We start from the raw sequence: 72089 nt of genomic DNA on the forward strand, positions 1-72089 counted from the left end.
TTAAAGGGAAAATGGGTGGGGAGCGGGACGTGTCAATATCCCGCTCCCGTCACCTGGAGGATTCGGGTGTTGACCCAGAGACAAGGTGCTTCACCCGGAGAGTTCCCAGGTATGCTTACGACATGAGTGCTGGTTATACGCGGCCACAAACTCTGTTTCTATGCTTATATAGCATACGGCCAATCCGCCTCTGGAGCAGCAGATCTGGTGTGCTGCTGTCAGCGGGCATTTGGCCAATGTCCATATGGTCAGTCTGGGCCCAAGCTCTATCTTAGGGGAAAAGGGGACAATAGCAGGAGTGGCATAAGTGCTGAATAACAAAAATTCTGAATGAAGCTCCCCCCCCCAAAAAAAAAAAATCTAATTGGCCAGTTCTAGCTGCATCCCTCATCTACTTCACCATCAGTCCTAATGGTCTTGGAGCTTACAATCTAGAAGATGTGCATATAATACAAATTTGTTAATAAAAATGTACAGACTGTATTTATTTTCCCCTCAGACTGCACTCATTTTCTATTTATTGTAACTAAAAACGTGAATCTCTAGTAAAAACTTTAACAGAAACTGTCTCAATACAGAAGACACTCCACATGCATCGATGCGATCGGCTTTCGCATCCCAGCCCCAAACTCGGCTTTCCAGCAGGTCACGTGACTCGTGCAGCGAGAGCAGACATGGCGGCGTGCAGCGCGGATTCACGTGGCCTGTTCGGTGAAGCCGTACGGGCGGTGTTGGGAAGCTGGCCGGTGCTGCAGGTGACACACATTGGAATTATAGCGCCCATATGTAACGCGGTGCCAAGATTTGATGTTATAAGAGATGAAATTAAAAAAAATATATAAAACACGTAAAGTGCATTAGTTCCTATATGCGGTGTTTTAGTATCATTTGGTTAAACCAAGTCCCGAAAATATTAGTATTTAGAAAATAAATGACATGTGGTTTCTAGTCTAGTCGATTTATAAAGCTTGTTCCTGGAGCTTCAAGTGTTATAGGGTATCCATACATACCAGGAGAATTGTTCCTTCATAGCTATTAGCGCCACTTCATCATACTGCACGCACGTACGTACGCACGCACGTTACATAGAGCACATATGTATATTTATCAATACATATGTATACATAGAGAATGAGGCTCGAACCATAGTGCCGCACATTAACACAGCATCACTGGTTTTAGACATTCAGGTCTGTTTTGCGCTACCGCCACATTGGATTTTACATTAAAAACTGTTAAAAGATTTCTGACATCTCATTATAGATATTCAGCACTGTGGTTACCAAACCACAAATAATGACAGGTTTATAATTCTATTGAGACAGGTTGTTAGAACTCGTCCCATTAATGTGTCCATCCGTGATCTCTGATCATCTTTAGAATTAACCGGATATTAGGGGGTTAAAATTAGCTTAAACGGCCACTGTGTTCGCTATTTCTTCCCTAGGTCCACTCGAGCTGTCATAGTTGCAGTTAAATTGGGTTAAGTGTAAAATGTGATTCTGAGGAAATCTGAAAAGTGGTCTTATCGCCATAACAACCACTGGAATGTTTGGTCTGCATCATTCCATTATGGTATCTATGGCAATAAAACTCCTTTAAATATTTTTAAATATAACCATTTTCTAGTGGAATTATATGGGGGAACTTGTTTTTTTTTGTGGTGAAGGCATACATAGTTTAAAGAATATTCGTTGTTTTGTTCTGCTTACAGATTGCCGTGGAGAATGGCTTCGGGGGGGTTCATAGCAAAGAAAAGGCAGAGTGGATGGTGGGAGCTGTGGATCAGTATTTTTACACTAATGGTAAGTATCTGTAAATAGTTAATAAATAATAGTTCAACACTTTTTTATTTATGTATTTAAATCATGCAGATATTTTAGGACTGGATCCTGCAAACCCGGCATGGGCATTCAGTCTGCTCCTGGCTCAAGCTCTTCAAATACTCCACGCAGGGACCCATAGATATAATTTGCACAAGATCTGTGCATAAAACACCTACCTGAGGCTCCATTGTGTCACTATATATATATATATATATATATATATATGGGTCAAGGTTTTAATGGCCTTATTAGCATTGCAAAGATCCTGCCAATTGGACTATGTAATCTTTACACTAGAATAACCTTTTTTATATAATTAGTTCTGCAAAAAGATCACGAAGATGAGTCTGCGATTATATTGTGGTCTAGCTCTACCCAGACTGGCTTGACAAATGAAATAGTGCTGGAGGCTATCCGTAAGGTTTTCCATATTTAATGAACGAAGCCCTAGATGACTTTTCTAGGATATCCTCAGTGTATACTCTGGTTGTGTCAACAGACCTCAAAGGCTACTTAACACTGGACTTCGAGGGATGCTGTTGAGTTGAGCTACAGGATCCACAAAAGATATATCCAAGTTTGCATTAATCAAACCTATGGTGATTATTATAAGGTTGCAGGCATTGGTCACCTTGGGCTAGTTCTTGGCTTAATAAGGCCATATTGGGACATTTGGCTCAATAACTCCAAATTGGGACATTATCTAGACTCTTCAGCTGTTTTCAACCTAAACGTAGATCAATTTTTACCAAGTAGTGTTTGTTGAAATGTGTGCCATTTCGTTCTGTGATCTCCCCCAGCTGATCTGGAGCAGTATGAGGTTGAGGAAACCCTCATGGGAATGATGAATGATGAATTTGATACGATTGTTGAAGATGGGAGCCAGTCCTTGGTAAGTAACGAAAGATGTCATTAAGGGACGATAACCCTGTTTAACTCTTTGTTTTATAAAATTTTACACAAGCTACACCTCTGCATCCAATATTCATTCAGTTCTTGTTCCTTGTAATTATTAACCTGTCCGGGATCTCCAGGTAGCTCAACAGCTCTGCGTGTTATTCTTGCAATGCCGGCGAGGAGATACCGCAGCGGTACGGAGCAAGATCGCGCAGCTACATCAAAACAAGTACAATGTCAAAGTCAACGTCCAAGAAGCCAAAGCAAGTGATGAAGAAGAGGAAAGCAGCGAAGATGAAACAGAGGTGAGAACTGGCAAATGTATTAAATATCCTTAGAAAATCATTGCTCATTTAAATCCATCTATATATCATGGTAGTAGAATTGGCCGGTTTTCAATAGTGGCAATGTATTCCCTCCCCGTCGCACCACCTGTCAATCATTCTCCATCTTTTGTACCTGTGCCGGATGGTCAGTGCTGGCTTAAGGTGCCTGCAGGCAGAACAGCCCACCCCTTCATATATGTACATTGCTTTATATTTGTGTTTTTTTAAACTACCATACCTGTATACCTGCCGACTATCTGTTTATCCACCGGCAGAAGTCCCTCTGTCTGCCATAGACCTGCAATCATACCTACTTACTGTCTCTGCTTTCTAAACCATTCCTTGCTTGATACCTGACATTCCTTGAAGAAAAGAGATCTCCCATCCACTATTGCCACAGTGATTGGTTCAGGAAAATAGATTTTTGGCATTCACGTAAAAAAAAACTTTTTTCTGAACTATTCCCACATGGATATCTGATATCTGACATATCCGTCCTGCCCCGGTGATTCATAATAGACCGTCAGCACAAGATAGCATTCAAAGAAACAAACAAAACAAAGTCGCTGTCTGTTTTCTGAACTATGGTCTGGGAGTTTCCTAACAGAGCCATCATGGCTGCCCTCGCAGGAAAGTAGTGGGAAAGTACAGTGTTTTAATAACTTAAAGGATAGAGCCTAATACAATAAAAAATGTAAACAATCATGGGGTAGGTATATTGCTATTCTGAATCTAAAACAAGACCTAGGTCTACTATTTAAAGCAGCCAGACGAATGTTGTCTGCCATTAAAATGTGCTTCTGTGTTTAATTTAATTTGCCTTTTTACAGGACATGGACTGCGAGACAGCTGCCGGTTCTACCGCTACTACTGCTCCCAATTTGGAGACCACTACAGCACATAGTAGTGACCCAAAGGAAGAGGAACAAGAAGTTGACGGATGGACTGTTGTTCGTCGAAAGAAGAAATAAGTTGATTTCATCATGAGCTTCCAGGGACCGACCACTAGGTGACGATGTTTAGCCTAGCACATTAATAATATACGGTGCAGGAGAAGCTGGCGTAAAGGTATTGCGTAAGAGATCATTTTATCCGGTTTGGACACAGGATTCTGTGAGCCCGTGCAGAAGTCAGAAGATTGCCGTTATATTTTATGTTATTTGTTAGTTATAAGTAAGGACTTGGACTTCTTGGTAATCCGCATTTTTACAGAGGATTGTACCCGGCTTTTAAGAATGAATTGCAAAACTTCTCACATAGACAAACTTTACAGTATGCTATCTCATGCTATTACAATACAAAAATCTGCCATGTATGATGGAAACACTTGCCCTTTAGGGTTAAAACAAAGACTGTACAAAGACCGTTGCTCGCTGTATAAAAGAATAATAATAATTAATTTTACGTGGAAATTTTTGTAAAATGTTCTCTACTTGCCAAATCGGGGATACCGATCCTGTCAAAGCAGGATGTGTTCTGAATGCATTATAAATTGGGAATTATGAATAAATTAGGTCATTTAATGTGGTCTATTGTCCACCTGAGATACTCCAAAGAGTATCCAGTCTTCCACAGCAGGGTAAGTGAACTACAGAGTGAGAGAGTGAGAAAGGGGGGAGCGGTAGCTAGTAAAAAAATGGATTAGTAATATTGAAATAAAGAGAATGAGTGGGAGAATGGATAATTAATGTGAGGAGGAATTGTGTGAATGATTTAATGTGTGGATGAATTGTGTGAATGAATAGAGAATGAATAAATTAATGTGTGAATGAATGAGAATGAGTAAATTAATGTGTGGCTCAGTTGCTTGAATGATTTTTGAAAATGCATTAATGAATATGTAAATGATTTGTGTGAATGAGTGAGAGAGATAATGATTGTGTGAATGAAAGAGTTAATTAGTGAGTGACTGTATAAGTATTTGTGTATCATAGATGTATAAGTCATTAGGCGAAAGGCAAAGATGGCACAGCGTGGGCTATTTGGGCACAAAGATGTCTTATGCTGTGCTGTTTGGAGGCAAAGATGGCTCACGCTGGACTGTTTGGGGACAAAGATGGCAATTCTTATGTGTGTAATCTGGGTGCTGGTCAGGTTCTTGAAGTTTGGGATGTTTTTGAAATAACTCATTGCACCTTTGCGCCCTCTAGTGGATCAGTCCTAACACAACACAAAAGAAACAGTACTAAGAGCGGAGTCTGCTAGCCACGGGTACCACAATGATGTAATAAGTGGATTTATGTACCAACGAAATGTGCTTCTCTATAAGCAGCGTTTTGGTCATTTTAACCTGAATTAATAGCAAATATCTGTTGAAATTGTACCTCTGCTATACTGTGCTTTGTTTTAAAGGGGAACATCCACGGTTTTATTATTTCTAATGGCAGATAAAAATTTATTGTGAAAACACTTCTAGGTCCAGCATGTTTTCAGACTTAATTTGTTAACGATGACATATTCTGAAGGGGCATATTGGGATCCCACTTGGATTCCTGAAAGTTTTATTCCTTTTTATTAAATACGATTTGTCTTTTAACCCCTTCTGAAATCCCTGAAGCACATCGCTTCACAACCATTCATTTTTTCCTCATTCACTAAGATAGAGAAAATGACTCTTTCAAAGAAAGGTCAATTTAAAATGTGATTGGCTGCTTGGGTTCTAATTAATGCAAATAAACCATATTTTTTGGCAGTATTATTGGAAATTAGCTAACGGTGAGAACTATTTATGCGATGCTGCGGATGCATTTGTGTCTGGTTTGTGAAACACTTAAAACTAAATGTGGAGCTCACTACTTAAATTATACAGGCAAGAACTTTTCCACCGACAAATAAGCAAATAAAGCTTAGCATATCTGTCATTTTATTCTATCCTCGATGATTTAATCATACAAACCACAGCAATATTTTTCACTTTTTATGATAACAACCTATGGAGCGCCTGCTTTTGTGTCACATGACATTTAGTTGCCCCTGGAAAAAATTAAGAATGATACCTTTTTTTTTTGTTTGTTTTTTGAGTTTTTTTTCATAAAAATAAACACAGTGGAAATAAATAAATAAAAATATAATAAAACAAAAAGTCCTGACATCCCATTCTTCTAGCCCTACATGTAAAAAGTATAACCCCCTCTCCCAATTCATTTCCCCCAAACCCCTTAAAGCCAAAGTATTAAAAACACAACCATATAGGGTACTTTGTAACGGATGGATGTGTCACTTTAGAACATAACAAAAATCTGTATGTGGGGTATGTCTGTAAACAGGGGATGTTGCCGAAGATAAATTGGGTCTTTGTTCATCAGGGGCACCTACTATGTAGAACAAATTGCAAAACAAATGGATTTTTTTTGTAGGTTTTGTATATACTAGCACTCACAATTATTATTTTTGTAATATATATTGTGTATTATAAGTCCTATTTTTTCTTTAAAAAAGGGATATTTGTGTGAGTACATCAAACAGGAAAAAGGGGAATCTTAACTAAACCCACATATAGCTAAATATAAATAACAACATTAATTACAACATTTGGGGTACTAAAACCCCTCAGTTTCAAAGGGGCTAAACTAGTGACATTTCTTGAATATTGACGGTCCTACTTCATGCATTGACCAGAAACATTTAAGACTTCACCCAAAACGCTCACACTCCGCATAACTTCTACAAAGTTGGAAGTTTTAAAAACAAAAGACAGGAGCCAGTGTTTGCCTGCAGTAAACGTTCCGCATTTAATGGACAGATGTTCTCTCCGATACAGAGCTGGAAGAGAAGGGCATTTAATCCAAGTATCTCCAGTGGCCTGCCACTAATATCACGCTCCCACCCTACACCCCACAGAAACTGGAAGCATAGAGGTGCGCAGGACAAGAGCAGAGACAATCTGGGGCAAGATGACACTACAGAACAATCACGGGGCAGAAAGGGCCGGGATACACTACACTCTCTGTTATGGAGTCCAAGGAGAAAACATGGCGACCGGTCACTGGTGGTATTCGGAAAAGCATGAGGAGCGTATCACAGGGCGGGCTTGTTGATACATATGTACACACATCATTAATATCAGCGTCAAGGTCATTCTAGAATTAAGTATCACCCCTGGGTGTTTCGGTCTTGGTGCCGAGTGAACCCACGTTTTTCTGCTGTCACGTAGACGGGTATATGAGGACTGCATGCTCTGCCAACATGCCCAGCGTTAGGAAGCCTCACGTGTGCGCATCATTTTAACCGCATGCCAAACAATGTAAAACTGATTAAAAATAGCTGAAATAATTATTAACGTTAACTTTATGAGCCATGTAAACACGAGGAGAAAAACGGTGATTCCTTCACTCATAAAACTATGGTTAATAACGGTTAAAACGTTACATGGTCACCCAGAACACGAGCTCACTGCAGCGGCATACAAGGTTTTTCATACGGTCCTCTTTTTACTGGATACTCTGATGGTTCTGGCTTCATATACTGGGATTAACATTTCCAACAGCTCATTTGTTTACTGCTCCCTTACCAATGGTAGGTAGTAAACTTAGGTGGGATATTTCTCTAGGGTCTTGGAAGCCAATAGCTATACATGATTTGGGGAGATGGATGGCGACCTTACCCTGATACTGACTGATACTAAAGCAAAAGAAACGTTACATTGTAACATCCATTGAGGGGTATCGGAGCCCTGGGTACAGGCGTGTGGCAGTAAAGTAAGCCTGGCAGCCACGCAAGTGCTGTAAATCCTATGACATAAGTGATACTGTCTTCTTTAACAGAACATAAAAAACTGTCTATATGCCGTTTTCAAGGGACAATTAAAAACTGCTTGTTTCCATGACGATATAAAGTTAGGAATAGTAGGTGGAACAACACCTCGAAAGAACAAGGGCCTGGTCCATGCTGTGGAGTATTATAGGATGGGAAAGTGCTGGGTGATCCAGGTGGTTTTGAAGACCTCGTATAACCAACGACCTGGCGAAGCACAACATTTGATTTCAGGATTGTGAAATATATAGAAAGATAGGTAGATAAGATGTGTTAACCCTTTTAAGAAAGGATAACATATAGACATGTTTTTATGCTCCGATTAGCGGGATGTTTTGGAATTTTAAATACTGAGTTTTAAAAAATATTGCATCCATCTGCAAAAAAAAAATAAAAATATATATATATATATTTTTAAATAGTGTGTGTGTTTTGGCACATTGAGAGATGATTTGGCAGAATGTAACGTACCCTTGAGCGGAGATGGAGCGGGTGGGCATGAAGGTTATAAGGATGTATAAACCTTATTGGGATACACAGGATTCCAAACAGGCAACAGAACAGAACTTTAAAAAAAAAAGGTGTTGCTAAATATTATTAAAATAATTATAATACATAACATATAAAAAAAAAAGTAAGAAAGTGCTGGTGATGGGTTTGAGACGAGGATGAGTTCAGGAAGCATCTATCTTGCGCTGAGGCATTAATAGGTCAGTCCAGCCCAAACAGTCCTCTTTATGTAGGCAACGATGGGACAGTCCAGCCTCATCCCATTCAGGTTACCCAGGGAAAGCTTCTGAGAAAAAAGTTAATTTAGTTTATCAGATGTCCCCGGTTCCATCTAATCCTCCTTTCAGGTGCTTCCCAGAACATGGAAGTACGATGGGTGAGTCCAGCCCTCCCCAGGTGAGGCTGCCATAGCCGAATCCAGCCTCACATATACAATAGTCGTCTGTTGAAGATGAATGTATCAGTTCTAACAACACATCTTATGTTCCTCCAGAAGAGAGAGCTAGAGTTTGTCCTCAAGTGTCACCTAGATATCCACCTGTCCCTTCATGCTCTTCTTCAGACTCAAGTATGAGGGTTTTGGTGTTCAAGTCCTCGCCCCGACCTGCACGTGACAATGCATTCATCCAGCGATGTTGCAAGTCCTCTGTCTCGGGACTGAAATAGAAGCATAGCTGGCTTTGGGTGATTTTGAAGACGTGTCGGCGATCAGAGCGCTCTCCCGGCTCGGTTGGAGTCACCTCGAACCCAATTAGTGGGATGCTGCGTTGCGCTTTCACATCCTGGAAGAGAAGACAGTGAGTGGCGATGCTGGATGGGAAACATCACACTTGAGCAACACTCTACTCTGCTGAGCATGGCCTATGCTCTCTAGAACACCATGGTGTAATAAGACAAACCAGAAACACGTCAGAATTCGTTACCTGAGGAGCCCCGTAGATGTAGAGGACCAAGGGTTCATTCTGTGGGATGACAAACCAGGCCTTGTGCCAACTCTTGATGCCTTTTTCCATATAATGCATGTAACTGCACAGCACGCTGTGCTCTGCTACTACAGACGCCTGTTTCTATAATAAAGACGAGTGTTATTAGGGTGACATACAGTACCTAAACCGGCCAGATTTCAAAACGCAACACATGAAATGGGTCCAATGATGTCAACAGAGCCCCAAGAATCACAAGTGTCTTAAACTCCATTCTGTGCAGAAGAGCTCTTTCAGAAGGAAAGTCACCTAAACGAAGAAGGTAAGCATCCCTGGTGCTTATTTTCAGAAAAGGAACAATCTTCCTTGCCCCAAAAGGTGTGAATTAAAAGGGGATTGTCACTAAATGAGTAGAGACTTAAGGTTGAGTGAGTAGTCCTGTTTGATGCAGTCACACTAGACATGTTTTGTAATCGATGCAGAAGGCTTACAGAATCCCCATGGACATGGTCAGTAGAGAGTTTATGTGACCCCAGCTGTTCTCCTACTTGATTAGGTTTTGCTGGACCTTTCTGATGTCAGGATAATATGTATGTTGGCTTCTCTTAATCACAGACAATTCGCACGGAAGGGATTATTTAAGAGTCACATTATATGTTTGGGACATACCTCTAAGATGGATTTCCTGCGTTGAGGTGTGTGCACGTTGTATACAGGGATGGGGAGAGATCCATGAAGGGCACCGTAACAGTCCATGCACACCCGGTTTGTTCGGTTGTTGTCATAAACCAGCCGAGCTCGGAACTCTGAGCACTTTCCACAAACCACCTGCAACAAAACGGAGCCGTAAGTCAAGACAAAAAATGAATACAGATGTATAGACAGCATGCCAGGCCAGTGAATGCAGTATCTTATAACTAAATTGTATAGGAAATTTCAGATTTGAAACATTTTTCTAGGGGAGGGGGGGATTAAGTATAATTTATCGCTGCAGCTGTTAGTTGAGACGTGCCTTACATACAGTGACCATTAGGTGGCGTCCATGTGTCATAAAATGCTAAAACTACTCCACAGCATGGCAGTGACCACAATAAAAATGGCACCCTTCCAAAATAACACCCAACCACAGCAACATCCCTTCAGTTCTAACCTTATCCCTGATTCTGTTCTTGACAGCGGAGGTAACAGAGATAAGAACCTTGCTGGCACAGGTCTTTTTCTCTCATATGCTTACAGCCACATACCCCGCTCCCTCGCAGATGGTACCCGTCAGAGGGCCGCCCCTGGCCTGGTTTAAAATTAGCCTATACACGGTGCTGCCACAAGCTTTTTCCGCTCACCAGCTTTACATAAAACAAACCTTAAAATTAAGTCATTTTATCTGAGAGCAAGCAAGAAACACACTTCTGTCAACAGGGGGATGCCAAAAAATCCTGAAACCAAATGGTTTCCCCAAGGTGAGAACATGCTAATAGAGGTCTTTTTCTATAGGTTCCACTGCTCTCACAACATATAACACTTAAGTCTGTTGCCCAGGAAGGATCAACAGCAGATCAACAATGAAGCAACCTCTAGAAGCCGACCCATGGGGAGGGCAAACAGATGTGAAAGTTGGTGGGTGCGCAGTGAGGGACCAGGACAAGAAAGCAGGTACTCACATGTCCACAAGCTTTGCAGTGGTGCCTTCTCTTGGTTATGGAGAACGTCTCCTGGCACTTCATGCACATGGTTACCTCCTTCTCCCTGATAGGAGTCGGTGCTCTTCTTCCCAGGTCTGTGTTCTATCATGCAAGAAAGCTATAAGCGCAAACATCTCTCCTAATTTTCCCCAGACCCTATCACACCGCCTATTCCTCCCCGCAAGCTCTTTCACATTTTATGTATGGATCGATAAATATATTATATACACAGTTTCTATTCTTTTTTTTTTTATCATTTCCATAGTTACCGGTGAGTTCGGTGGAGTCTCGTCGTCTTCTCTATGAGAGGAATTGAGCAGTTTATAGGTCTCCATTGTCTGTTCATAACGGCTCATTGTAGCTTCTATAGCCTGAAAATAAAATCATGGATGTGAAGCAGAAGAAAACCCCTCACCATTCTTTTGATAACCGGCATCAAGACATATATATATATATATATATATATATATATATATATATACACACACACACATACATAAAGTCAGAGTTAACACCCCCTTGAAGTTTGTTACAAATTAGTTAAATATCCATCACTTTTCCCAGGGGGTCCTGGTTATCCTGCCAAACTTAGCTCAGCCAAGATGTGACATCATATATATGGTCCTTACGTGGCCAAGAATTTAATGCTGTCAACATTACCGACAACGATGGCCGTGAACGCTGGACCAACATTGACTAATTTATGCATATTTTTCCAGAATACACAAAAATCGAATATTCGCTACTATCAGCGATCCATCGTGCAAATTATATGTAATTAGGATTAGATTTAAAACTAAAAATGATTCTTTTTTTCCAGGAGTTCAAGATTCCTAGGGACGTACTCATCCATGAGTGAATAATCGACTCACCTGAGTCCATTCTTTTTTCTCCTCCTCGGTTCTGAAAAGGAAAAGGAAGACTTTACAGCTTTCTGAAATTTACAGATCATTTCCTATAGATTTATGCAAATGGTCTTTATCCGCAGATCCCATAAATTATACCAGAAAAATATCTGCAAGAACAGGTGACGATAAGTAACCCGAGGTCACGCTGACCCGGCTATTACTCAAGTACAACCTGTTATTACATCAATCCTACGAGGATAGTGGAAGGAACTTTGGGTGTGGATGGAGTGCGAGGTTACCTGAGGCTAGAGAACTGCTTACATCGATTATTATTGAGTCTCTCCAAAGAGTGTCAAACGGTACGTAAAATATGTAATAGTAATTTAGGATTGACTCTATACTAATAATCACATGGCTGTTTTGGAGCAGTGGTGTGTGTATGATTTTCACATATGCCATCTTCCAAACCCATCTCCACTGTCAGTTTTCACTTCCCGTTCTTGCCCAAGTATGAGCCCTGCAAGACCCTTCAGCCCGTGACCTAAATCATCTCAAAACGCAAGTAACGCAGGAGCAGTAAAGTCTGTCCCCCAAAAGAGTGAAGGGGTGATCTCTACTGTCATCAGACCCAAGACAGGGGTATGAACCATGCATTTGTTATAAGGGGCAAAACTGAGTTCTGCAACCTTGATAACTTTGCCACTGGACCTAGAGGTTTGAAAGATAAACTAGGGATGGCTACGAGTCAATGTTCTTGGCTATATATCCATGTTGGTGGCTACATCTCAATGCCCACAGACAAAGTGGGGTCCATTCATGGCTTGGCAGTAGAGACTCCTGAGGTCCTGAAAGCTTATGTAACTTTAAACCTTTTTCTATGTTGGTCCAACAAAAGACAAAAATTTTGCCCTAATATGGATATATCCATTTTTTATCATTTAAAGCACACGGTAACAGGTTGTCTTCCTCAAGTACCTGGCCTGAAGCTCCAGAGACCGCTGCTTCCCAGACACCAAGAAGGTCCTCGACAAGTTGGGGCTACTGCTGTTCTTCAGCTGTTGGGGAAAACAAGAAGGTTATAGGCCGTCAAGAGACCTCCTACTGATTATCAAATGTGACTGGATTCTTTCTGAGCTCCTTTCTTTTCTGCTCTACAAAAAAGGGTAGTAGATACTTGGAAATAGTGCAGGTATGGGCATAAAGCCATATACTAAGCAATTAACAAGTAGACAGATTGTTTTGCCTTTGCAATGTCTCTATGTATTCCTCTATGGTTTGTCTATGCAGTCACGTGCAGTTAATGTTAGCATGTTTTGGCCACGTCTGGCCAGCGCGTAGTGAACTTGTTGGGCATACGCCACGGTAAATACGGGCTTTTGCCCCCGAACCCAAGACTGGCTGACTATACGCCACAACAATCACAGAAAAGAAACCGCCCCGGGGGAAGACAAGTCTGTAATTTTTTAACATAGTTACACACATGACTATAAATCTATTATTACGCAATTATACGACTCCTAAAATACAGATGGTTTGGTAAAACAATCACATTTTTCTTTTAAAAAAAGGCAAAACTCAGTTTCCCCTCCTAAAAACGAACGCTCCAGGAGGAACAGCCCGTCCGCATTCATTAGCATCAATACATTCATCATCGTCCCTGGATTCGTGGTGGCTCAGCTATGTTTAGATAGAAACATAGAATTTGGTGCTAGATAAGAACAATTCGGCCCATCTAATCAGTCCTTGGTCTTAAATTCATGATACATTTTAATGCATGGCACAAAATCAGAAGAAAATGATATTATAGTGAAGACCTCATCCAATGATGCATCGCACTCACCTCCATGCCCTCCACGTCAATCCTGGCGCGTACGCCGTACTTTTGACCAATCAGTCGCAACTTGGGAACACAATATAGGAGCCGGTCATTGAACTGGGGAAAAAAAAAAAAACACAAACATTTGTAAAAAATCAAACATCAACTTTTGGCTGTTGAACCCCTCCTATTTTATGCCAATTTATAACTTTATTATTATTCTCAAGATATATTCTCTGGATTCCGCCATGATAATCCAGTCTTCTACTTCCATAGCCAGCGGGCTGGCAGTTCGATGTTGACGTTGTCATTTTTATTGGCCTGCTATATAAATATCATCTGGCTGGTGTTGCCTACTGGGTTAAAGGTTGCCCGTTTGCCTCTAATTCCCACTATACGTCATGGAGTGGCGTTGCTCACCAGTATAAGGTATCTGTCCTGGGTAGTGCCATTCTTTGCCGACAGCTTAAGTATGTGCCCCTCTTTAATAAGCTCGTTTGTGGGGCTTACAATATCCTCCTCGCCGCCTAGGAGCTCGTAAACTTTCAGGAGCTTGTGCATTCGTTCCTGCGGCAGGGAAAAGGAGCGTTCCATCAGGACGGATGAGATGACGAGAGACAGGCGGAGAAAGATCATAAGAACAACGCCTGAGCGCTCATACTCACCATTTTCTTAATGGCTGCGTTGGAGTGCTCCGCTGCGGTAGCGATCAGATCCAAGGACTCTGCGAGAAGAGAAAGACTGATCAAGCCGGTGGTTCGCGTTTACGAAGTTATCCAATATTCAGAATTCTCCAAGGTTGGCATCTAATAACTCTGGTGTGCCAACTCGTTACATGAGCTTGTGTCGGTGGAAGCTCCCTCCAGTAGACCTAGACCCTCATTTTTTTTTTACATTTGTAGAATTTTTGGGTGTCAGTTACATAACTATGGCGGAGGGCAGTCAGCTATCAAAAACATTTTTTAGCCCCTTCAGGGGCAGAAGGGGTGTCCAGTGGCAGGGGGGCGCTGGAGCTCAGCGTAGGTCCAGGGTCTACTCTTCCTCATCGGTATAAGAAGTAACTCAGAGAGCTCTATATTACAGAATAGTAACCTGTCCTATGTTTAAAAGGGCAAACAGAAGTACCTGCCACCCCCAACTACACCACTAGGACCAGTGGATAATGGAAACCAAGCATAGGGTGCAAACCATTAAATGATGGCCCTCGTTATACGTCATATTTGTATAATTATACACAGGGCCTAACAACAGGTTTTAGCTGCTTGCTCCGCATGAACAATAAATAACAGAAACTGTCAACATAAACACGCATTGTCATAACTCCTCGTTATCGGTTTCTCGTTCCTCTGGTTTGAAGGTCTCTCGAAATTCTGAAAATATTAACCTCTGTCCTGGAGGCATAAATCGGACGGCGACTAATTCAGGTTATCAAACCTTCCTCCACGTACCTCACAAAACTACGACACAATTGCACAATAGGGGTTTCTTCTTCTGCGTTTTCCTCAATAAAATATATTTACAGAAAGTTATGTGTCTAGAGTTCAACGTTCTAATCAACACAGTCAGGGAGTGAGTGTGCGTGCGCGGGCGTTTGTGTGTCTGCTATTAAGATGTCCTGAGCTGCGGTTCATGAGTCAGTCTGGGGAAGCGTACATACAATATATAAACATATATAAATGTACAGTCATTCATAAATAGCAATTTAAAATAAATTGACCCTAAAAAAAAGCACAAAACCAACCTACAATACTTATTTTCCAATAATAAAAGCGTACCCTTACTTGGCACCTCTTCTGGTTGGTAAAATAGTTGAAAAAGACTTTATTTTAGTTTAGTACCGTTGTAAAAAGGGTTTACAGAGTAGTAAATGGGAATTTAACGAATTTTTGGTCCTATCCTAACACCAAAGTGAAGCATTATTCATTATTCTTTAAATTTCACACGACCACCATATCAGTAGATTCCCACCCAAAGCCTCAGCCCCCTCGCCTCCACGTACTCTCCGCGTCTCGCCGGTCCCTGGAATCCTCCGACAGTTTTTGGAGATAATCCTTCAGGAGCAGCTCATATCGGGGAATCCTCTGAACCGGCTCCAGCATGTGGTGCTGTAACGTTAGATTCCCGCAGGCCTCCTCTTTCTTAAATACAAAAAAAGGATCGAGTTCTTTAAGGATGAGGTTCCAAAAACATCTGTTCAACAGTAACGTTCCCCCGACCCTTTAATTAAAAAACAGAAGCAAAACAACAAACGCTCTGCCTACAATGAGATTTTTGCCAACATCGTTTCGTGGTCAGCCCACGTACAATTCCCATTTTTGTTTTCTTTTTACGAATGTACCCAAGGTATATGCCTATATGGTCATACTCGATGTAAATTGGGTGTCAGATAAAATACGTTCACCTTTTTTATTATACTTCCCGTTTCCCATGTTCTAGAATGCCTAATAATATCAACAAGGAGGACCATAGTATTTTTGGTCTTGATAAAGACTCTTTTGGGTCAAAATGTTGGAATCATGTACTTTTTCTTCCATAAATCATGCTTTTTGAGTCTGCATTTAGCATTTTTGATTATCTAATACTGTGAAGCAGGTCTAACATTGCCTAAGGCAACCCATCAGCATCAGGCAATGTTTCCAACCCAGTTATGCCATATACAAGAATTTTGCAATAAGGATGATTGGGGGGGGGTAATTGGCGGTGGGTATTCCTAGGCTGGATCTAATTTAAGCTACGATTCTGCCTCTTTACCCATGTGGGAGAATTTTAATTCGGAATACTATAAATACCAAGAAAATGTGCCAACATACAAAATCAATGACAAAAACAATTCACACAAACATAAAAAAAAAACCAATATAAAATTCACCCTATTGTTTAGAAGTACTGATTTTGTTTTTAAAGTTTGACCCAGTGACTCTAAATAAAATCAAATCTTAGTTTCTATGATGGGAACGCCAGCCCTCACTTAAAGGGTTTGTGGGATGCAGCACCAGCCATCTCCAATCTCGAAAAGAATAAATACTTGCTTCTATCTTCTCTCTAATTAAGCCAAAAAGGTAAGTGTAATTTAAATCATTAGCATCTGAAAGAGAGCCATAGTATTCGTACTGATTATAGAGTTTGAGAAAATAATCGGTCTGTCGGCTCCCCCGTTACAGGGATTGAGAGGAAGTTCAAAGAGTTCTTTATAACAGAGCCAAAAATTCCATTCTTCCTCCCAAATCTCAAGCATCTGGTCATTCTTGGTCATAAAAACAAACTGAGCTATTTGTGTAACCAGTCAGCTATCCGATTTAATGAACCTATACAATCTGTTAGTATATTAGTAGGTTATTTTATGTTAAGCTGCAAAGTCTTATGGGGGGGGGGGGGTGGATCTTAGATCTTACCTGCACCTCCTGTATGATGCTTTTGAACTGAGAGGACCTCTCTGTCCACGTGTTTAATAATTCCATGGCTCGGTCAAAGTTCTTGACGTACTCCCCGTACATTTTGAGAAAAGGAGCCAATTTCTGCAGAATGTCTCCAATTCGAGGGTTACTGTCCCTATGGAGAGAAATAAAAAAAAAATCAAAGCCATATCCAGCATGAGTCTGTGATGAAGTTCTTTGTACAGGCCTTTCCTCCAGGACTGGATTCTGTAGAAGGCCATTGTGATATTAAATCCATGCCATGAAATATACTTCAAGGGTTGATTTCCTACATTTTAGGATCTCAGAATCCCAAGGTTCCTCGTATGTTTGAATTTGGCATATAACCTAAGCACACCTTGCTCCTACAGAGGTGAGAGACTCTGTAAATCATTCATTCACAGAGCAGCTTAAACGTTTCCCCAAGCTGAGCCTCCGTTGCCCTTGGGGGACCTGACTTAGGAACAAAGCTCCAGTGAAACCTGCCAGATCAATCTGGTGGTGCTAGGGAGGGTGGTCAGAGTCTTGTGTTTTGACCTCGGCAGGGTCCTAGATACAGACGGACAACTGAGCTGGAATGAAACCAATAGAACCCTGCAAACTAAAGCGAATTATCCATGATTTCGGGCAGTAATATATATATATATATATAAAACACTTTCAAAAAGATGGTCAGCACTCTAGGTCTTTAAATTGACAATTTCATTTTATTCAAAGTCAAGTCGACGTTTCAGTCATTACTGACTTTCATCAGGACATGAATGACATTGATGTCCTGATGAAAGTCAGTAATGACTGAAACGTCGACTTGACTTTGAATAAAATGAAATTGTCAATTTAAAGACCTAGAGTGCTGACCATCTTTTTGAAAGTGTTTTATATGGAAACTGCTTGGAATATTTGGAATGGTGTGCAATGGACTCTGTGAGTAAATATATATATATATATATATATATATATACACATACACACACACATATACATATACCAGGGCATTGCGAATTAAGCGCTTACACCTCATTCTTCACTTACCACTCCTGCATTCTTTTCTCCAGCTCTGGCAGCAGGAACTTTTGGTGGAAGCAGTATATGGAGCAGATGTTGGAGAAGATGCCCATCACCACTTCCAAGGGGAAGGAACCTTTTGTTCCAGCTTCCTCCAGCAGCCGTGCGCAGAAGACCTGAGGATAGAGCATATGGTGGAAAATGCATCAGGTAAGAAGAGCAGGGTACCAAATTAAACCTCGAACATACCCACCCTCAACATACTCAATTCCCAGAACATATAGTCTATGTGAAGTATGCACACTCATGTAGAGTTTGCTGTGGCTTATAACTATTACAATTCCAGGGCCCTAGGCTGAAGTAAAGGCCGCTCATTGTAACCTAGATACATCTTTCTTACCTGGTCCAGCAAATGTAGCCTGGAAACGTAAGCTTTCTCTGTCTGCAGAAGCTCATTTGCGATGTTATACACTTTCTGTCGAGCTGTGAACTGAGAGCGAGAGAATGACAAAGCGAGAGAATGACAAAGTGAGAAACCCATGTGGGAATTTAGGACAAGATTAGAAAAAAATAAGGTGAAAATATATACACCGGTTTTTAAGAAAAAAACAGTAGAAGAAACACAAATTTCATCCAAGGTAAGTTTTGAATCAATAAGTCAAAAGGCCCCTTGGACTTTGTTGCTATTTCAAGGACAAATATGTTCTGAACATGTGGATTTATGAATTACGTGATCAGTCCACGGAATCACACAGAAGTAAAGTAAGAATGTAACGCCTTGTCTCCTAGATTTATCTTTTTTCAATTAACCAGTGGAAAAATCTTAAATATGCCGGTTTCCGTACAGTATTATTGCTTTAAAAAAAGGTAAATAAAAATGGCTACTTTAAGTAAGCAAGGATGTGCCTTGCGTGTCAGCTATTACACACGAGACAACTCCGTGTTCACTTCCCTTCTCCATGTAAAGGAACCAAAACCACTTTTAGGTTTGCTTCAAGGAAGGTTTAAAGTCCCTCACATCAGTAATACTCTACAATTTACATATAAAACTTTCCTAAACTATTTTACAACAGGCTGGGGGTAACAACCGTGGTCCTTCAAAACACTAATTTCACCTAACTTTTTGTCAATGTAGGGACAGTTTTTAAAGGGTTATAACAGTCACAGATTCCCTTGAAAGAAAGGGGTGAGGAAAATTACACCAAAGAGGATTATACTCTGTTTTGGATACAGAAAGATTATTTGTAAAAAAAAAAAAAAAAAAAAAAAAAAGAGAAATTAAGAAGCGGGGGAAAAACTGGTTAAAGTATATTCTTCAGCTTCGTACATAAAGTTGGTACATCTGTGGATCTCCAATGACTGAGTTTATGCTTTTAAACCAAAAAAAAAGTAAAATATCCCTAAATTGTTATATTGCTAGTAATGTTGTGTCTTCTTTGTTGGGGATAAAAACCATTCAGTGGAAGAAAACAGGAACTCCATGTGGTTTGTGATGAATTAAATGGACTTGCCAGATTTCCTGACAATATAAGGGCTTTCCTGACGCTTATAAGGATCAAGTGGGCCTTACAGCAATGATCAGAAATAAATAAATCTCTACTTTTTAATGAAGATCTTTACAATGGTCCACTTCACTGCTTCAACTTTCCATATTGCTGTGCGATGGTGATAGCTCCTGGCTTTTCTGCTCCGGCCACTCTTAAATGAGTCTGCATTACTAAGGTCATCTAAGCTTAGCGTCCTCATCTTACCTCGCATGGATCCAGCCTCTCAGGAGGTATCTCTCCCTCGTCTCCACTTCCATCTTCCATGTCGCTGTCTCCCTCAGAGTCGCGAGCTGAGCAATTTTTGCTAATAGTATTAGGGGCTTCTGCTTCTTCCCGGCCAACCTCCTCTACTTCCCCAAGGAAACACATCTCCTCGCTGGTAGACGGAGAACTGATGCTGTCAATGCCGCTATCCCGATTCGCAAGTTTCCCCCCGGGGTCCTGTTCCTCTCTTTCTTCGTTATCTCCCCCTCGCAAACCAGTCCTGCGTCTTCTCTCCAAGCTGCCCTGGGTAACCTCTGGCTCGAGCAGATCAAGCAGTTTATGCCCCAGTTCCCCCATACTGTATCCTGGACGTAGCGAGGGAGAAGCATCCAGGTCAGACTGGGAGTCGTGACCAGAGCCAGTTCGTTCAGCTGGAAGAATGATAGGCTCCCTGTAAAATAGGTTAAATACATCAGATATGGCTGATCCATGACAGCATTACTTGTTACATGCATGCGATACTCTGTAATATCCTAGAACACGGCACACCATAACTAGATTCCCTGGTTTTTGGTTCTACAAAGATGCACCGTGCAAACCCTACAAACGCCATCTACACACCTCTCAAATTTCTCTATCAGGGAAGTGACGGCTGAGGGTGTCCCATCCTTGCTGTCTGGCCGTGGCAGAGGTACACGCGCAAGCCTGGGGTCAGCCGGCAGTGGACGTGAAGGAGGTGGGGGGATGTGACCAGGTGGACGAGGTCTTCTCAGGCTCTGCAGGTGCGAAGGTTTTGGGGGAACTGCACATTAAAAAGATGTAGACACAAAATGATCAAAGTGTTCCTTCGAAGTAACGTATGACGTGAAAACATCCGCTCATGTAACACGACACCAACGCTCACCTTCAGGTTTGGTACCAGGGTGGCATCTGGGAGCTGCTGGTTTGGGACTTGCTGGGACCGGATGACTCCCGTTGCAGTCCGAAGAGGTTCCGGGGTCAGATCGGAGCCTTAGGGGCTTTTCTGGGTGTACAGGGATGTGAGCCGGCTCCAGGGAGAGGCTCTTAACCAGAGGTTGAGGCCTCGGTTGGGGACCTGCAGGGAGAGATAAAGGGTTAATTTCCCCATATGATAACACAGAGGTCGTCCAGCTTTTTAAATGCTGAAGCTGCGTAGGCTGTAGGGCCAGACATGATTAAACTAAAAAGGTAATACATTAAAATGCACGGAATTCTTCAAAGCAAAGGCCATCACTTGGACAGCCACGGGCAGTTTAAATCCCCCGTGTTCTGACTTGTATGGAAGTTTTCTTACGCCTACAGCTCACAGCCACGAGGACCACGTGACGCAGATCTTGGTGGTACACAGAAACGTGTGAACTTAACTCTGACACACGCTATAGATTCTCTCCATAGCCATGTGGCTTAAAGCAACTTCCCCAGATTGTGCCATTACCAAGCTAATTACGAACATGTTTGTTCTGGCCTTGGGCCTTTGTGAACATCTGGAGGATAATGTCCCAACTGCACAGTCACAGGGAGACCCGATGGAAAGAAATGTACAGTATGGCGCTGGCGGTCCATGGAATTGGGGGAGTCGAAGGCAATGGGGTGGTGGGGTACGTCTAGTGGAGGAAGGACCGGCAGAGAGGACTCACGGAAAAGTGGTGCGGAGTTAGCGATGGGACTGTGCTTTTGGTGAATGCTATGCCAGGACAAGGATAGGACGCTGATCGAATGCCACTTATTAAAGGGAGATGGGACCCAAGGTAAGCAATAAGTGAAACGCATGACAAAGACTTTGATCCAGATTAGATTAGCGATGTGGCTGATAATCTTAATGAATAACGCAGCGAAATCTATGAAAGAACGTCCAGAGAAATCCTAACTCCAGAGGAGAAAGAGACAGCAGCGAGAGCTTGGAGAAATAACTCTGACAGCGCAAAAAGGAGCAACAATGTGACGGCTCTCGCTGGGCATTGCGAGACGCGACCCGGGCTGCTAAGGCGACGGGCCGTCAAACAAAAGTCAATAATAATAACAAAACAGAATTTCGCTTATTTTGCAGTACAGCTAACTTTACACTCAACAAAGAGCGATATAAAAAATAACAATCGTAACATTTCTTACTGGCAATAAAATAAACGATCTGACCCGGCGCGCCGGATAGTATCTAATATCTAATAGTAATTCTAAGAATAATCTCAGTGTCTCCGGTACGTGAAAGTCCATTGTTTGTCTCTTTAAGGTTACTCCTCCTAAACCACACAACCCTTCCCATAACAAGTACCTGCAAGACAGACAGCGAATCGGACTTAACCCTTCCTCTGCTGGAAAAACACAAAATCAGGAAATCGCTGTAAAAAAACAAAAACGAAACAAAAAAGAAAACCCTGGATTTTTTTCCCCTTTCACTAAATGGGCGTCTTTCGGATGATTTCGGATTTCAATGAATCGATAAACTTTACATATAAATTACAAATAAAAAAAGGGAGATACTCACAAAGCTGTGCACATATTAACACTTTCTATACCAGAGCAATCACCATATACAAAGTGTTAAACCTAGAATATATTTTATATCTGGCATTAAAGAATACAGGGTTAATTAATTCGGGAAACAGTCTAACTACAAGCTTAGACCCCATAGATAAAAACTCTCACCTGTACTACTGGTGGCAAGACATCCTACTCCCACAACTCTCCCTGTAGATCTGTGGCCCCTTGTTACCACTGAGGGGCAAATAGATTGACAAAAGGGGTGTTGGGGGGACAAGTAATACCCCGAGACTGAAATTTAAACCTGCAGCTTCTTAAAAGGTCAGATAAAGACAAGTTTTACATGGTCCATCAGTACGGCTTCTGGCTGACTTAGTAGGATAGGAGTTGTCGTCAGCTAACCAGCCATGGTTACCGATCCGTGTCCTATAGTTTCCCCAACGTACATTGTTTCTTTGTCTCTCAGCCATAACCTACGTACCTGCGCGCCTGCCATACACCTGGAGCCATCTGGCAGGCTCCCGCTCCAGCAGCTGTTTCTGGAAGGGAGGGCGGGGGGGGGGGGGGTGGCAATAACGGTGAAAATATTGGGCTTTCCCAAAAACTATGTGGATGACAAGTCCTCAGCCAGCAAACTGGCGGGAGTCAGCGGCACCGCCGGGCCCTCGCTATGATGTGCGAGCCAGAAGGGCGAGGCACGAGGAAGAACAAAAGGCGATGCCACCCAAAACGGGAAGAGCATGGGACATCTCTGTGTTAACCCATACTATGGCAAGGTATAAGGTTAACCCCTTCTCTGCACAGCACCAACGGATTATTCCTTCCCTGCAGAGCCAAAGCACTTCCCCGTGAATCACTAACAAGTCACTCTTTTGCCTGCCGCCACTTGCGGTGCAGAGCATCAAGGTGTCGTCACGTAATTGCAGAGACTTGCAGAGCATCGCCATGCCCCCCCGCTTCCTTTAAAGCCGTTTGGAAGATCCATTCTGCAGCGTCTCTCTTGCTAGGTCCCCCCTGGTCCGTCTCTAAACCCTGCTGTATCCACACCTCAAAGTTTCATGGACTCACGCTTCTGGTACTCAAAGGGTTAAACACGATCCGGATATTCCAATGCCCGTAAAGGAGGTGTGCGTGTTACACGAGAGTGTGAGATTCAATAGGGGACAGTGATAATTGGGAAGGAGGAGCGCTGACGGTATAACAGAGGCGTGCAAATACGTCAATTCGCTTTCTTTCTGCACCAAGGCTCTGCGTTTAACCCTTTCAGCGAGAAACAGAATACGCAATGTGTTTTTTTTGGCCCCCCCCGAAGGGTTAACCGAAATAGGCCGTTATTATTTCCATACAGAGTGCCAATTATCACACAGGAACCCATTCAAGAATGCGTTAACCCGCGCGGTTCCTGATTGGGGCGGGGGGGCACCTCGCTTGGTGCGGCTCGCTCCCTCGATTCGGAACATGCTGTGGAACGTTGATCACAAGAAAGCCTTACGGCTGATGAACGTATTAATGGGAAGCAGACGCAGCGGTAAGAATTGTAAGTCTGTACGCCAATCAAAAGTTGTTTTCTTTTAAAAAATGGAGAAGTGGTGTGGAAAGTGGCAAAGAATGAAGAAATAAAAGAATCACCTGTCAAGGGGAGAGCCCGGGGAAGGGAGGGGCGGCTGCGCATACCTGAGACATTACCTGTAACGGCAGAACATCTGCCAAGTGACGCACGCCTCGTTGCTCACCTTGGCCCAGCTGTCACACCCAGACCCAAAACACCCACCAGGACCCCCGACCACCAGAAAGCGCTACTCATGTTAGTTACAGGTAAACAGGGAAGAGGACCCCATAAGGCTTCCAGCAGCTATGCACGAGACGCTACAATGTGTTGAGATGGCTGGTCTTTTATAAAAAATATTTGTTACCTAGTAAAAAAAAATTTTCAAACGGACATCATGATGCCTGTGACACCCTCACTAAAGAAGAATACATATTAAAGGTGAAAAAAATAAATAACACACTTATCTGCAGCGGCCCTCCTGTGGCCCCACGCGTCTTACCACTGATTGAGGCACCAGGAAAGCACTTGCAAGCGAAATCAATGGGATCGCTTGCCGTGCATGCGCGCAGGAGCCTGAAGAGACCTGTCTTAGCGTCCGCCGAGCCAGCCCTGTAGCTGAATGGAGGTGAATATATCATGTTCGGCTAAACACATCTCCTGTACACAAACTAGCTGGGGGGGCAGGCCAAAGCATATGGGGGGGGTTCTACAGAATACAAAAGAACATTTAAAGGGACCATGCAGCTATTATATGTATTAAAGTGCGTGTGGTGGCTGGGGGGTCCCTTTAATGAATAGAGTACAGCATTGTGTTTTGGAAGACCCGGGTTAAGATTGTGCTACCCCGGGCCTGGAAAAGAAGCAATCAGTTCGTTTTGATTGTGATTTAAAACAATGCCAGCCGGTTCAATGATGTATTGTGTTTTAATCGTGTCAAAACTCCAAAGGCTTCTCACCACTGGTGGAGTTGGATGGTGCAACACTCAAGCTACAGAAGCTGATTCCATCACTAAAAAGGAGTCCTGCGCCGATGATGAGATAACAGTAAGATCATATTCCGTAAAAGTCAACATTTGCTTCTTGTTGAAGTCCCCCTTTTCATTAGAGATCTCGTTAACCGTAAATGAAAGGGTTCGGGCAACGTTTAGGAGGCATCTCCCACCTTCGCCTTTAGGCGTGCATTGGCCAGGAATAAACAAAGGCCTTTAATTGTGAGGAGGGCCTCCTTTGTATTGTCTTTGGAAGAATGTCCAAAGTAATTATTGGACAGAAGGTCCTACGCTTTGATTCTTCTCCCACCACCTATGGAGGCAGTCCCTTTGACCAGCGCTGCGGAATCTAATGGAGCTTCATACAACAATAAATAATAATAATTACGCTCTTCAAACAGAGCAATGCATTGACCATTCCTCACTCAAACATCTATGAAGAAGATTATGATGGCCAAACATCCTTGGGGAGCCGAGACCCCTGTGCAAGATCCACATTTTGATCACTTAAGTTCCATTCCCCAGACACAGACCCAGCACCTTCCTAATAGATTGTAAGCTCACAGGAGCAGGTCCCTCTTCCCATTCTGTACCAGTATGTCAAATGTAACTTATATATGAATATGTATTTATTCACTGTCCCCTGTTGTAATCTGCTGGCACTCTATGAATACACATGTAATGCATTATAGGGATTATTATTATTTATTGTTTTATATAGCGCCATCATATTCAACAGCGCTGTACAATGGGGATGACATGCAGAGAATACGGCCCATGAAAGAAAGGAATCTGCAACACTATTATTATTATTATTTATATAGTGATTCGCACCAAGGGACTGAGAAAACTAGAATAGAGGTAAATAAGCGGTTAGGAGATCCAGGAACTAAGGAATCCCTCGTAAGATATATATATATGGAAGGTTTATGATTTGAATGGCGTGTTTACATTGTGGATAGAATGCAGAACACCAAAGGTGTCCGGCTAGTTGGGACTTGCAGTTAACTTCCAGCAATAAATGACAAAGCTCTGTTTAACGCTTTATCTGCTGCTTCATGAATCAAAACCAAAAGCGCTCATGAGATACAAGCCCTTTGGCAGCAGATCCCTTGGCCAATGTTTAAATGTCCCTCTTTCCGACCCAAATCTATCTGTCCATTTTTCCTTCCCCTGATGCCCCTCCTTTCTAGGGGCTGGGAATGTTTGCTGGGCATCACCGTGTTCTAAAGCTGCAACAACGTGTTTAGAAACAGCAAAACTTTGTATAATAATAATAATGATAATAAATAAATAGTAACTAAAACGTCTTCCTCAATGACAACTAATAGCTCTGAATAGGTCACAATGTCACATAAAAGTCAGGAAGCCCCCCCCCCCAAAAAGTGTTCCCACTTGGCACATAAAACACCGGGAACTATATATTTAACTCTTTATCTGCCATTTCCATGCAATTATCTTCAAGCATATACACGCCTTGCTATGTTTAATTATTAAGCTACCGGTGTCATCCAGTCTTTGCTTGGCGTTATATCAGTAAGCGGGTTAACAGCCCCTACAGGAGCGAGATATCGCATATCTCATAGGACACAATGAAATGCATAGGGGCAAAGTACATCACAATACTGGTGGTGGGGGGGGGGACTTCCACAGCGAGTGATTAAACTGGCAATATAATTAGGGTAAAGGAGTGTAATTACTCTTCCTTTATGGACCTGCTGGGATCATCCTGGCACTCAGTGTTAATGAGATCTGCATAAAAAGTTCAGTCTCTTTAACACTCTGCACGCCTGAGCCGGCCGGGGTGAAGCTGATTGTTATTTCTGATCAGTGTTTGGGATGCCAGATAATGAGGTGGCACGGTGCCCATTCCGTGGCTTACTCGAGACATTAAACTGTGCCAGGGGGCCCCACTCCACGCATGAACAATATGCCATTAAAACACAGAATTTGGCGGCAGATAAGAACCAGTATTGGCCTCTACCGCTGCTGCTGGGAGGCTGCGCCGCGTAACTACCGCCATTTCAGTAAAGTAAAAATGTCACTGTCCCCGTGGCTCTTTACAGATTGTCTCTCTTACCTCACCCGGTACCAGCAAGGTCTGAAATGCGTTCCTTTGCCTGCTCCACTGCCAATGAATGGGGTTGAAAACAGACAAAAGGTAGATGATCGGCTTCATGACGGAGTGACAGGGTGTACAGGGAGTGCTGTGATGCAGTTTCACTCACTGCCTTTTTTAAATGTTAACCTTTGTCCCCCCCATCATAAAAGAGTCTTTCATTGCACGCACCCCCCCTCCACGTAAGGAAGCCTGTTGTGTGTGTCTGCCTGTCCGCTGACACACGACATCCCTTTTCGCCCGCAGTGACTTGACGTCTGCTTCCCCTGTGGATGGTTCTGAACAGCAGGAAGCCGGCCCTGGCAAGCATGTCACAAACACCGAGCACGTTAAAAAAAAAAGGGGGGCTCAAAAGTCCCCTGTAGATCCGGGACATCCAATGCCCTGATCTGTCCGCTGTTACCATCACACTGCGTGGGACATATCGGTACCAACTGCATAGGGAACCAGCCGCTCAACTGCAACTCCCATCATCCATTACCATAACAAAAACCCCAAGAACTCACCGTTTAGTGAATAAACCCCAATATGTGTTTGTTACACTGGACCAAAGCAAGTTTGGGGCATTCTGGAGAGAATTCACTCCTGCTTACTATATGGAGAGTCAGTTGCAAAAGGTTTTATTCTTGGCTCTAAGTTTGTTATGGTGTTAAAAGCATGAATGGGATGTGTGAAAAAAATGGCCACATTATTACTGCGTACAGTACGGACAGTGCCGCCTGCATTAACCCCTTAAGGACAATGGGCGGTCCCTAAACCCATTGAACACAATGCATTTGTCATTTAGGGGTTAAAACAGGAATACAAATGGCAAAATGAGGGATAATAAATCAACCGGGCACGGGTTATTTTTTTGGTGCCAACAGAGACCACAGCAGCGTACGTCACAGCTTTACTGCTGCCCAAGCAATACAGAAGACGGATTAACAGGGTGACTACAATTCTCATCATCCCCAGCAAACTAAACCGAACGGGACAGATGGCAGCTAAGTGTTCAGCAATGCTTAAGGGGCTTAGTTGCCCCGATAAAAATTTTTGTCTAATTTTCCACTTTCAGCAACTGGAGGATTAAACATCATCTCTCCAGACTATAAAAGGAAATTTGAGCTGTACAAACGTACCCCCCTCCCGCAAACAGGGCCGGGACAGGGGAGGGTGAATGAACTTACAACACAACCGATCGGTTCCCATATCCTTTCTGCAAGTTTACATTTCCCATGCGCGACCTTATTTTGGTTGGGTAAACGTTAACTCGATGTAAAGACGCGGTGACCTTAAAGTCCCCAACTGAGGTGGCCGCGGTTGCTACTAAATAGTTAATGATACCTATTTCTATAGCGCCAGCATATTCCGCAGTGCTGTACAACAGCTATGATATTTAGACCGCTTGCAGCACAATCATAAACCCCCCAAAGTCCCTTTTAAGATCAGTGGCTCCCGAACTACAAATCCCATCACACTTAGACAGTATTTGGCCAAGTGAGGGTCATGGGAGCTGCCGTCCCGACAACAGCTGGTGGGTGATGCCCGTCTGCACCTCCTGCCATAGATAATCTTTGTTGTTCAGCATTCTAACCAAAGATTTAGTGTTGTTGAGCACAACCAAATTCCCATTATTTACCATGGAAACCCCCCAAAAAACAGAGACACTGCAGTGCTTTTCTGCACTCGAACCAATGCGTATCCAGCTTTATAATGGATTTTCTCTCTCCCAGTGGGATTCTGATCCAATGGAGCGAAGGGGGTGGAAGCGTAGTGTCAAATTAAATATTTGGGGAAGTCTTAATAATGGTTTTCCAGCTCAGCGGGCATAAAAACCCTCCGTGGCAGGGAGCAGCTGAGCACGGCGTTAATTATTAAATATTACCTTAATTATTAATACAACCATGAGTCGTTTTCAATAACCAATCACTTAAAAAAAAAAAACCACACAGAACATGCCGGGGTATTCCAGATCCGATAAATCCTGCAATTAACTCTTTCTGTACCATAGAGCCAAGATACACAAATTCCGGTTTAATCTCACGAAACGTCTCGGGCCGGAGAACATATTTTCGTATCTAGACACAATCTTTACAAATGGACTTAAAAATACAAATAGTGTAATCTGAACGTACTCTTTAGAGTATGCGGGAACCTTAGCGTGTTTTGAGTCCAACCCCCCCCCCAAAACATGATGACCTACTTATTCACAATATCGCCCATGACCTTACTTACCCCGCAGGTTGCTCTTGTCCATATACATTAGCAGTCCTATTTACACACGTGCCAGAGGTAACAGAACTGGAGGGCATCCAAGTTTAATCCGAGGTGGCAGGACGCAGTCTCGTGTCACTGTGACCCAAATCCCCAGGGCACCAAGCCGAGACCTTAAAGAACCAGCCGTGGGGACATCAATTTGGGACGGTTGGCACAAACTACATCCGGCATCCCTTTGCCCTGTTTGTAGGGCTCTTTTTAGGATGGTGTCTAAGTCTTGGTCTTTCAAGAAGAATCACAACGGCTTCTAGACTTCATTATTGTAAGGGTTTCAAAAGTCCTAAATTTATGAGAATCGGGAAACAAAAACATGAAAAAAATGAGTGTTTTGCTGCAAGACCAACAGGACGGAATTGAGGAGAGCAGATGAAGCACATCGAGCTATCAACCACCTATTATTGTGGTCCAGAAAGCACTGGATACTTTGACATCACAGATCCGAAATGGCTACATGATTCCGGCAAGTGGCTTCCCATTCCGGTTACTGGAAATCTCCAGGACTAGCGGACCCCACTTTCACAATAAAAATCCCGTGCTGGATTAGAGAGTCCTTGAATGCATCCCCACGAAGCTCAAGACAGTTTCATTCACTGAAAAAAAAAAAAACCGACCTCCACTTCTGCTTTGAGAGCCTGCGCTCAGTTGAGTTGGAGTGACCGCTCACTCGTGAGTTCCCTTTTTCGTTTAAAATGAATTCCTCTTTTCCTCGACTGATTCGCTGGCACTTCCCGGATCCTTAAAGATCCCCCAATAAGCCAGAGGATTTGGCGAAGTCTCCGACCTTTTTACGATCCAGATCCCGAAATTCCATCAACTTCCAGCAAGTGTTATGGTGCCCGAAACGGCCGCTGTGTTGCCAGGAATGTGATAGGGACAGGATATGGGGACTTTGGCTTCTCTCCCAAAATATTCCCAGGAATCCTCTGCAAATCTGGGAATCCAGGAACTCAGCCTCAGAGCTTCCTCCTCCTCCTCCTCCTCGCCGGGCAGACCTCGGCCACTCTTACAGGTTTTCCGTCATTTTTGCACCCACTGTAATTTTAGCTGCCTGTAACCCTTCCCAAAACTACAACAACCCCCCCCCCCTACGCTCTTACCCCCATTCAAAAAGCATCGCCATGGCAACTAATTGAGGCCTACAGTACAGTGCTAACGAATAGGGACAGGCACAAGGCTGGAAGGCGGAATTACATCTTTGTGAGGAGGGGAGAAAAACCAGAGGAAGAGAGGGTGGGAAGGAGGAGGAGGAGGAGGAAAGAGAGAGAGGGGGAGCGAGATGGAAGAGAGACTGCAACTAGGAGAGGAAGAGTGAAACATAAAAGAAATAGAGAAAGAGAAAAAAAATGTCTGAAACTGACCCTTTAAGTGCCATAGGTGGCTACTTGCAGAAAGGGTTAACTAATTCTTTGACCGCAAGGAACATATTATAAAGTAGGGGATTAACCCCTTCTTGGGGTATTTGAAGGTTGAAATATGCGTTGGGGGTAAGAAAATAATGGCGTATGCAGCAGGGGTGATTTAAAAATAGGGAAATAACCTTTAATCTTGATTTTTGTAATAATAGCGAGTAAACAAAATGTAATTTTGTTTAAAAAGGGATAATCCCAGGTGAAAGGCTGGTTAAACTGGTTCTAGTCCCAATATACACCTGTAAATCTCTCCTTTTCATATGGAAAGTACATCATTTGTATGTCTAGTGTGCTTCACGTGTGATTTACATGTAGCCTATTTACAGCGACATTCTTCATTTTAATGCAGAATGTGATGTCTCTGTACAAATTAATATAATTAATAAATAATAATATTACACCCTTTGGAATAATGTCCCACAGCAATGGGACTGCTATGACCCAAAGACCCCTGAGATAGTAGCCCACCATAAAGACCGTGGTGTGCCTGGCCACGCAGGGTAAGTAACTGGTTTCTAATCCTAAACCAATCCACCTGTGTTAAAGCCATCAAGAAAAGTGCCAATTACAAAACTTCAATGTGACATATAGGAGGGACCCCAAAAGCCTTGATAATTTGGGGTCCAAATCCCCGTGTCCATCTTTCCTCTCCTGATGCCCCTCTGTTCTAAGAGCTCAAAAGGTTTGCTGGGTATGAGGGTATTACAGGGTTCTACAGCCTAAAAAGCCCGGGTAATGTGTTAAATTAAATTAAAAAAGCTAATTTCTAAATGCTCTAAGCGTATCATAAACTCAAAAATAGTTGCAAAAACACACAAAATCACATGGAATAAAGTAATTCAGATTTTTTTTTTTGCTATTTCTTTTTAAAGAGCGATCATTTTTCGTTGCAATAATATTACTCTTATTTGTGTGGTCGCTAAAGATATTTGCAGATCTTTCCAAAAAAATTAATTAAAAAAAATTCTATTATGCCAAGTTATTGCAAAATAAGGCAAATTGAAAAAAGCCCAGTTTTTATCCACATTTAGTACAGATGTAATAGCCAGTTTGTGAACGGGAAGTAGCGCCGCAAACGGTACCGCCATCTGGCAACTTGGGTTATACTTCCCTGTTTATGCCTTGCCAAATATTTAAAAGGTAATTTACACAAAATAATGAAAACTAAATATTTTTCTTAAAAGCCGCAAGACCTATATGTAGTATCTGGCGCAGATCACCTGGGGGTTATATGTCAACATTTTACCAGGAAAACACAATAAAAGCAAATATCAAATTTATATCATCGGCCAGCTTCGCCAGTCCTGGAGGCTGGCTGGGAGTGCTGCCCCGGGGGGGGGGGCAGTAACTGGGTTAAATAGATCACCGACGTCCGGGTAACATTTTGTACGTGTTGGTTATACCCTAATGCATTTACAAGCCCCGCTGCTGTAATCAAAGCCAGTATCCCGTTTCAGTCTGTCTGACACAGGCTCTCTGTGGATCTGTGGTTTTAAAAACAACTAATCAATGCCTTTTAACCAATTTTATTTAATTGCATTATCTTCTGTGATATTAACGCATGTGCAGGGGGACACTTAACTAGAGTGCTAATTCGGTTCGGTGGGTAAATGCACAAAAGGTCAAATCCAATCCAATAAATGCCGTTGATAAAGTGTCTGGGAAAAGGCGTTAGCCCTCGCCCCCCTATAGGGCTTCCTTTCCCCATAAACAAAGCAGCTCCCCCGAGGCCACGCAATTCTTAGCTATTGTTCCTTATCTGTCCTGTCACCCCAGTCCCTCCAACGAGGGCGGCCAAAGGCACAATTCTAACACTAATTCCGGCAAGAGACGAGGACATTCTCCTCCAGCCAAGAACACCTTTAAAGGGGAAGTCCGACCGTTTTATTAGCCCAGTGGGATACATTGTAAGCCAAGCGAACCCAGGAGGACAACTATGTGTCCCATGCATGGTGGCAGCTTGGCCAAACTGCAGCTTACTATAGCGGCTATTAAAAAACGGCATGCCGGCAGCTTATTTACGGTTAGAGAGACCAGCTGAGAAACAAGCATTCGATCCCTGCTAATGTCACATGACAATTGCCCACCCCGCTTCACACACGCACACAAACACACACGTGTGTTGGACTACAAACCTAACATATCTACAAACCTATGTTGCATGATGGCTAGATTGAGTAGGATGGTACGTTTCCTCTCCAGGGTCTATTCACTAAAGAGGGAGATCCAGATGAACAGTTCAGCTTCGTGATATCACTATGCATTTTTAGGGGCCAAGCCCCAGCGAGCCTCTATGGCAAGAAGGTGTGCGCTGGACCTGTATAATGCGTAAGGTAACATGTGAGATTTCATCAAGCTCTTCTCGCTTATCTATGAATTATGAACATACCTCCCAGGCATACAGATTTAAGCAGAACAGTCCTGATTTTCAGGCACTGGGGATCATAGGATCTATGAAGCGGATCGAGCTCAATGCCAGAAGCTGTGCGCCGGGACATGACATCGTACCCTCGTGTTCTCCTTCAGTCTGTTGCAAGGTGGTAAGGAGAGTTGAAATATTCAATTACTCTCCTGCAAACTCCCTATTTAGTGAATAGACCCCTCTCTCTATTATTAACTGTATTGTACACAGAGCAAGATCTGTCTATTCCGACAGTCGGAGAAAGCTGCCAGGCTATGGTGAAGAGCCATATGACACGAAGGCAACAGAAAGCCATTCTGAACAAACACAGAGCCGTGATTATATACAGGAAAAGCTCGAATCACACCACAGCGCTGCGTGAAATCACATCAGAGCGTGATAAATATGTAGCATTAAACAAACCCCGAGAACAGCATTCACTAGCGAACCTTTTATCAAGATCTTCAAATTCAATGATTTCATCAGATTTGAGTCTAAGATGAAGACTGAGATAACAGGAGAACCAGAACAGTTACCCTGGAAACTCAAGGCAGTTGGTAGGTATCAGTAATACGATGACAACATCCCTATTGTCATCATCATGATGTCAACAGCGATGCCTCTCAGAAAAATGGCATTTTCTAAAAATGAGTGTGGTTCAGCTTGACGGTTTCAACCTAAAAAAAAAAACAAACAAGGACCGTGTGCCCGGCTTTTCTGAAAGTACTAGCAGGCTGCTGGTTAATGTGTCTACCGAGATTTACAACAGAAACAAACCCACACGCTAAATGCCGTTATTGGACAGAGAGGTGTGCGGCGGGTTTCGGAGTTAATGCTTTGTGTACATCGCGTTGGATCCATGTGTAACCGAGCCCTCGCTCCCCAGCGCATTTCCTGCCGGTCCCCCCCTTCGCATTCTTACAGCGAGACACGCTTCCCTGCGCACTGGAGACTGTTACTAAATATAACTCCACGCAGCGCCGTCTACTGCCGGGGGGACGAGACCCTCGCAATAACAGAATAACCACCGGAGGGCACCGGAAAAGCTTTTATCACAAATGGACATTGGTGGGCTCCCTGGGGTTCTGCAGCAACCCTCATCACACTCAGCCAACCCACCCTTTACATATTTTGCCGGTCAAGGACATGGAGAACTATATATTTTTTAGGCAATGCCTTGGCTAATCAGAGCTAGGGACAATTTTACATAAGATCCGTGGCATAAGGTGGCAGAACTACCCTTATTTCCTGATCCGAAATGAATCTCCGAAGCCGCTACAGCAAGTTAGTGATTATCATATTAAACTAGGAGTCCCGTCCACCACTCAGAAGGCAACAGTATTTATTGTTAAAAGGCATAGGGAAGTAGATGCATAGATCTGACTTCCGACAGAAGTGGTTGGATCAGTAACCATTTAATTTTGTATGTCCTTTTCAGAGGGGCTGTACAACCTGTCAGGGGTTTACATGAGAAAGCCGTGTATAGGACATCGGAGTCCATATGATAAGCCGCGTTCGGCTATCTGAGGCTCCAGCCGTCTTATCTCGGCGGTTGCTAGGAGATGGTTTAATCGCAGAAGTCACGAGGACAGCGGGGCAGGCAGAGTAATAACCTTATAGAAAGGACAGACCTCTATAAAAATCTGCAATATCAAGGCTGTAGCGGCCTCCTCATCCCTTTGTACCGCGCCGCGGAATATGATGGCACTACTATAATAATAATAATAACCCTATAGCTCCATTCTAATATTTTATAATTTTATTATATTTTATTACTGTTGGGGTCACCGCTCAGTGATCACAAAGTGATCACCTCTCCAGCACACAAAGCGTTAACCCCCCCGTGTAACTATAATCGAACATGTACCTAAATCTGCAAAAAACAGCCCCTTTCCACTTCTGTAGAATCCGCATTAAAGATGTCGAAAACTTATGTATCCAGTGATGGCGGCGCCGCGTTTATAACCCGCACTAACACGCGTCGGCACCGAACACACGCGACGGATTCTGACGGCACGCCGCTGCTAGGATTAAATGCTCCGCTGACAGGGGGGGGTGTCGAGGCGCGGGGTCGGCGCATGTTTTGGCTGGATCTGCAGCTTTGATGGTCACCTGCTCGGGTACAAATTACCAGTTAGCGCGGTGGCGGAGATCGTGTCTGCGGGAAAACAATAAACTCCCACCGAAACCTTTTTCACATAAATATTATGTTTTCAGGCAGCCGCATGCGTGTCGTGTGTATACGTTCTAGTTCTGCTATCTACGCCGAGTCTACTAAACAAACACTACGTTTTTAGCATACTTGTGGTAAACAATACGGACTCTCTGACTCATGAAAGTCTGTGGAGGAAAGGACTTCATTAGCATTGCCATAAAGAATAAGCTCCGTGTGGTGTTCAAGCAGTCACTCCTATATGCAGGCTGGGACTGGCCAATCGGAAATGCTCGGTGGGCCGCTGGCCGACAGCGACCCATAATCCCCCGAACTGCCAACTCGGCTGCATTTACGTCATCAGGCAACCACTGGGCTTAAAGTGCCTGGGCCACCTCGTTATCCCCATTCTGGCCACGGCTCGGATTGATTCAGTTAGAGACACTTTATAACCAGCATGTGAAAGAAATATTCCCCATTATGCGTTTAGTTTTTTTAATTTAGGGCACCAGAATAGGCATCATTCTCAAAGAGACCCATTTCGAATTCAATGCCAAATCAACTGATTTTTAAAACTGGAATATTTTTGACTTTTGCCACCAATTAATTTCGGGCAGTTTTCTTAGAAGTTCCAAACCACATGCTGTGATCCTGTTGAAGTCCATGTTGACTTAATTTGGGTGACCCCCAACAAAACAAGCCGTCCTTTGTCAAGTTCCGACAGAGTTGTACTTGGGAAGACCAGAGTTTAAGCTACCTTGATGACATCATCAAAGCCCGTTAATAACGGTTGCTACAGAATTCATATTGTTCAGAACTCTTCACGATTAGCGGGCTTTTCACCACAATTTAAGTGGTGGAATTTTACCCAATTTTCTACAGAAATATAGACAATCCGCTATTTTGGTTGCCAAGTTCAACTGGCCGTTTTCTTTAGTACGTATTAACCCTATATGAGTCACCATACTGTATCTCTCATCTTCTACGGACATCTATTAGCAGATAACGGAGGTTTCTCAAACTCTTCCCAAACTAGACATGGTTTCATATTGATCCTAAAATAAAAAACGCGGGTTACTGGGTTGGTTGGTCTACCATTCCAAGTTCTCCAACGTTCCCAAAGGCTCGGCAGGTTGGGGGCTACTGATTAAACGCTTATCTGTTGTATGTACTTGTATCGCACCACAATATACCATCTGCAGCCCCTTACTCACTCTGTCATTTGTGTTGCTGCCAACGTTCAGCATTCACCGTCATCAACAGACAGATGTTACATGGATCAGGCAGCCTTTCATAGGCTCTCCTAAAATATAAATGTACATTATCCATGAGTTTCGTGTGTCTGTAAATCCCATTATGTGTACGTATGGATCTGCTGTCTAATAGGATGGGGAACTCGGCGTCCACCGAAGCGCTCTAAAGCTTTTTTTTTTTTCTTTTTCCCCCATTTTCCTGAAGTGACATATGGAAAGTATTAGAAGAGCAGCCACAGCAGCTATTTGTAAGAAGAAAGAAAAAGCTACTTGTGAGCATGTTCAGGTTTTTGTGCAAAAAAAAGCAGAGGCCAGCATTTTTTGTGAGAGAGCTGGGGTTACGGGAGGAATAAACCCTCTGATCTGTACAACATATTTAAGTGAGGTTTGTTTGTGCAGAATCCAGGATCGCCACAATTCTATGCAGTTTTCTAAGAACACAGAGAGTTCCAGAATATTCATGGAAAATGTGTAAAAAAACTAACAAAAAAAAACAAAAAAACACAGCCATTTCTATCACTAAACAGGAGTATATCCACGAGGACCCACGTTCTCAATACTGACAGGTTTAAGATCTTTTCAGAACAAGAACATCAACCAGGTGGCAAACTTGGTGACCCATTGGGTTGGTCGTGGACAGAGCCTCTCTCAATACGCTGCTAACAAGTTCTGTTGAACCCTGAATCTCTCCATAGACTCTTTTTAGTGTGAATAAAGATATATAGCTATACCACCATCATCCGGGGGTCTCGCCTTCCCTCTCCTTATATGAGGAAGAGCCTTAAGTCACCTTAAAAGAGCGGGACCTGGATGACCACTCTTTCATCTGATGGTGACCACTGACTGGGGCCGGTTAATCGGATTCCAGAAGACTCCTGGGCAAATATGAGACTTCACAGGAATGGCCATATCTTATAGGAATATAGGGGGTAATATATTATATGTTGTGAAGTGGCCTTATCGCCATGGCAACCACTGAGATGCTACAGTAATATCCCATGTTCCACAGAAATTATATATATATTTGAAAACATCACGTATTGACCCACGTCATTATTTTTTGGACGTACATGTTTACATGAAACATGCAAAGTGTTTTCTGTCTGTCTGTTCATTCATTATAGCGTGATAATCTACTGAGATCAGTTTCTACATGCTCTGAATGAGTAACAGTTCATTCACTCATAATTTTACAAACAGTAGGGTAGCATGTAGACTTCATACATGGCTCATAGCTGCTATATTAGCTGGAATAGTCTCATCAACTGAGATTAAATCCCGGCTGTTGGCTGTGATGTTTATCGGGATTGTCAGAAGCCTTCATATTCAAGATGTCCAAATCAGGTCCAAATAGGACAGAGTTGTGTGCGTTCCATATGATGGGCAGACCCGCACGTGACTTGGTTGTCCTACCATGACCCCATGAGACATTGCTAAATATCCATAGTCTTAATTTCACTGCATTAATCGTACATAATCTCTGATGTACTCAGAGATTGACCTCCAGCATTTACATAGCGCTGGTGTTCATTTTTTTAATTATATATTAACATGCCAATATCAATAGGCCTTTAAAGCCAAGGGACCCACCAATAACATAAGTGCCCTGCCAGGTCTCTCCTATCATGATGGAGTCAGTAGCCATGGAGAGAAAAACCGGTATAGGTTTTCATTTGACAAAATCCTTGGAATTTCCTTGGGTAGAGTTTTTTTCGCTGTAATAAAACATTCCCCCTCTAACCACATAGTCCCTGCTGGACGTAACAAGGAACGGCTGGAGGAAGCCAAGAGTAAATGTGTGTCTGCGTTTTGAACAGTTTTATTTTATTCAAACAGAAGGAATGCGATAAGTTTTTATATGTGTCCTAGAAGACACCATTGACTTCCTCCATTCTGCCCACCCAGTGCATCTGTAGTGCTTGTTTTTTACCCCTGACCAGGCACTGAACATACGAAGTTACGCCGCTTACAGTGGCAGCCCGGTGAAACGGGGCAATTCCCAGGATCATAGGTACTGGTGTGACTTTCAGGACTAGACTGGGGCAACTGGAAACCACAGTCCAAGTTATCCACAAGTTGCGCAACTGTTCTAAAAGCTAGTCAACAACACAGACTGATTGACAGGCTCAACCCGAAAAAAGTCATAAATTCCACAATATAAACTGGCCCATTGCTTTGATTTCTACCAAGCCTGGTGCCCACCTGCTTGAGTGAGGAGGGGAGAAGGGGTCACGCTAGCACTTCACAGATGCACAGAATGACGTTAGGAGCAGCTGTGAGTCCCTCAAAGGAGTTTTCATACTATAAGCATGTGAAACTTTTTTCCAATGTCTTTATCCTATATATTCCACCGTTTTTCCCTCCTCCACTCAGCCTGAACATCTGGTTTGTTATATCATCCAATTAGAGAATAAGCAAGACTTGCACAATCTATTTTATATATATATATATATATATATATATTTATTATGAGGTTCCCCCTGTACCCTCCCCATGCCCTGAGGGGTGTATTTGTAAAATGGCATGCTCGCCCGTTCAGCAGGGTCACAGGTACCGACAAATTAAGCCGGGTTTATTCCTGAGCCCAAACTCTAGGGGAAAATATACAGGAATGAACGTGAATGAATGAACCCAGTGCCTGCCCACACATGAAACGCTGCTTCAAGGGTTAATTAACATGTGCCAGACATAATGGAAACTTACTCTTATCTGGAGATAATGCAAACTGCTAAAATCTGCTGGAGAGCCCTTCCTGCCGGAGACTGAAATTTACATTCATGTCACGTCTCGCATAAGCAAGAGGCAGCGTGCAAAAACGGAGATACAGAAATATCACGCCTGAATGCCTTATCTGCAATTATTAAATTATTAGTTATATTTAGACCTGGTTTAAATATATACGTCAATCTGCATGTGTACAGATATATACGAGGCTTCACATATACCGTTGTACAACACTACTGAATATGATAGCGCTATATAAATCAATACATAGTAATGATCCAAACCAACCATTCTTTGTAAACTGGATTTGTCTTTGAATCAATGCAAAAAAAAAAATACCCCAACCCCCCCATTCTTGGTGAGTACGTAGCTCAATATACTTACCCCCTTTACATACGTTAACATTATGGATTCAGTAACCATAGCAACAGTGTGAGAACACCGTTTCAATTCTAATCAAAATTTAGCAACATTTCAGATACATCCCACTGGTTTCCATAGTAACTGCTCCAAATTTGGCATCAGTCATCGTACGTAAGGTACATCTCCTTGGGGTTTGTGAATCGGGAGGGAAGGGGCACAAGTCCTGCCTGCCCAGATCTGCCTGCGCAAGCAATAATCCTCACATTGCCTGCTAAGTGATTTTATTAATCGGAGCGGAAAATATCCTGAGACAAGGTGAAGCGGCCTAGTAGCTGTTATCATTTCTGTGAGCCGGCCATCTAGTTAGAGCCTGCACTTTTTGTGCTCTGAGGAGGTGCCCACGGTGCATTACATTCGGGGGTAAAGATGCGCAATACGTCAAAACCAGGAAATTGGTAACTAATAAGAAAATAGATACTAACACACAGGGGTTATGTATAAAAAGTAATCCTGCTACAACATTTGAAAAGTGGTGTTATTGCCATAGCAACCAATGGAATATTCGTGCTGACAAAGGCCACTTTTTCCTCCATGTCCACGGTCTCATTATGTTGTATCCTTGACATGTCGACAGTCATAGCGCAGAGGATTCAAGATTAATACATTTCATAGCTAATCTGCTATACAGTGAGTTGCAGGATTATCATACCTCCCAAGTGTCCCATTTTCCATGTGGCAGTCTCGATTTTTGGGCACTGGCCCGACGCACAGCCCGCTGCCCCACTTTTGTGATGTAGTGAAGCTGCATTCCGGTATATGATGTCATATCCCAGGGTTCAGCTTCACTGCCGGCTGATGGGTAACGTAGATGCCCCGTTCCCACTTACATCCCTGCCTGCCTGTAGCCATGTCTCCCAATAATGATGTCCTGGTTTGGACACCCAAAATATGGGGAGTGTGTCATGAATTGTATCAAGTCCTTCCAGAAGTGAATTTCCAGGAATTGGAGGGTAATTTGCATTCCAACACTAGACTATTGTGTAAGAGGAACGGGACTGTGGGTGGTGGAGCTGTCCTTTGGGTGCAGTGCTGGGTGCGACTTTTAACCAAATTGGTTAGCGGAGGGCTGGATCACTATGCCCAGGGGCAAGTCCAGTAACATAATATTTCCCAAACAACATGTGGCATATATTATGTTCAGTGGGCAGTATCCAGTGGTATCTGTTCACCTAAAGGGACTGTCCCTACAAAACAGGGACACTTGGGAGGAATGCTATTACCCCATTGCGTTATCTATGTATTGTTTAATCTAAAGCACGTCAGCACCCACAAAACAAGATGCCAAAAACAGCACAGAAACAATTAAAGCTAGAAACACAGTGTAGAACACAGGGAGCTTGCCAGACGCTATGCAACTACTACTCCCATGACGCTTAGTTTGATGGTCCAGAATTTGGGGGTTTTGTAGTTCAACAACAGCTGGAGGGTAACAACCTAATTGTTCCAGTCGCCCCCTTGTGTCCAAATATGTTACTGCAAGTCTCTTGGCAGTCCGCTGCTGATAAAAGGTTGTCTACGCCAGTTTTGTTGCCTGTAGAATACTGCCATCATGGTCTGTAAGCCTCTGTCTGTCTATCTGTAAGCCTGTCTGTCTGAGCACGATGTGAGTTGATGATGAAATTCTGTGCCAGGCGCTATCTTTTCTTTTATCAGCCTTCGTTGTTTCATGCATATCATTAATGTTTGTATTTGATACCCACCAGCTGCACGGGCTTGCAGAACTGCTGTCGTATTATAAATAACCGCTAATTATGATAGAGCCATGTGTAACAAGGCCATTTTGGGAGCCGAGAACAGACATAAACATCCTTTTTCATATGTAAATTCGGATAAAGGATAAAGCCTTTTATTCACAGTAAACGAATAACTCAATCAGTATCTATAAACTGCTTGCCAAGTAAAAGAACAATTCCCTTGATTTTTTTTTTTTTTTTATGTTTTTTACCTAAAATGTAGGCTATGTTAAAAAGAAAATCTCGTAATCTCAACTTTTAGCGTGAATACATTTATTTAGCTTGTGCCTTTTGCTTTTTTTTTTAAAATCATTGTTCTAGGGATATTTAATATAAAAGTATTTTACATGAGGTCTGTGACAAACTGTGGCAAAGCATTACATTTCAATTCATATTTTGAAATCTCCTTTCTTCTTGTCACCCGACAAGGCAGCCTGAACCTGTTTCCACCATATTGGAAACAGGAACGGTGTCCAAAACGCAATGTTGGAAGCGAGAACCCCACAGAGCCTTCTGGACACGGTCGGTGACCGTACCGTCGTCAACGGTCTTTGTCAAAAAGGAGAGAGAGAGAGAGAGAAGACCTGCTGCAGGAAGATAAGCCGGCATTTTTACTTCATTCTTTAAGATAGCATTTCGACCCCACTGCAGCTCCCACGTGGACACTCCGCGACGCCATGCAGCCGACCACCACAAGGTGGCTCTTTGGGGAAGATGGTGGTGGTCCTGCCCCTGAACTTGCCCCTCCTGGGCCTGACCATGCTCTCTTCCTGCCTCTAGCCACAAACCAGCATCTGGAAGGAAGAACCACACTGCATATAAAAGCAGCTAGGTTTTCCATTTCCGAGATGTCTTGGCCAGTTTCTTATAATAATTAAAGGCGATAATTCCCTTTTAAAAATAATGGTGCTGTACACGGGTTTTAGGCCTCCCAGTTTGCATCTCTGACACGATCGTTAAAGAATTCCCTCGTTGCATCAACTTTTTATTAGTAACCCAGAAGATATCCCGTAAGTCTATAACTTATGGCAATGAGAAGATATTTTGCCCACTAGTCAGCGCAGCGGAGAGTCGCTTTCTGCAGCGTCTGGGTTCAGCTTGGACCACAAGAGACTAGAATTCCTTAATCAAGTGGGTTTGCTGACTCCACGTCCAGATGTTTCCAACCCACGCTGTATAAACACAGCCAGGACCGAACAATGCAGCCTTAAATTAGAAGCAGCATGTCTGCCGGTTACAGCCGAGAAGTATACTATAGCTTTCAGCAAGATACATGGCAGGCTATAATCCTTGCACATACACTATATACACACACACGCACACGCTAACAGTGACAAGTCGATGTAGGCACTGCAAAACATAAGCAAACCATTTTATGTACATAGAGCAGACCTTCCAACAGTCCCAACTTTGCTGGGACAGTCCTGTTTTTTGTTGTTTTTTTCAGGGGGGGGGGGGGTCCTGTAGCGTCAAATTCCGGTCTGTCCCGGCATAAAAATACTGCCCATGCTCAATACGTTATATTGTATACAGGCATTATGTTTAGGCTGTGTACGTCTAGGAGACACACAGCCTAAAACGCAGCTCCAGACACCCTGGGACAGAAGAGGTATAGCCTAAAGTGGGTGGAGTCACGCACCGTCACATAGATATGCCTACTTTAGGCTCCGCCCTGTCATGTTTTGGGCCAACTGGCGCAAAAGTTGGCTAGTATGATATGGACTGGTACAGTCCTATGTACATATCCAGATGTTTCCAACCCACGCTGTATAAACACAGCCAGGACCGAACAATGCAGCCTTAAATTAGAAGCAGCATGTCTGCCGGTTACAGCCGAGAAGTATACTATAGCTTTCAGCAAGATACATGGCAGGCTATAATCCTTGCACATACACTATATACACACACACGCACACGCTAACAGCGACAAGTCGATGTAGGCACTGCAAAACATAAGCAAACCATTTTATGTACATAGAGCAGACCTTCCAACAGTCCCAACTTTGCTGGGACAGTCCTGTTTTTTGTTGTTTTTTTCGGGGGGGGGGGGGGGGTCCTGTAGCGTCAAATTCCGGTCTGTCCCGGCATAAAAATACTGCCCATGCTCAATACGTTATATTGTATACAGGCATTATGTTTAGGCTGTGTACGTCTAGGAGACACACAGCCTAAAACGCAGCTCCAGACACCCTGGGACAGAAGAGGTATAGCCTAAAGTGGGTGGAGTCACGCACCGTCGCATAGATATGCCTACTTTAGGCTCCGCCCTGTCATGTTTTGGGCCAACTGGCGCAAAAGTTGGCTAGTATGATATGGACTGGTACAGTTTTTCATAATTCAGACACCAGTATTAGTATTGGAGGCGCTAAAAGCCAAGGGTGCGTCTATAAAATGTAATTTGGTAGGTAGGACATGAAAAGGATTAAACAAAAATGTTGCAATCAAAGTAATGTAGGAAGAAATGTCTCCTGACCCCTATGCAGTTTCTACTCTAAGACTCAAACCTCCAACTGATGGCCCAAAATGAGGTGACCCTGTAACTTTTGTTTTACAGTTAGCACCATAAAATTACTATCGGCATTACAATCGAGTACATAACGGTTAAAGAAAATGCCTTTACAGTTTAACTTTCGCAAAAACTCTTTTAGAAAACGATGTTCACTTCTAACAAAACAAAATGAGAGCGCATGTTGTGAACAGACACATATGTAAAAGATTCCACATCTTAAGGACTTGTGATGTTTGAGATTAACTTGATGTTTCAGTTAGCAGGGGGAGGCTAAACTGTAGACGCACTCTTCACTTCCTGTTGTATTGTACAGTTCTCTACACCTCAAAAAACATTGGGGAAGAGTGCAAAAGAAATTGACTCCCCCACTCTGCTGAAGCCACAATGTCTTTACATGAGTTTCAAATATGTCATACTATCAAAACATCTATACATATATTAATTTTAACATTCTGCTTTGTGTTGTACATGTTTATGCCACAGTTCCCAATGCATCACACAACTGACCAGAGAGCTTCAGCCACAAATTTTATGGCGCCACTTACATCCATGAAGTGGTCCCTGGAAGCCGCAGCTTGAGGCACTTCATGATGTGAAAATTTACAACCATCATAATGCTCAGCCAGACACCAAATGCCAACAGTTCCACATGATGTTGAGGGCCAATAGCTTTCATCTTCAAGACCCACTTGTCAATATAGTCAGGTTCCCCCATTAACCAAAAATTGTACGCACTGGTTGAATGAAAAAGGAGAAGATTCTTGTGAATTCATATATTTGGGGCCAATAATTCTCCCATCAGTAACTTGTGGCCCAGAGGTAAAGAACACCAAGATATGTGGTTTTGAAGCCAGACCATTTTCCCCCATGTTATGGCCCATTATTTTAGTCTTACTTGGCAGCGGGTTATTTATTGGACATGCTTGCAATCGCAAAGACAGACCTAGGCAACATGTCGATGACATAAGTTTCCATGACAATCCCTGTAAAAGTCCATGGTCCACCCCAATGTCTGGCCCATATGACCAGGGAAACAATCACCCAAACAACTGCCTTATGGCCATGACCAAGATTACAGTTAGGAGTGGGCGGCCCTTGTTATACCATTATTTCCAAGGTGGGTCTACAAAGATCACTTACATTTCTACTGTAGTCTAATAAAATTTAGAGCTAGTACCAAGAGTTAATAAGGAAACAGATATAGTTGTATTGGTCCAAGAGAAGATGGAGTCTTTATTCCAAATTGATACTTTTCTACTGGGCCAAAACGGGGTAAGATCTCAATGACCTCAGAGGTCTCTTCATCAAATGTTATTCCATACATGCCATTTTAAGACTCTACATCTTTGCCTAAGCTGACCCAAGAAAATATACCAAACCTTCACACCTTAGATCAACACCAGGATGCCACTTGCCCGGAGTACAAGCTTAGGCTCTTGTGCATCTGCAAAGTAGGTAAATGAATGAGTGAATATGTATGTGTTACAGTGAGTGTGCACCTCTGTGTGTTAGTGTGAATGTGTGTGTTTGGCTGGATGCGTGTTTGTTAGTTATGGGGGCACTTGGGATTAAATGCCCTCCCAGGCCAGAAGACATACACTTACCAACCCATACCTAACAAATAAAACATTAATACGATAAAAATACACAACCACCAGACCAGTGGAATGGAAGTGCACCAGCTAAGGAGGTATAATGTATGTGTAAAACACTATTATGTGACAAGCAGCCTTACGCTGAACCCATCATGAAACAGCAGAGACGGGAAAGAATAAGCCATCCAGAGCTGCATACTGCCTCCTGGCCATGGCTCTCACTCACCTTCATGGTGCAGGTGCTGGGGACTTGGGGCAGGTGCAATCCCACTGATATGATAAGAGAAGCGCCTGGTTTGGAACTGCTTTGCGTAGGATCCAGTTTGCTCCCGAGGGCTGGATGGTGGGTATGTAAATGCAGTACTCCTAGGTCGGTTCACCTGCATGTTGGCAGGGTGCGGGGTACACCTTTGTACTCCTTCAATTCACTAAGGAACCTCTCCCCTGTGACCATAGAAAAGGCCAGGAGAGGGGTCTGCTTAAAAAGGAACAGTGAAGGTCCAGGCATTGGTGAGAATGCATCAGTACTCCAGTCCTCCAGCAGATTGCCCTGGACCAAGGTCTCTTTTCTCTCTTATTCTTTTTTCTTAAGGTGCAGATGCTTTTCCCAGCTCCAGTTTATAAAAAGTGATCCTGGTAAAATATAGTGTTTATATCAGATGAAAAATTGCAGGCTTTCCCTGCTCAAAAGGTAGGATTACTGCATCAGCAGATGGTCTGATGGACACCCACAGAGAGGACCCTGGGTGCATATTATATGATCAGCTACTGCAGTAGGACAACATGGACAGCCCCAACTGCTTCTTTCATCCCTGCATGGTAAATCCTTCCAACCATGTGTAACAGGTCTGAGTATTCAGACAATACATCCAAGCTCACCCTGGGGCAGAAATCTCTGACCATCCTCCCACTGATTTCCTTGTCTTGTCTTCCATTAGCTGAATGATTGCTAATCCATCTCTGTCTCCATTCTTCACAATGAGCTGTGTAATTTGACCTGAAGAAGGTCAGCTCCCGTGGACAGTCCTCCTTTTTTTTTTTAATGCAGTATGGAGGTGTCGCCCACAATCCTCATTTAAAGTCCCCAGGCGTTTTGCAGCATTGGATGCCAGATCTGTATCACCTGGAGGGTGCACACTGGGTTCAGTGATCCTGGCAGCACCCTTAGGTGCTCAGCCATGGGTAGAATTCAGTGCAGATACCTGTACACCTCACACAAATTTAGACTGTCCTCCTCTTTGTTCTCCCTGTGCTGATGATGATGATTTTGGCTTTCAAGCACATTCAACCCTTCAGGTTTTTTTTTCCTCCCTCCTTCAGTTTTTTTGACTGTGTATGTGAAATCTGACTCTCTTCCCTTGCAGTTGGTTTTCATGTCAGATGTGTTTTAAAAAATCTGGTCTGGATTTCCACTCCCTGCTAACACACATGCTTTATCCACTACTCCCACCCCCATCTCCCTGAGATGCAGTAGCCTTCCTTCTTCAAGATGATTATGCACCATAATAGTGTCTTCAGGATGATTATGCACCATAATAGTGTGTTCAGGATGATTATGCACCATAATAGTGCCTTTAGGATGATTATGCACCATAATAGTGTCTTCTGGGTGATTATGCACCATAATAGTGTCTTCTGGGTGATTATGCACCATAATAGTGTCTTCAGGGTGATCGTGCACCATAATAGTGTCTTCAGGGTGATCATGCACCATAATAGTGTCTTCAGGGTGATCATGCACCATAATAGTGTCTTCAGGGTGATTATGCACCATAGATCTGACGGAGGGATCAGGATGCATTACATTGTATTCTTAAATCCCGGACAACATTCCTCATTCTACAGATGTGTCTTTTCCTGTAAATGGGAAGTGAATGCAGGAAATAAGACCAGCTGGACTACAGCAAAATACCTTATTTCCACTAAGTCATATATTTTTTTCATATTTTCCCAAAAGTAGAATTTGATTAATAAAGAAAAAAATAATTTGCTTGTTTTTTTTTCCCTTAAGGAATGCCAGAAAAATAAAAGGGGGGGGGCAGGAACATTCACACTTTTAGTAATATAATCTACGATACAGCATGCGGTTATCATATTATTATCCTCTAGTACTTTTAAAGGGGCGCTCCATCCATCATATGCACTTTAATGTCTATGAAAGCTGAGAGGTCCCTTTAAATTTCCGTGGTGTCCTCCTTGCAAATATATGGGTTGACTCTGCAGAAACCCTCCCCATATAAATCTGCCCACCCCAACTAATTTCTGTGCAGGAGCTGAATGCTGGGGGGGTCTGAATGCTGTGAGTATATGTGAGTACTTATTCTTTAGTGGAGCTGTCCCTTTAACAGAAAGACTATTTCTGTGACTTTGTGACCTATTGATGGCTGTTTGTGTAACCAATTGAAGTATTTAAGAGAAGAATATACATTTTATTTACATAATATTTTCATAATAATCAAAATACTTTTTCAGTTTTGATACATATTATATTTCTTGCAAGTGAAGCAAGCGGTATTATTATTGTATGTGTTTATTCAAACAGGAGAAGCAGGAACCGGTCAGTAGGACATCGAGCAGGTATATAGAAAAGGAAGAAACATATACAACAGCTTTACAAAAGCATATGTCACAAATGGCCCTAAGGAGGTACGGAACCTCTTTGGGACAAAAATCCCTCTTTCCTCCCCTTTCCTCTCTTTTTACAGTGCTCAGAATGTTTGTTGTTGTCAGGATATCACAGGGTTGCTACGTTGGTAGGTTCTCTGTTCCTCAACTTAATCAGTGAGGGCCAAATGGAGGAAGGGGTCAGGACGGTATTTGTACCTGTGTAATGAAGCTTTAAATCACTTAATCTGCAATTAATGGTTGTCCATATGAGAGAACGTCCCGGGAGCTCTCTATCTTCTGGGGGATTAGTTTCGTGAAAGTGCAGGTGAAGCAGGCAGAAAGTAGGCAAGGAGTCGGTGAAGCAGGCAGAAAGTAGGCAAGGAGTCGGTGAAGCAGGCAGAAAGTAGGCAAGGAGTCGGTGAAGCAGGCAGAAAGTGGGCAGGGAGTCGGTGTGACCAAACATCCCACCCCTGCAGAGCGAAAGAAGAAACTGATCTAGAGAGACCCGAGAAAGTCGGGACTCACCAGGAGACCCCAGGTTATTCCTAGAAAGTTCCAGGGGTTGCCTACCACGTGGGCAACATTATGTGCTGCTCACCCCACCAACACTCAAAAGATTAACATGCTTATGGTGCGGCACACATTTCTATGATTGGTTCGGGTAGCCTTTGTAGGTGTTGGTGGATAGGAAATAACATCAGGACACAAAATTGATTAGCTATGCTAGTTTTTCACCTTTTGCCACCCATTGCCACCTCCCTGACTTAAAATAGTCCCCTACAAAATATAGAAACTAAATTCGATAAGACCCATTCCACCCATCTTGTCTGCCCATTTTTCCTGATGTAAGACTGAGCTTTCTGCCTGTCCCGATGCATGTTTAAATTCCCTTGCTGTATTAGCCTCTACCTCTACTGATGGGAAGCCGTTCCATTTATCTACCACCCTCTCAGTAAATGAAAATAGTGAACTGAAAAAAAAAAAACCACCAGCTATATTTAGGTTTGGTAAACACATCTTGCTTTGCTAGAATCTGTGCATACTTTGAGGGTCTCATCGTCTTCTTCTTGGCCAGATTTGTACAGAAACATATAAATAGTAAACAAATGGTGTTCTCTGGAATTAGGAAATCTCTTTACAAGGATGTTTTGTTTCGCAACTGTACTTTAAGGATAGAAGCTGCTGTTCCCAATAAGCTGACATTACACAATCTGTCCTGTCCTAACCAGATCGTCATGAATGAGGCCAAAAACACTATATGCATTGAATGCCATCTAACTTCATTAACATCACAGTGCCTTCAATATTCATAAAGAAAATCATATTAGCTGGAGTGACATTGCCGGGGGCTGCAGGAGGTTTAGGGACCGGATTCCGCCAGATTTAATGGACTTGGCTTTTTTTTTATTTAACTTGCAATTCCCCATTTAACCACTAGGTGAATAACCAGGTTTATAATTCTCATACTTTCATCTTTAGGCATGAATAGCATGAAGTCCAGTGAAAGAAATCCTAAGGCAACACGGGTGAAATACAGTTTGGAAGAAGCAAATATAACCTAAATGATCTCGGTTTAAATTATAGAATCAGACGCATTCCTGCATGGTAGGGGGTGTGATATTAAAAGATACTGTAATCAGTTGGTACGGTATTACAGTCAAAATGCATTTCAACAGATGCAAAACTATCACGGAAAACAAGAATCGCGAATGTTCTTGTTAAAAATAGTACTTTAAATTCACAGAAACATATGGATAATCAAAAAGGTCTGGGAGCGTCGTTCATTTCCTGTTTCCCTCCCCCCCCATGAAATTATTTTCACCTCTTCATCTTCTTGGAAGGACAAGGGAATGCTAGGAATCTTTAAATACAAATCATTTGTACTCGGACATCCAAGGCTTGTTTCCCAAGTCCCATGACCCGGAGTTGTGACATCACATGTTTTGCCCCCATTCTAGTTTCACAACCCAAGACAAGTAGCTGTGTGCAGAGTTCCGAAACAGAATAAGCCCTGTACACTGCATGTTTTCAATTTAAAGTTGTTATGCTAGACAAGATTTGCTGTTTTTCCTTTTTCCCTCTAGAGCACATTGAAATCTAGAATTACCTGGAACGTGAAAGTAGGTTAACCTCAGTGTTTTGGGTTTTTCGGATTGCCTTATTATGTAACTTACTGTAATTTTGGTACCGACATATTGCCAATCATGGCACAAGTTGTCATCAAAGTGGAAGCAGAAACAGCTAATAATTCAAAGAGGAGGTGAAAACTGACACGGGTGTAGATGCTTCCGCAGACAGGCAAAGCTCTAGATCCAAGGGTGTCTTGATTAACAAGTTTCTCAGTTTCACGAGGGCATTGTATAGGCCCTTTGTTCCTCGTGTAAATCTCCTGGAGCGACAAGTCACATCCTTAATGTTCATGTGCCAAGGAGGGGTCACGATTCACCTGAAAAGAAAGCATTGTCTTAGAACGTAGTCCTGTCTAAACTCTGCAAATATTAAAGGTGCAGCAACATCAATAGCTGTTAGCGTGATCCCTGTCGAGCTATTAAATAAGCAGTGTCAGATATATGGTACATATACACACCACCGATTTTATTGCCAGCTGGCGGCTTCTTGACTTCTTTCGTGGGAGCTCCAATACCGTTGGACCCTATGCATGTCTGTGCAATGCTATGTGTAGGCGCAGAGGCATTAGGGGCACATACCCTATTTTCATGCCCCAATAGCTGGTTCATGACCTGTCTGTGCCATGGACCTGCTAGACAAACTAAGGCTCCATTGCACCCAGAAATGCTCACCAGTGCATGGGGAGAAAGGATATTATTAAATGCCACGGAATGATTGGGATAATGCAGACCTTCTACTAACAGATGCCCTTTCATTCAAGTCTACAATTTTTGCAAAAGTAATGAGCATACTTGGGAACATCCTAGGGTAGGTTACCAGGAGTTGTCCCGTATCTGCTGTGCAATTGGGTGGGGTAACCATCAATGGAGGTGGGGCTAGTTATACATGGGGTGGAGCTAATCCCAGATAAATCTTAAATGGGCAGAAAGTAGGAGGGGAAGTGGGTAGGGAGTGGGCATGTCTAAACACCATTTCCCTGCCCTGAGAAAGAGGAAAGTGATTAGACACCCTGGTTTGGTAATAAGTAGCACCTATATAACATGTGCAATATAATTAGAACCTACTGTATATAATATGCTTTATCTAATAAATAGGTAATAGTACATACATAATAAAGTAGCTAAATATCTGGCTAGCAAGGAACCAAGCGGATACAGCAGCTGCCTTGGGCATCCGCTGGTTAAAAAGGATTTATTAAAATGCAAGCCACCCCCCAGGTAAAGGTACATGAAAAAAGTCTACCCAATAATCTCAATGGGAGCATTTTCTGGCCAATCAGTGACAGGAATACCATTAACTTCATTGGGAGTACTTTACTGCCACTGATTGACAGCTCAAACAACCAATCAGTGCCAAGAAAGTTTGGATTATGGAGGAAACTTTGTGGCGAGTCAGGTGTTTTTTTATTTTATTAAAGCACTCAGGGTTAGGGTTACTCACGGAGTACTTTAATAAGCCTTCAATTTATACGGAATTATGATTTTACTGTGTTATGTGTTAGAGTGGGTATCAATACATTTTTCAATGAGAAAAAAACTCAAAAACCCAGGTCCAACTCTGCTGGCCCGTTCCCAAACTGCATGGTACCACCCGAAAAAAACCCTTTGTTCCAGCATTTTTTTTTCCCAGTTGAAAAAGTAACTGTAGGGAGGGACTGCTTTATTCCAAAAAACGCTGACCCAAATTATAGGCCTGACTCTGCCAGCCAATCTAGAGAGGTTTATTTTAGACCCCGCAATTTAGTTTTATCAAGGTGAATCATAAAAGAAAGAATTATATGCAAAATGTTAACAGGAAATAATCAAAATTCCAGGATGTGTGTTCAAATCCGTTCATATAAAAAAATTTCATTTTTATTAATATTAGTCCTGACGCACCATACAGCCTTAAACCAGAAGTCTATATTTAACCATTTAGTGACACATATTTAAAAAAATATTATTATTTATAGATTTTTATTGCTTCCTTACATTCATTTGAATTGCTAACAATTCAAATGAATGGAATAAAAAAAAATCTTATTTAGTATGTAATGAGTTGAAACAATGCACTTTGTAGGAACTGGAAACCACCATCTATTCTTACTTGGAGGAGGATAGAAGCTAAAGATAGCCTAAAACGTGGCCAGGCCTGGGAAGAAGCGACACTATTCTTGGTGTGCCTGTAATGAGTTCCCCGTAGACGGGCTCACTGATTATAAGAAGTATAAGAAGTATCCCGAAGTTCTTTGCTCCAGATGAGCGGACAAGCAGAGGCTGCGGCAGACTCCATATCTACAAGGCTCGTCCAGCTGTGAAGAAGATTAAGCGGCTGCGTGCCTCAGAATCTTGGGGAGAGGACGAGGTCACTTCTTAAAGGTCTAGCAGCCTTTAGAAACCAGGAAAAGAGCAAATAAAAATATTTAAGATGACCTTATGAAAATGTTACAGGTCTACTAAATAATTATTAAGAATCATGTAAGATGATGTAGAAAAAGGAAAAAAAAACTCTCTGAAGAACTGTCTGAACCCCATAAAAAAAGCATCATGGAAGGGGAGCCCAGTAACCATGTTGATCCATATCTGTACCTGGGAACCATTGTCACGCATTCATTTGGCTTGTTGGGGAGTACAAGAGTCTTTCTTGGATCATGTAAGGTACAGTTAGGATGATGGAAACAGCTTTAAGAATGATGGAAAGAAGAACCAAAGGAGCCCTTCGAAATCAATTCAGTTGGCGGTAATGAGATCGGGGTTCTGGCTGGGGAATAGCACTTTGATCCCTTTCATTACCGTGTCGGCCATCCCTGAAGAAGGCACAAGACTAATGAATCCTGGCAGGAGCGTGACCGGCAGAGTCTCAGTAACCTCATCTCAGTGGGGTTCCACGGCTCCTCAACTAAAGAGAGCTGCAACCATCTAAGCCTAAAAGGCTCCCTGCTTGGAGACACCCCATATTCTCACCTTTGAAATGACTTGACTTGCGATTTTGCTGTCAGCGCCAGCTGAGCATATAGTAAATCAATTCAGGAGCCTCCTGAATAGAGCTTGGAGAGGTCCAGCAACCTCAGCTAAGGAGAATGAAACCGGAGGTCCAAGCTTTCCAATAAAAAAGGTAGAGATCTTACCAGGAAACCATGGCTGAGACGACCTATTGCCATAAAAATCCTAGCACAGTGCAAGCATGGCTGAGATTTCTTCAGACCCCCAGTGCTCTATCAGAAAATCTATGTTTTTTGGGGCAGTTTTCTTGATTTTATCACATTGGCAAATTCTATTCCCATTGACCCTTTTAAATTAAATGGACAGTAACTGTTTCTGATAGCCTATTCTTTAAAAGGGTTAAAAAGTAACAAATATATATATATATATATATATATATATATATATATATATAAACATCTGAGGCAATGTTTTTTTCCTCGCCCTCACTAAAAACAAGCCGCTATAAAAAGTATGCATAAGTAGTTTATGTTGTAGTTGCGGAGTATCCCCAAAATGGTTCTTCTGTTGCCAAGGGTAGAGGGATCCCATTAAGGCTGCTACTGAGGCAAACACTTCCTTCCCGATCTGTACTAGCAGAGGACAAGCCCACCCAGCATGTACAACGCATTCGTCGATCCTCCGGGTCAGTACGCAGAAACCTCCCCATAATGTATGTCCCGGGACATCAATGGGACCGCTCGCATTGTCATCTGGACCATCCCACTGATGACCCACGACATTAGCGGGACCCCCCACTGACATCAGTTGGACGTCTTACCCACATCCCGCAAGGGTGGGCTTTGCGTAGCCGTAGAGTTCCCAGGTACGGTACAATGACACCCTCCAATATCCCCCATATACCATCTAAAGAGTCCCTTTTTATTATGTTCCACGAGGTTAATGTATCCGGAGACCCCCTACACAACTACTGAGTCCATCCAATATCCATCAAGTCACCCTTAAACTCCATTTAACCCTTTATGATTTTCAAACCAAAGTCCAACTTGGATTAGATCCCAGGTGGGGTACTCCTCTGATGGGGTACGGGCTTTATTGAGGAATAAAGTAATTATTTTATCACGCTGCTGGTTCTGTGTTAATTAATACCAGTGTCAGTGTTGTATCTGCTGGACGGGATTACAAAACGGCGAGGCTGTCGTCGGCCTTCAGTTGAGCGTTAATTCAATATTAATATATATATATTTTTATTGAGGCGTTTTATGTGAATATGCGCTTTATGAATAGATTTATTTACTAAGTGTTTTTATTAGTAGTGGATTTTATTCACACATTTTCTTCTGTTTCTATACACATTATTGTGAATTTTAAGACTAAAACACTGTGACAGTCAGGCAGCAAACTTTCTGGGCTCCCCGAAAAGAGGAGCACAGGGGAGGAAAAAGGGACTCGGGTCCCAAAGAGGGACAGCATTGGCACACTGATCTTTTAAACGCCCTTTATACCCCTGGCATGATAACGACATAAGCCATTTTACGACATGTGGCCCACTCGGCCAGCCCCCTCCCACAAACGTCTTCCGTTCTCTTCTTTACGACGTTCCTTTACGTCTGTCGCACCAACACGCTGCCTCCCGATATGTCGCGAAACAGTGAGTGTACCCCAGCCCTGGCTCGGAAACTGCCCCTATTACCCGCGGTCCCGTCTCAACCTCTTTGTGTTTGTCTTCGCAGGGCACAGGCGGGGTAAAAAGGAAAGCTCGAAGCCTCAGGTGAGAGCGCTGCCAGCACGCTTCTTTCCTCGCGTTGTTTTTCCTTCCTCCGGTATAGAGCGGGCATGCTGGGATATGTAGTCATTTTGCTGTTGCGTTCCCTTGTAGTGAGTTGAGCTGGAACTACAAGTCCCAGAATGCCCCGCTGGCACGTGGTGTTAGCCGTGATAGTTTGTTTCTGCGCTCTGTTTAACTCGGTTAACCTGCCAACTCTCCTTTTTTGGAATCTATGGCCCTCTTTTCTACAACTTCGTCATATTGATCTCTAGCTGCCACCTGGCCCTGTCCTATGAGATCTGTTATGATTGATTGCCCAATTCTCTTACACTAATAACTTCCAAGTGTCCCTCTTCAGGAGGCGCAGTCTCATTTTGTGACCCATAGCCCTACGTGCCTCTTGCTGGTGGGTGTCATCGTTCTACAGTCACAACCAGGGCCGGCCGAAGACTTAACGCCGCCTGGGGCGAAGTTTAAAATGCCGCCCCCCGCCGACGCCGGGGGGGCGGCATTATCTACCCCCCCGGTACTTACCCTTAAACAGTCCTGCGGCGAGTCTCCCTGTGCTGCCACGGTGCCGGCTTGTAATGCTGAGCGCCGGAAATTCGCGTCACTTCCGGCGCTCTGCATTACAAGCCGGCACCGAGACCGAACAGGGAAACTCGCCGCAGAGGAGAGAGAGAGGGGCGCCGAGCGGGTAAGCGAAAACCACTCGGTGCCCCTCTCTCTCTCCTCCGCTTCAAAAAAAACCGCTTGGGGCGGGAAAAATGCCGCCCCTTCTGAAGTGCCGCCTGGGGCAATTGCCCCAGTCGGCCCCATTGTAGGGCCGGCCCTGGTCACAACAATGTGCGCACACGTCATTTCTACATAAACTCAAGTTTATAATTGTAAATAGTGTACAGTGTTCCTCTTCTGAATGCCTTACTCAATAAAATAAATGACTCTTAATTAGTCACAAACTGACACAAAGTCATGTCTTAATAAAACCCTGTCCCCTAACCGCACCTCCCTGTATCCACAGCCCTGGCCAAACGAGTCCCTTTTTGGCCATTCGGACTGTTGGCAGGTGTATATATTAATGTGCTGGACATGCGAATGAATGCTATATATATATATATATATATATATATATATATATATATATATATATATATATATATATATATATATATATATATATATATATATATATATATATATATATATATATATATATATATATATATATCTTGTATTTCACGAGCATTACTGCAGAGTAACTTTAACTTGTCGCAGCCGTCAATACCTTAGAATTATAAATATATATATTATTTACTGGGTGTTTTCTTTCCAACAGGGAAAAAGACCACTTCATTTAGGAACAAATGGCAAGAAAGACCCCGGAGTGCCGAACCTATCACACTTTAAAGAACAAGCGAAAAAGGAGGCAGAACAGAAGAAAAAGAGAGTACGAAAAAAGTTATTCTGCCAGAGCAGGGGCTGCGCAACTCGAGTCCACGAGTACTGCAAACAGGCCACGATTCTGGGATATCCCTGCTTGACCATAGGCATCTCAATAAAATAAAACACTTAAGAGACCCTTCAGCCATCAGATGCACTTTAAAGCTTAGTGGCCCCTTTTAAATGCACGGGGTGCATTTTTAGAATCCCACTATATGCATTTGCCCCTTTCAGCTGAGTATACCTCTCCGTATATTCCAGGTAGCCTCTCGGGGGGGGGGGTGCCATGAATTGTCCCTTTGACCTTCTTGTTTTGAAGGATACATAGAATTCCTGGCCTGTTTGTGGCCCTCGATCACCGGACTTGTCCTCCACTGCATACTGAATCTCCATACGTAGTCGTTACCGATTAACCTACGATGTTCTCGCTATATATTATTATTATTGTTTTATATAGCGCCATCAAATTCCGTAGCGCTGTACAATGGGTAGACAAGACATAACAAGTAGCATATATATACGTCTCTATACCTGTATGCTATACATTGTGTTTCAGTTCAATCTTTACCGGTGGCTTTAGATCGGGTTAAACGTTTGATGAGTATCCTCCGAGCGTACAGCGTGAATACGTGGACTTCGTAGTGCTATGTAAGGACGCTAGGTGTAAAAACCCACATGTAACTGGTCCGGAATCTTTAGAATTTTAGGCATTATCGTGTCTGTCCGGAAAGTGGAATCTCTTCTATATCTGGGGTTGGCAAACAATTAGAGCGCTACTAGCCAACAAAAAAACCCAACCGGGTAGTCCTGCTGCGTCTAAAAACATATTTAGATGGAAGCAGGTCGTTGGTTAGTTTTCAGTACTTGAGTCACTTATTTTAGATTTCTTGATCTGCCGACAGGCTGAGGAGATGAGAGCAAAGCAGAAACTGGCACGAGACAAGGAGCTCGCAAAGAGGAGAAGCCTCGACACCTTCCAGAAGGACATTCTCAAGCGGCAGAGGGAGTTTGAACAGAAGGTTTTTTTTTTTTTTTTCTTTTAATTTTCTTATTTTTATTATTAAAATAAAATATGCCCAAACTGAGTTTGGCGTGAAAACCCTTTGCCTTTCCCAGGTATGGTTGCGTAGAGAATTGGGTACTTTGTCTTTCAAAATGCCCCAATTGCTGAATAAGAATAAGAAGATTTCAGTTATGTTCTACCCGAAAAAAGAAGCAATAAAAAAAATATGCAGACACAATCAGAATTTTCCCTGAATTAAGTTACCTCTGTTCAAATAAAATGTTATAATTATGGCGTGGGTATTTAGGTTTTAACAAAATAATCAAATTGTGTTACTTCAAAAAAATAATTGGGGGGGGGTCTTGGTTGTATAAAATCAGATCCACTCTTCATTATTACAGCCTTCTTTGGGCTAAAATTCACAAAATGTATTATACGGATATCTATCTTGACAACTTTTAGTTTATCCGGCTTAAAAAAAATTATTGAATCAAATATGAAAAAAATCGGTAAAAACTAATTTTACCCTGTTCCAGATTTGCTGCAAAACAGATCTAGATTATTTTTTTTTACTTGGAATATGCAAATGCAATTTCTTAATCCGACGGCAAGTACCACATAGTATTGGGGTTAAAAAGTAAATTTGTGTGTGAAAATATACTTTTTTCTGTCTCGTATTGAGCTGAAGTAATGGATATGTCTTTACAGGAGGCTGATCTGAAGAGCTTGGAGAAACACGAGCAGCTGGAAAACGAGAACTCCAGAAAAGCTTATTATCGAGAGTTTAAAAAGGTCAGCGGCCACATCTGATGGCTCTTTATTCCACTCGATCGCAATGTGGAACGCGCCCCGTGTGTAGAACGCGCCCCGTGTGTAGAACGTATACATTGTCTGGTTTTGTCCTTATCGTACATCTTCTGTGTTCTCTCCTCGCAGGTGGTGGAGGCAGCTGATGTTATTTTAGAAGTGCTCGATGCCAGGGACCCTTTGGGTTGCCGCTGCCCACAGGTGGAACAGGCTGTGGTACAGACCGGCACGGAGAAAAAGCTGGTTCTGGTCCTGAACAAAATAGGCAAGTACCAGAACTGTATAGATGGTTGGATGGTGGGGAGGACAACTGGGCAATCAAAAGCCCCTCGCCATTAAGTAATGTCAGCACCAGGTAACATGTTTGTAAAGTTGAGAGACACCCCATGCGTGGTGCATCCGCTTGCAATATGTCTTCATGATTCTGTGCAGAATTCCCTCTGAGTTGAGTAGCCCGGTGCTGAAAGCTTTAGGAACCGGCCGCTGCACTTTATAAAGGATAGATTATAATCCTGCAGGGCGCGCTTCCCTCGCTCTGTATCAGTATGTCTTAATGTGTGTTAATGTTAATGCTGTCTATAACAAAAAACCTAAATCTATTGGAATGGTAAAAATAAGTACTGGAGTCATCCATAGAGGAGTATTTCTATATATATATATATATATAATTACACACACACACACCTGCTTGTTTCTTGCTTTCATTCATTCTAGTTGTTCTTTGCTTAGACTTGGTCCCCAAACCAATCGTGGAGAAATGGCTGAAGTACCTTCGGAACGAGTTCCCTACAGTGGCTTTTAAAGCTTCCACCCAGCAGCAAAATAAGAATTTGGTATTTTATTTCTTGAATTTTATTTTCTTGAATCTGGATACAGTTTTTATGGGGGCAGTAAAAGTGGGATTGCTTTTAGACCATTGTTATTCAGTTGCACATAGGTTTGCAGCTGGGTAGAGGGCCACTATTGTTAAAATGCAGATATTTGCTTGTGATTTATCATTTTCCCACTTATTTCTTGCACTCTATGCACTTTTACTTCGCAGCAACAAAGCAGAGTGCCGATCACACAGGCATCGGAGGACCTGTTGAGTACCGGTGCCTGCGTCGGGGCTGATTCTCTAATGAAGCTTCTTGGGAATTACTGCCGGAACCAGGACATCAAGACCGCCATAAGTGTCGGGGTTGTTGGTACGTCGACAGCAAGTCGAAAAACCTCATATATTACGTGTCTTATTGGATCCCTTGGGTTAAAAAAAACAACACACACAGGTTCTATAGTTTGGTAAAGTTGTTGCTTCCCTTGTCATTTAACATATTGGTCAGGGGGGAGGAATATCCAGGGTACACAGCGCATCAAGTGACCACTGCTGGAGTATATTTGTAAAAAAAAATATATATATATATATATATATAGAATTATATTTTATAAATGCCTTTAGTTTTAGTTTCACCAAAAGCTGTGCGAGCGACCTGTCCCGTTTAAGTTGGTCAGAGCTACTGAAGGATTAACTACAAATTATTATTTTTTTTTTTTTGCCTCATTTTAAAGGATTTCCAAATGTGGGCAAAAGCAGTTTAATCAACAGTCTGAAGAGAGCACGCGCCTGCAATGTGGGGGCAACACCCGGGGTAACCAAGTACGTAATTACCGTGACTATAGAACGCTTTTTCCTCTGTGTCATCGGTAACCTCATGATATGCTATTTGACGTAGTGAGAGAGAGCTGCTACTACTACTAAGGGGTTAATATTATATACATCCAGGTCTGTCATTTGTCTTCTACAACTTTCATCCTTAGGATATTTTTTCTTATTTCTTTAGCTCCTGTTGAGTTGAAGCAAGAAACGTCACGTTTTAGGCAATATTTCCCTCTTAATGTACAAAAGCAGACTCTTTAAAACTCCTCAAATCCTTTTATTTCCTCCAGAAACTGTGTAACTTCCATGTCTGTTTAGGGGACAAGTGAAATCTTGTGTAGGCTTATATGACTAGCGACAAACTCCAGAATCAGCGTCTGTACATCAGCTATCCGATACTGGGCTTTAAAGCGCCTACATGGAGCGCTCATCTAGATTATGATCCCGGCTCGAGGGATAGACGTACGGATCGCGAGGGCGATGGCTGACATCTCCCTTTTGTTTATCGAAGGTGTCTGCAGGAGGTTCATCTGGACAAACATATTAAACTTCTGGACTGCCCGGGTATAGTCATGGCCACGTCTACATCTGATGCAGCCATGATCCTGAGAAACTGTGTGAAGATCGAGCAACTCATGGACCCCGTGGGGCCGGTGGAAGCCATTCTGAGGCGCTGCAACAAGGACCAGGTGACACGTCTAGCGTTCAGTTTTTGGCTTTTAGTGCGTTTCCCTCTGCATGTCGTCTCGGGTAACATTTTGAATCTTAGATGGAGTAGCCAAGGAAAAGGCAGGCAGGCAGTGATGTATAGGGCTATTCCGGTGAGAAACAGTAACGCTGGGACATGGTTTCCATGGTGACTTCCCAGAATAGCCCTTTATATATAATCCTGCATGTCATGTATAAGCACGAGCGGATATCATTCCTGAGAGGAGTCTGACTATGTAACTGATTTATTTTGGGTTCAGATTATGCAGCATTACAAAGTGACCGATTTCAGGGACACGCTGGAGTTTCTTTTCATGCTTGCTAAACGGCAGGGAAAACTAAGGAAAGGGGGGACCCCGGATCACGATAAAGCAGCCAAATCTGTGCTGACAGACTGGGTGAGGTGAGCGAACACTACAACAAAGCGCTACCTACGGCCAAGGAGACAAAGGCGGTGTGCGGAGATTGACGTTTTATTCTTTCTCTCTCTTCTTCCAGCGGTAAAATCAGTTACTTCACCCACCCGCCAGAGACGCACACCCTGCCGACACACATCAGTGCCGAGATCGTCACAGAAATGGGGAAGGCCTTTGATTTTGAAGCACTGGAAGCAGACAACAACGAGTGTCTATCAAGTAAGGGCCGGGTGGGATACGTAAAAGGTAGCTTAGTGGAGACTCGTCACCGATGGAACTCCATGACGGGATGCTTGGTGCATTTGGCCATTGTATTTGTAACCATAAACTCTGAGAAACGTGGGCACAGCCTGAGCTGCACCATGATCCTTGTGTTCTTCTACTGTCAAGTGATGCTAGGGCTTTTGCTACAATACAAGGCTATAAATGTAACTTTACATATACATAAGATTAAAGGATCCGTAAGTTCTGTATTTGATACGCGCGCCTCAAAGCACAATTACATGTATTTCTCCAGAGGTGCAGTCTGCGCCCCAAGGCATAGCCATGGAAACTTCTGGGCTGACGACCGCAGGAGGACAGGACGTGGCAGATGTAGAATTAGAAGAATCCAGCGAGGAGACCGAAGCACCTCTGGATTCCATGGAGGAAGATGTGGATGTAGAGGTACAAGGAAGCTCGTCAGTTAAATTTTTTTCCAATGGTTCAGTTTTTCCCTTATTGGGAAACCATACCAATTATATATATGTTTTTTTTTTATATTGGGGGGGGGGGGTTACATCTCTGACTCTTATATTCCATCCTCTATACTCCAGTTTGGCCCAATGACTGTAGAAATCAAACACACCAAAAGCAAACCTCCAACAGAAACTGAGCGGGTCATCCCCAAAGCACCAAACCTGCGGGAGATCAGCTCGGTGGATCCTCTGCAGCAAGGACAAGCTCTCCACGCTGCCAGCAAGAAAAGGAAAAAGCTCCAGAAAAGAGCAAGTGAGTAATTTTACATGATCATAAATGCCTAATAATACCGACTTCAATGTTACAAAAAGTTAGGAAATATGAAGGAAAAAAAACACCCCTACAGTTGTAAACAGAAGGACTGGGGATTTCTCAACCTTTTTTTTCCTTTTGCAGATAAAATTGCCACCAAACTCTCAGACTCGCTAACGCTGGCAATGAATTTTGGCTTTTCTGATGACTGAACGAGATGTAATAAACACAAATTCCTAGGAACAAATTCAATGGAAGCAGACAAGATATTTTCCTACCTAGTGCTAAGTTAAATTATATATAATTATGTGCTATGGACTGTTCACAGGGTAGACCTGGTAATACAGAACTTAATCCACTAAAATGATCTTTGCCTTTTCATTTCCGTATGCCTACAGAAGAGTAATATAAAGAGTAATAGGCCATTTCTACATCAGCTAATTTTTGTAAAGTTTCAGGATGAAAACTGTTTTGGTTTAAATACTTATTTTGGAGGGTTTTCATGCAAAACAGTGGATCCTGTCCCCTATTTACCAGGTTTCTCCACATGGGTAATGTGGAGATCTATACAGGTCAGGGACACGGACACACACACACACCTACCTGTTCACCCACCCAGCCTTGTTCAAAAGGGACACAGTTACAAAGAACTGGTTTGTATATTTATCAGAAAAAGCTTTAATAGAAGACTTTTAAAAGTCAGATTACAGATACTGGCACACATTATATACACACAAAGGCAAGCACTTTGAGCTGCAAGGGGGACGTAATGCACAATCTACTGTAGTAGGTCCATTCATATGCAGCCGTCGATAAACATTCTATTGTATATGGAGCTGATAAACTGTTCAAGAAGGCTCCACTGCTATCTAGAAGAGAACGAAAATACATATAGTGATACAACAAGTATACCCCAACACAGACATCCCTGTGTGTAAAGCCAGTACTTTATATTATAGAGCAAATAAATGCAAGGTGAACTTTTTGCACAGAATAACCAATTGATAACCTCAATGCCTGAATCAAATGCATACTTTTCTAATAAATAAATTTCGCTTGCTAAGAAAAACCAACTTTAAAATGCCAAATTCAAATGCGTTTTAGAATAGAAAGTCTGGGTGAAGAACATTTCCCTGATCAAAGGGGCGATCTACGCTGTACGTCAGTTACCCGGTAATTCCAGCTGGGTGCATTAGATGGACGTTGCTTTACTAGGATAGTATAAAACCCAAGACATTTATTCCAAGAAAATAAGTTATTTCTATAAAACCCAAGCACAACTAAGCCACTTATTTACATAAATATTTGTGAATAAAATATGTTTTAAAGTAAACTGCCCACCTTCTGAATTAATACATCCCACACTTTGCTAATTATAATAGATGCCCAAAGACTTTTTTTTTTTTTTTTCCACGATTACCTCTATGGATTACGTATATTTGTCTGCTGGCACATGGTGCACAGACGGTTCCGAAGGATGCGAGCTCCTCCTGCGGCTGGCCCTTCTTGACCGAGAACGGCCCCTTCTCATGACCTAAAAGTAAAGATTATTCGGATATAACATGGCAGCAATCTTGATTTTAGACTCAGTTCTCCAGACACTTTTTGCTAAGCTTTAACCTATCTGTAGAGTTTTTGATCATCAACAGAAATAAATGCTATTTTTGGTTCCCATCCAACATCCGTAGGCCTTCTCTACCTGATTAATAAGACCCCCCCCATTGCCCCCCCCCCGCAAACAGTTTGAGTTCATTGTCACAATTAGGGAAGGTCCTGCTTACGCCTGGCTGAGTCACGGGAATATTATACACGGCAGGTTCCGTAGGTCGTGTACTCGTCCTGCGGCTCACACTGCGCGACCGAGATAGACTTCGCCTACGACCAGCGCTACGTGAGCGACTGCGACTTCTCCTTTTTGGTGTACTTGTCACTTGTGCCTCTGAACGGGAGACCAAAAAAACAAAAAAAGAAGATCATTTTGTTAGATCTTTTGTCACAAGAATGATTTTATAGATAAAATAATTATGTGGGAAGTAGAAAGACTATTACTTATAACATTGATAATGCAGTAAGATGGGGGTACAAGTGTAAGTTAAACTAAAACTGAATTGCTAATGTGTGATCACACGCAAAAAAAATAATTTAAAAGATCTGCTTGTTAGATCAAGTGAACCCAGACCTAGAAGACTTCACCATCTGTCCCCTTAATCATTCTATGAGTGGCAGCTCTTACTTGAGGATTTTCAACAATGGACATTTAAATGCGTAACTCTCGGGCAGAGAATAAAGCCCATCTCACCTAATTGTTCACTGTAGAGAGAGCCGATTGTGGTGTGTTTCAAGGAGCGCTCCAGCAGGAAGGATGGATCGGGAATTCCAGAATCAACGAACAGAAACTTCTCAGAGGTGTCCGTTTTGCTCAGGACCTTCTCTGTATTAAAAGCAACAGAAAATGTATTAAAATAGTGTGTGTGTGTGGGGGGGTACTCCATGTCCAGCATGGATGTAGAAACCTGTATGTTATTGCATTGCAAGGCAGAAGCTGTGTCTGACAATATCCACATACATTTCATAAACGTTCAAGAACACCAGATTCAAAAAAAATTGCTACTAAACAGGTCATAAAAATTGCTATCTGCCATCGACCAAAAATGAGTGAAAGGTGATAAGGCTCTGAAAAATAAGTGCTGCTCACGTAACCATGTAGGAATAGCCGTGGAGCCAGACCTGCATTTAGCCAATTCTAAGGTTACAGAGTAAAAACAATGTCCTTCTTTGTCTTTAAAGGCCAGGACCATCATGTCTGTGGCCCAAATCTTGTGGACGGGTGGCCCTGTACCTGCCTCTCGTAGAATACTTTGCAGCTCTGTTTTGGTTTCTTTCAAGCCGTGCAACACCTCCAGGCTCTGCCTCTGCACATCCCGATGAGTTACGGCAAAGTAAACGAGGACTAAGAGCCCAACGGACACAGACATTCTACGAGCGATCCCAACCCAGAAGGTTATGTTCTCCTGTACGAAGTAAAGAGCAGAGAATTAGTGGAGCAACCAGACCCATCATATCTTCAGGGATATCAGTAGAGTTACAGTCCATTTCTTTCCAGATATACTCTGCGGACTATGGACTACTTCCACACTTACACCTAAGGGGTTTACATGTGTAGGGTGTACATGATATAAGGCACTAAATGCACTAAACGGCAGGGTAACAACAGGACTGGACAGTACAGAGGACCAAAGCTGCAAATTCTACTTTTTTGAGAAAAGCCATGCTACAAACATAGGTATAATCACATAGTAGACTTGATCCAGTGCTATTGAAAATAAAGTTTGAAGGACATCAAGCTTACCGTCTGATCAAATCCAGTATCAGGCCCTCCAAGGATGTAGGAACAGATCATTCTCTCCAAATATATATTAGCGGCTACCAGACCAAACAAAATCAATCTACGGTATATAAAAAGCAAATATAATATTACATAGAAAGCACTACCTGGAAAATAATTAGCACCTGAATGCGTAGTACAATTTTGGGCACCGGTTCAGGGACTAGCAATATAACTAATGGAGGATCTCGGCTATGAAGACAGACGACTGACTTTGGAGCGAAGACACATTTTTCCCCTCTTAGACAATATTGGATGATTTCTTCCGCATCAAATATATGGCTGCTTGGAAGGATTGAACTTTATGAGCCCCCCAACCTATGTACCATAACCCATATTCCCACTGACGTACCTCGCACCAGCCGTTCTCTGGGTGGAAGTGAGGAGAAAGACTGCCGCGCATGCCATGAGATTATAAAGGAAGGAGTAGAGGGAGTTGGATTCCCCTACAACAAATTGATGCAGGAAGGTGATACGATTAAAGATCTCAGAGAACAAGAGACGTTGTTCGGTGGCTGACTGTTCCATCTCTTGGAAAGCTTGCCTCATCCCTGAGAATTTTGAAATTGAATATATAAATTTAATAAAAGAGGCTGGTGGGGGAACCATATTAAATTTCTAGTTGAACTTACCCAGTGTGGACTCTTGGAGGGACTGCTTCAGCATCTGCCCGTTGCGCAGGATCTCCTGCTGGGAATGAAGGGTTGCATTCTGTGCCTGCACCATCTCTTCAGCCATTAGATTTGTGGCCTCCAGCTGCCGGGCTACGCTGTCAGAATTTACAGTCAGCCTGCAAAGAGGGTTAAAACCAAATCACCGAACCCATGAAGAATACGGTTACCCTGTCACTCCATTAACGCAAGTAACCCCTAACTTGAGGACCACATTCTATAGCCCTAAAGAGCAGAAAATGTATTTATTGCGTAAGAGTGACTGGAATTGAATGCCCCCCCCCCAACCTCTCCTCTATCCCCAGGCCAAGGGACCCTCTCAGCCATTTGAAATTTTGGGGGGTTATGACCCGAATGGCTTGTCCCCTCACCTCAGAATGGTATCCTGAGCCTGCTCTTGCCATCTCTCATTCTGCAGGTAGTAACAGATGCTGTGAGCGTGAGTGAAGAACTCCGTGTATGTGTTAAAGGCCACGGAATCCATGCCACGCGTGCACTGCCGTATGGAGCTGCTGTCTGTACAGACCGGGTAGTTGCGTCCGGATCTGAAAGGAATTTCAGTATTTAAGTAACTAAATACGTAAAACCGAATGCAGCCAGCATGAAGTCATATCATACCTCCCAGGTGTCCCTGTATAGGAGTGACAGTCCCTCAGTCACAAATCTTTTACTTACATAGCGCCAACAGCTTCTGCAGTACTTCTCACAATAGATACATTCAAAGAGTTTTCCAAAACTACAACACATACTGATATACTGAGTAAAGAGGGCCAAATGTTTAGAGGCTCAAAATGTTTGGTGGCTATGAGTCTACAGTAATGGCTTAAAGATCATAAATATGTTTATATAAACAGCAGAAAAGTGTTTATAAATAAAGTTGCATAAACAAAACAAAAAAACCCTTTTCTTCTAAATGCATAAATTACATAATTTGCGATTGAAAGTCACATAAAAATGGCTACATAGCCCCGTAACCAAACTCTACCTGCTCTCCCCCCACCAAAAAAGTAATTTTTGCTAAGGCTGGATGAGGGACATCAAGGTCACCTCAAGCCAACAGAAGCTTCCAGGTCCCCGGGGAAGAATATTTTGCTCCCACGCTGTGTAGTTATAATTAAGGTCCCTTTAATTCCACTGAAATGCCCCCCATTTGAAGCAAACTTTCTGCCGAACCTCTCTAAGTGACAGTGCGTGAATGCTAGAGCTATGCGGCTCTGCTGTTCTTCATTCAGCTGCTTGCATCCCACATCCACTTTCTTCAGGGCTTGGATCCAACAGTCTCCATAACGAGGGTGCCGTGCAAATTCCTGGATCGCCTGCAGCTGGGCCTTCCCGTTCTCCATCGCCCCGGAGTCAGGAGCAGCAGCACACAGACTCGCAGCCAACGCCAGGACGATGGCAGCCAAAAGACCCATTTGACACATGCCTGGAATAATAAACCAACGATAAAAACACGTATTAGAGAGACAAAGAGTGAATTAAAATTATACAATACAAAGGGGAGGGGCAACAGACCCTAGGGTCAGTCCAAGCCCTTAAGCCATACTGGCACAAAGTGGGGAGTGACATGTGGCACAGTAGCAAAAGAAGGGGAGTGGTGGGGGCCACTTGGCCGTACTATGGCCCAAAAGATGGCATCCCTCACCGATTTTTGATAAATAAGTCACCTGTTCCCAGTGCGTCCCCCAGCAGCTCCCGGCTACCCTGCTTTATTAAATCGCAGCAGAACACAAGAGTCCACTCCAGACTGAAAGTCCTTGTACTGGAGTAAGACCAAGAGGTACATGTTGAGAGTCTTCAGGTATACACAACAGTCATGGCCACCCACTTGATTAATAAAAAAAAGTTATCAATCCTGTTACTTGAGCTCAAGGGTCTGTTAACCCAAATGCCTCATTGGAAGACACACAAATCCAACATAATCTACAGCATTTACCTGATAACCCTCTGTACAGACACAATCTATTCATTTATCCGGGCTCGTTACAACCCTCGACCCGTTAAAGCGGAGCACAGGGCAACTATTATTACTGCATAAAGCCTCCACTTACATTTGGTCCTACTTAAAGAGCAAATATAACAATATCATTTACAACCATACTTACTCTAGGATGAGTTAGGACAGTAGGCTTTGTAGCAATACTTAATTGCTTTTTACATGTGAAGGGAACAATATTATATGGCTTGGTATTATACTAAATCATTGCACTTATTATATGCCCTATTATAACTTCACTCACACACCTGCAGCCTCCTGATCACCAATGTTCCAGACTCAGTCTCCAAACCCCTAGAGAAAATCCCCCCCAAAAATCCTTCCCCCCTACTGCTACTGCTGCTTACAAAACCACTCAATCATTAAACCCCATCCCATTTTAAGAAAATGAGCTCTGATTGGCTTGTCTCTTCCATAGTCAACACCTGTGGACCTCTCACATTTTTAAACACTAATAAGTAAATTATGAAACCAGTTAACTGCATGGTTGACATCATCATGTGCAATGGTTAAAGGAAAAGTAATGTAAAGAATGCTTGGAGATCCTTCGGCTACCCCGCCACTTGTAGGGTCTTTCTCGTGCGCCAACACCATAGCATGTGTGCCAGGACAGTGTGCCAGGGGCACCATGGGGTGTCAGAGTTGCCACCGTGATCACTTATTGACACCTAGGAATTATAGGTCACTATAATGTTGCCATACATTATGTAGCCTTGTATATGCAGGTACAGAAGAAGTGGTAGCCATACCTGCTAGCCCCACCGGGGTCCAAATACTTTTTGCCCATTCTCCCTATGTTGCATAAATCTGTGTGCATAGAGATGTATATATGGGCTTGGGTGATCACATCAGCCATGTTGTCCAGGACACATACTTTTTTTTTTTTACATATGGCTGATCGGCCCAGAAATAAATGCTGCCCAGCTGTATGGTTGATGTATAGACTTATGAAAGGCAACCAATTAGTCAGTTATACATCCCACATACTGCATGGCAGCATTTTATTCTGGAGTGGTCAGCAATATGTAAAATAAATGTGTTCTGGATAACAGGGCTGATGTGGTCTATATGGGCCTGCATTTAATTGTGATTTATAGGGTCTTGTGCTCTATGCATCTGCATACCTTCTCGAGGCTTACATTTTCATGTCTGAAATATCTGGGTGAATTACCCCCAACTGTAAAAAAAAGAGATTTTAAAATGATCTGCACTATTCCCCAGAATATAAGACTCTTCATTATGCATGGATGACTGATGAACCTATATTTAATCTTTTGATTAACCTAAGGAACCATTGCCTTCAAGCTCCAAGGCTTCCAGTTCATGGAGACCAATGATGCACATTAAATAATAGTATGATTGAAGCAAGCTGCTTTAAGGGTTAATTGATGGAGAAATGATTAATGGAAAGGCAATTTCATATCAAAATGGTATATGGAAATAAAATACCCCGGCGCATCCATGGACCTAGCGTAAGAGCAAGCAAATCCTGCTTGAGATACATTTTCATTTATTGCTAAAGCTCATTTCGGGGACTCTGCTGGGGATCAGTGTATGTTCCACACATACATGAACCAGGTGCTGTGGAACAGCTCCTCTCTGGTGACCAATCCAGTGCGGAGCTTGTTCAACCCAGGGGAGGAGCAGATACTTGCAGAACTCTAGAAACCCCTCAGACGTTGGCCACTTTACTCCAGTGTTCCAGAACTTTGGCTCCTGCATGTCATTGGACTCCAGATTCTGGTTCTTCTCTGCTCGCTGTGCTAAAGACCCTCTTTTGGATTCTCCGTTATTTGACCTTTGGCTCTCCTATCGGACTACAGCTTGTCTGTTTCCTGACCCTAGCTTGGACTTCCGTTTTCTCTGATCGCCACCGGCCTCTGACCTATTGGACTGTTCCTGACATTGTTTTGGACAATCCTTTGCTCCAAACCCAATCCTGCCATGGAGGCTGATTGCGTGTCTGCATATATCTGTGCTAAAAATGAAGGGCCTTATGCACCAAATGGGCCCAGTCTGGGCTCCAACATTACCCAGCAGAGCATGTGCTGTAAAATGGAGACAAACTTGTAAATAACACTCCAGCCAGTGGTGATGATATGCAGATCTAGTTTGTAGGTTAGATGAAACGGCAGCCTCTGGAACCATTGGCTTGGGAGTCACTGTACTGGTGAATTTTGGGCCTGAGGACCCCCCCCCATATGTCCTCCCAACAGCCATCTGAGTCAATACCAGGGAACCTGTACCCAGTAATTAAACTAAGGAGCACGGTTTAGGGAGGGACTATGGGCCCTGACTTTCCACGTTGAAGAAAACTGAGACTGTCCCAACTGTTGGCAGAGTTGGTAAAAACATTTAAATTCATAAAGGATTTTAACAAAGTACAAAAGGGAAATTTAATTCAAAGCAGAAAATGTATTAAAAGAAGAGGCTGTTATTTAAAACTAGAGGGTCTGAAGTTTGGATGTAATGTTAGGAAGTTTTTACTTTAATGAGAGGGTGGTAGATAAGTGGGATAGCCTCTTAGTAGAGGTGGTAGATGTTAAAACAGTGGCATATCATCCGCAGCAGTTTTTGTAGACTACCCAATAGTATTTTATAAACAGGTTCTGCCTTCTCACTCGACCTGTGTGAAAAGCATGAGCAAATGAGAACAAATTAACACATTTTAGCTATGAGAGATTTGCCACACAACTTTTTTTCCCCCAGGTTTCATATTTTTATTTTTGTAGTAGGTTCAGAAGAATAAACACTTACATTTGCACATCTGGTTTACAACACTTCACCAAGGTCCATTTCTCATTTATGGTGGTCCAACAAATTAAGAGAGCATTCAACAGACTCCTCATACACAAGTTGGTTATATCTGAATATATAGAAACTTGGCAGGCAGCTTTACTCTTTTTCTGGGAATTGTCCAATCTTGGTCATTGCCACTATATGTGTTGCATCTGTCCTTTCAGCCAACAACCCCTACGGCAACAGGGCACTCTAATATTTTAGCTAGCCAAATGGGTACCAGATACCATCTAACCAACAGTTTCTTAAGTAATTCTCTACAGGTTGTGTATCTAGATACCTTTTGCGTCGTCCCACTGTTCCCTATTATCATATAAAACAGTTATTTTTGGTTTATGCATCCTGTGTATCATATAATAACTAAAATTAAACTTTGCGTGTTAGAGACAGCCGAACATGCAGCTTATAACTTATGGCTTGGCTTAGCTTGGTGGAGAGTCACGCTCCATATAATGCATGATTTAGAAATGTCTGTAGTAGACTCAGACCTTGCAGTTGACCAAATCATATGTCTCCCTCAGCGTTTAAAGCACCTATACAAAATAAGTCTTTTAATTTATGACAGGCGCATCGTCGAGATAGGCTTGTGAAGGAACACCAAACATATACCCTGCTGAGAACCCAAATAATGGAGACCACACAGATATGATGGAAAATAATTGTCCACAGCTTTATTATAAACCATAACAGAATAAATATATATTACCATATATATAACATACCAAACAATAAGTCATTGTCCACAAAAATAACACAATATAACCTTCACACATTCCCCACACATCAACACATAGACAATGACCCCCCAAATTATAACATATAAACCTCACTATACCAGTGAGGTGCACACTAACACCAAACCAACAGTAGGGGCATACCGAGATACCCCTACCACCCCAGGTTCTGAGCCACAGACCAGCTTGAAACCTACAAAAATGAACCAACCATACCAACCAGACAACCATAACCAACCAAAACATCCCCATTCTACCCCCCACCTAATCAATCCAGCCCCGCCACAAGCCAGACCTTGACACCTCAAGTCGTCTGAGCTCCGCCACCCCTAAGAAACTTGACCCGAACAATACCTTCATGAAAACCAAGATTCAAAAAATCCAGCCCCGCATCAGATAGATGAACCCCATCACCATGAAAGTACCCTGGCTCCAGAGACTCTAACTCACGGTGCCGAACCACCACACCACCAAGCCGATGAATGAACGTCGACATCAACTTATTAACTTTGCCCCTGCAACGAGCAAGGGCCACCTGATCCCTAGCATAACGCCAACACAATCGCGGAACCATTTCCGACCAAATCACCGTCACCCCAGGAACCAACGCACGAAGCCGGTTAACATCCTGCTTCATCTGCCAAACCAACTCCCGCTGTGGAACCAGACCTAAGTCATTACCTCCCGCATGCAGCAACACAAAATCCGGTGAACCTCC

The 72089-nt window shown here is 42.8% G+C and overlaps 3 protein-coding genes across 3 annotated transcripts; 2 read left to right on the plus strand and 1 right to left on the minus strand.

Moving 5' to 3' along the window:
- Positions 1-674: 674 nt before the first annotated feature.
- Positions 675-4020, plus strand: LOC149284872 (pre-rRNA-processing protein TSR2 homolog). The gene is made up of 5 exons (XM_089496193.1): positions 675-755; positions 1715-1805; positions 2627-2718; positions 2861-3028; positions 3880-4020. Exons 1-5 carry the CDS (start codon positions 675-677, stop codon positions 4018-4020), a joined length of 573 nt encoding a protein of 190 aa, XP_089352319.1.
- A 4806-nt stretch (positions 4021-8826) lies between these two features.
- On the minus strand, positions 8827-45592 carry LOC149284873 (FYVE, RhoGEF and PH domain-containing protein 1-like). Its single transcript, XM_089496034.1, has 19 exons — positions 45587-45592; positions 22727-22784; positions 20651-20842; positions 20368-20548; positions 19747-20197; positions 18396-18485; positions 18023-18171; positions 16970-17126; positions 15577-15715; positions 14243-14301; positions 13998-14144; positions 13602-13694; positions 12737-12816; positions 11786-11816; positions 11183-11284; positions 10893-11015; positions 9904-10062; positions 9235-9378; positions 8827-9093 (listed from the first exon to the last, which is right to left on the minus strand). Exons 1-19 carry the CDS (start codon positions 45590-45592, stop codon positions 8827-8829), a joined length of 2628 nt encoding a protein of 875 aa, XP_089352160.1.
- Positions 45593-54656: 9064 nt separating this feature from the next.
- Positions 54657-61998, plus strand: LOC149284874 (guanine nucleotide-binding protein-like 3-like protein). Its single transcript, XM_089496035.1, has 15 exons — positions 54657-54669; positions 54752-54789; positions 56123-56233; positions 57129-57245; positions 57938-58021; positions 58166-58301; positions 58766-58869; positions 59079-59223; positions 59585-59672; positions 60184-60361; positions 60641-60783; positions 60879-61026; positions 61322-61462; positions 61612-61786; positions 61931-61998. Exons 1-15 carry the CDS (start codon positions 54657-54659, stop codon positions 61996-61998), a joined length of 1689 nt encoding a protein of 562 aa, XP_089352161.1.
- The last annotated feature ends 10091 nt before the right edge of the window (positions 61999-72089 follow it).

This window comes from Sceloporus occidentalis, unplaced genomic scaffold, assembly GCF_023333645.1.
Source record: "Sceloporus occidentalis isolate IW3139 unplaced genomic scaffold, rSceOcc1.0.p SCAF_87, whole genome shotgun sequence".
In the NCBI taxonomy this organism is placed as follows: Eukaryota; Metazoa; Chordata; class Lepidosauria; order Squamata; family Phrynosomatidae; genus Sceloporus; species Sceloporus occidentalis.

Coding starts and splice junctions, on each gene's coding strand:
- LOC149284873 (XM_089496034.1), bottom strand. Junction 15,716..16,969: donor GCATCATACAGGAGGTGCAG/GTAAGATCTAAG, acceptor TTTGTATTTAAG/AAAGAGGAGGCCTGCGGGAA. Junction 13,695..13,997: donor AGGACAGATACCTTATACTG/GTGAGCAACGCC, acceptor TTTTTTCCCCAG/TTCAATGACCGGCTCCTATA.
- LOC149284872 (XM_089496193.1), top strand. CDS start 675: ATGGCGGCGTGCAGCGCGGATTCACGTGGCCTGTTCGGTGAAGCCGTA. Junction 1,806..2,626: donor TCAGTATTTTTACACTAATG/GTAAGTATCTGT, acceptor GATCTCCCCCAG/CTGATCTGGAGCAGTATGAG. Junction 3,029..3,879: donor GCAGCGAAGATGAAACAGAG/GTGAGAACTGGC, acceptor GCCTTTTTACAG/GACATGGACTGCGAGACAGC.
- LOC149284874 (XM_089496035.1), top strand. Junction 58,302..58,765: donor TCTGGTCCTGAACAAAATAG/GCAAGTACCAGA, acceptor TTCTTTGCTTAG/ACTTGGTCCCCAAACCAATC. Junction 60,784..60,878: donor GTGCTGACAGACTGGGTGAG/GTGAGCGAACAC, acceptor CTCTTCTTCCAG/CGGTAAAATCAGTTACTTCA.